Consider the following 72,089-nt stretch of genomic DNA (forward strand, 5'->3'; position numbering starts at 1 on the left):
AACTCATACCATACATTTCGGCCACAGAACCCAAACCGAAATACAAAAGGCGGGGGCGTATCCATATTCATTAAGGATACCCACACCTCCAGGTTAGTGGCACAGCACGATGCTTCAGAGATCATCCACGTGCAATTAACAATGGGCAAAACTGCAATTCAAATTGTAGCTTGCTACAGATCACCCACCATGTCCCAGGACCCCCATTCCACATTTCTGGAAGCACTGGGAAACATAAAGGTCCTACCACACACCCTAATATTGGGTGATTTCAATTACCCAAACATTAACTGGGAGAACTACACAAGTACTAACTCCCTTGCCCAACATTTCCTAGAATTTATAAACTCAAATGCCCTGGTTCAACTGGTCAACACACCCACCAGAGGTGACAACATATTGGACCTGGTCATCACCAACATGGGTGACCGGTGTTCCACACCGGAGGTCAACCCCTTGCTGGTTAGATCTGACCATAAACAAATCACTTTGGATATCCACATTCCACCCCCACCCCCGGACAAAAAAAAAACACAGTGAAAAACTTTTCAAAAGCAAACTTCACGTTACTTAAGACTGAGGTGGATAGTTTAAAGCCTCCATGCTAAAGGATAACACTGTCCAAGCTGCAAAATCCTTCACAAATGCATTCTACGGGCACCTACAAGAATGCACAGATCATGCCATCCCAAGCAAAACCAAGACTCACTCCTCCAAGAAAAGGAAACCAGTCTGGTGGACTCCTGCCATAAACAAGCTACACAATAAAAGGAGGAAACTAGTACAGAAAAAAGTAAAATCCCAAGAAGGGAAGACATCCCTGATCAGTATCAGCAAGAAACTTCGATCCCTCATAAAATCATCCAAGGCGAGCTTTGAAAGAAAAATTGCCAAGGACTCCAAAGATAACCACAAGGCATTCTTTAGCTATGTCAAGAAACTAAGTGGCAATGCTCAGATCTGCTCGGGTTTAGTGCAGAATGGCATAAAATACACTGAACCGACCGATATCACCAATATCCTGGCAGACAAGTTCAGCACAAACTTCACCCCCCTCTCACCCCCAAGAGGGCCCATAACCATACCAGAAGAATGTAGAGTCCCTGAAATCACAGACACTCAGGTTAAAACAGCCCTCTCCAAAGCCAAAAACACAGCATCAATGGGATTGGACGGTGTCCCAGGCTGTGTCCTACACGAGCTCAAAGATGAACTAACCCCTCACCTAAACACACTGTTCAAACTCAGCCTCTCCGCAGGCTAAGTACCCATAGAGTGGTGCACAGCAGCAGTTATTCTGCTTCACAAAGGTGGAGCCACAATAGACCCCGGGAACTATCGCCCTATAAGCCTGATTAGCTTGGTCTGCAAGGCTATGGAGTGCATCATCATGGAACTCATTAACAGAGACATTGGGAACCCCCAAACACTGGACCCTACCCAGTTCGGCTTTGTTAAGGGCAGATCATGCCTCCTAAACCTGGTGGACTTCTTTGAGACAGTTACCAAGGATATAGATGAGGGAAAAGTGGTACGCACAGCCTACCTAGACCTCGCAAAGGCCTTCGACACCATTCCCCATTCTGGTATTATAGACAAGCTCACCAGCCTGAACATAAATCCCTACGTCACAAGATGGGTTGCCAACTGGCTCATGGACAGAACCCACATGGTGAGAGTTGCGGGAGCTAGGTCCGACTCTAAATTAGTTACAAGTGGAGTTCCCCAGGGCTCAGTCTTAGGACCACTCCTGTTTGGCATATACTTCTCAGAGGTACAGGCAAGCACAGGAGGACTATGGCTGACCAAGTTTGCAGACGACTGCAAACTAGGGGCTATAATTGACTCTCCGGCTGACACAGACATCTTCCAAAAGGGTCTCACGGAGATTGATACCTGGTGTCAAAATCATGGCCTCAAGCTAAATGCCAAAAAGTGCATAGTCATCCCCTTTGGAAAAAACAAAATACCCACAAACTACTACATAGGTGGTAGTCCCCTAAATACGGAAGACGTGCTAAGGGATCTGGGGACCCAAGTAGACAGTAATCTCACCTTTGATCATCACATTGCCAAAGTGGTTAGAAAATCCTTCTACATGGCCCACCTAATCACAAAAGGGTTCGCATCCAGATCAAAAGAGGTCATTGTGCCCCTCTACTCATCACTCATCAGACCCATCATAGAGTACAACACCCCATTTGGGATGTACCTTACAAGACACCTGCAACAGCTGGAAAGACCTCAGAAGTACCTCACCAAGAGGATCACTGGCCTCAAACAGATGCCCTATGCAGCTAGACTGAAGAAATTACAGCTGTACTCAGTTGCATACCGCCTACTCAGAGGTGATCTCTGCCTGACATACAAGGCCATGTCCAACCCAGAATTAATGGACATGCTCCACCTAAAGAAAATCTTATCCCCATGAGCCACACGCTCTAGGGATCTCAACCTCACCACAACAATAAATAGGACATGCTGGAGGGATAGATTCCTGTCCCAGAGACTTCCCATGCTTTGGAACAAGATCCCACTCTACATTAGGCAGAGCACCTCGCTAACACTCTTCAAAAGAAATCTTGACGAGTGGATGGGAAACAGAAAGTTTATCTCGGGGATCAATTCAGTGGCCCTGCTGGACAGAGGCACAGGGAACTAATCTAAGGGGGTGGCGAAAGCCAACACATTCTGGCTAGGCTTATAAATACCTTTGGGTAGATAGCCTAGTACCTACCTATGAACCTATGACAGGAATGGGACACAAGTTTCATCATTTGCACAGGGCATCCTTGTGCTGACACATGTACACCTACAACACAATTGCATATCAGTTTAGAGATCACAACCAAGCAGTGTTACTAACAGCTAGAAGGCATCATTGCTGGACATCTACACTACCTGCCAAATATGTCTCACACTTTACACTCTACAACCTGTTACACTGCAGGACTGTGGTACACTGGTATACAGTCATCATGTGCATCAGAAACATATCAGCCTGTCCCTGCATCGATGGTATGGATGACAGGGATGGGGCACAGGTATCATCATATGCACAGGGTGTGGTGTTGGTCTACCAGAGGCCAATGGTGTACCATACATTTGACACCATGTGTGTGGGTGAGGGGTGTACTCTGGGGAGCTGGCTGAGGTGATGTGGTGTATGTAGGTATGAGGTTGCCCTAGGTGTGTTTGCATAGTGTGTGGGTATGCATGCACACAGTTCTGCCTTGTAGCTGCCCTACACAGGTGTTTATGGACAGCTGCAGACCATACATGGCAAGGTGTGCAGTTCCCTGCTTCCGGCCACAGACACGTGGACTGTGCCTGCCAGGGATTCCGCGGACACCAGCAGGTACAGGCATTGAAGTGCTACTCTCACCTGCTGATGACATTTGTCCGCTAGTACGACATCTCTTTTGGGACTGGCCAGGACCATGTGCACATAGCCTGCTGTGGTGTGGTGTATACAGCACACCCCCCACACTGCTAGGGCTGCTACTGCCACTATGGTTGCCCCTTGGTGTCCTAGCATGCCCATGTTGAGTGCCAGCTGTTGGTGTGGCTGGCCCACGTCCATGTGGGCGACGCCACATCCCCACCACATGTTGAAGCACAGACACACCACAGCTGATTAGGGCCATCATCTCATCATGCCATCTATCAGCTTGCTCGGTAGAAGCACGGTTGGCACCCGACAGTTCACTGAGGTTGTCGCTTACAGATGTGAGTGCAGCCCTCTGCAGCCTAAGGCCCTATCTGGTGTAATGCTCAATACATGCCTGCACCACCATTACAGCCTGGAGCATGCTTCTGCTGGTTGCAGCTATATTGCCTATGCCAGGGGCATGATGTCCAGTGGCCCTACCATGAGCATGCTGGGACATCCACCTGTGTGGCAGCCTGCTGGACATCTGGTTATGCCTGCTGTGAGTGGACACAGTAGGCATGGTTACCACACTTTCCTGTGCACTGCCACTGAACATCAGCTGTCCCTCTGCTATGGCCACTGGTGATGGGGTGTGTATAGGCACTGTACCTGTGTGCGGGGATGGGGTGGCTAAAAGGGGGATGTCAATTGTTGGCTCAGTGTTGGTCCCTGACAACCCCACCTGTGCCTCAACATTATCATCATCATCATCATCATCATCGGTGTCTGTATGGACACCTACATCAGATTGGGTGCAGGAGAAACCCTGACCCACCTCACCACCTGTGGGGGAAAACTATAACCGCACTTTAAAGCCTGTACAGCATTGCTTAACAGTACACACACACACACACACACACACACACACACACACACACACACACACCTCTGTAATACCTACCTATCCATGGCTTTACAGACAGTCCCACATATATGTCCATGTGTTACCCCATCCTGCATCACACTTGTTAACATACACACATTGATACCACTCATTAACATCACAGTCATCTAAATGCAGACACAAGCAGGCACAACACAAGGCCTGTTGCTATATTACCTGCCTGACTTGTGTGTAGTGGAGTTACATGGCCTCAATGCTGTCATTCTATATGCACCCTCTGTATGGCCAGAATGATGTGCATGGCCCCTATATGTGTGGGCTACTATGCTGTACCCATAATAGCTCCCACTTGTGTGTCATGTGTATTTAATGCTCAGTACATGCCAGATATGCTGCTCCGTCGGCCCATCATGTGCCAACTGTAATATTTGGATACACTCCCTGGTGTTGACTATTACTTTCCCAATGCATCTGTAGAGCTGCATATGTGGGCTGTAGGTGACCTCTCCGCTGACAGCAATATTAAGTGTGCACCTGGAGTCTACCTTCCCTCTGGATGCCTGTTCCATGCTACATCCCGTATTATACTATTTGCTGACCTGTGAGTACATGACAGGTATTCCTTGTGTGCAATGTGGCACTCCATGTCATGTAGAGCACGGTCCCAAAGGGGGGTACAGCCATATGAACACCCCACAATCACATATGTGCATACATGGCCACACACACACACACACACACACACACACACACACACACACACACACACACGTAGTTGCACAATGATCTTACACACAGTCCTCCAATTACCCATCTGCCAACATGCAGAACATATGGTACAGAACAGCATGCAGTTCAGCTATATTCACACCATGCTAGCAATGGTATACATGTGTATGATGCATGTGCTGTGACTAGGTGATGCCCCTTCCCCTGGATACCACTGCACCCATGTACACTTTATTGCTATGAACCTGTTCTGTACCCTGCCATGTACTGTGCAGCACAACTCACAGGTGTCTAACCCATTGCGGAATGTGTAGTACTGTGTCAGTTATGTCAGCTGTACCTCTCACAGCCCCTATGTGTTTCAGCAACAAATACCTGGGATGATATGTGGACTGTTGTAACTGGTGAATGCCTGATGCTTGATTTACAGCTGTCAACATCAACAGACCATGTATGGCCACTGCAGAAATGCTTACACTGACAACCATCAGAGCATACCATGGCTATGGGGGGTGTACACACCTTTATTGCTTTTACACACACATCCGTGATCAGCCATGGGACCACAGCACTACAAATCTTAGCTGTACACAAGCCTGTTATGTAACATATGTCCTGATGCCCTGCACTTTCACATGCAGTGTCTACAGATTGTGTTAGGTGTGCAGCTGCTGATCGCAATGCATACACACCATGTGTAGATATGTGTGCACACCTTTAACATGATGGTTTATCACACCTCTTGTGTGTACTACAGCAGTCACTGTTCATGGCAGGGATATACCAGTGTGGGCCTTCTGCAATTGCCAGTGTATGTTCAGCATACCCTACACATGCCCCCCTATTCTGCATGATTGCAAGGTCTACTCATGTGCACATCCCATGGTGTTCACACAATGCCATCACTATTGCAGTGTGGGTAGGGTTATGGCTGCCACAGGTCCTAGACCTGACTATATGCAGATAGAGCCATTCCTACCATCCTTAGGATCCCTGCTGCAGTGCACTGGTGTTTCATGCTGAGACCCCCCCCCCTCAGCAATTATGCAGATGCATGACAGGTAAGTCCTACATATATGTGTCAGCTTGCAGTGTCCCATACACTGATCACCACATGTTGCAGCTTAGACCCAGCTGATAATGTGGACTACTGTAATGCTGTATGCCATGGTGTATCTCAGCAGCAGTTGGCATTGCCTTACAGGTATGTACACTGGTACTGCACTATATATGGGTGTTGTTCAGAACATGTCACTACTGTAGGTCATGTCTACCAACAGTATGTTACCCCTGTGGACACATTCCACAATGGCAGGATGTTAGTTGTCATGCAGGTGTGTGACATACCCTTTCAATACCCCATCGTGTTCGCCCCTGTGAGACCATGCATTTCACAGCAACAATACATGCACACGTGCAGCATGCATTCAGGGTTGGTGTGTTAGATGTGTGCAGGGAATATAACATTACCATTACATATCTGGTGTGTTGGCATGCATCTACATAAGACATAGTCACCAGCTACAGGCTCCTACCTTGCTGTTACCCAGGAGGGACCTACATAAGTGGGTGAGAGATGCAATGTCAGTGGCCACACCTGTGGCACTGCTACAGGCTGGGTGCAGTACTACCATACATCAACCATAAATTCCCACAATACTACCACATCTGGGCATCTATTTATCACTATAATGCAGCAACACAATATTTGTATGACATATCAGATATGCATGATCTACCTGTACCACTGCAGATATTTACACAACAGTGGTCTACTGATGTGCCCTGTGTCCTTACCTGCACAATCCTCAGCTGGTGTGTGGGTGACACCCACCTCCATGAAGGGGTCCAGTGGTTGATGGTGTTCCAGATGGGCAGGTGCCATGAGGCTGGCCAGGAGCTCCTCCATACATGTCAGGGCAGGATGGATGGCATGCCCCCTGTGGTGAGGTGATCCCCTCAGGCTGTGTCAGCATGCTGACGGGCATTGTGAAGTAGGTTGCTGCAGTGATGCCGGACCTGCTCATAACTGCAGTTATGCAGGTTGACATCATTGACCCTGTGGACTAGATTGTTCCACAGGGCAGTCCACTCCTGCTGATCATGTGCTGTCCTGCCAAAGAGAACCTGGTAGTGCTGAACCAGGTGGTTGATAATTACCTCATTCTCCTACTCTGAATACACAAGCAACCTGATGTGTGTCATCTTGCCTGAAAAACATGAGGATGGAAACAGGCCTGAGTGACTCATATGGCAAGGTTACCACAGTTCGTAATACACACCTCTGTCACCCCCCACCATATTAGCTTTAACAGACTATACACACAACTCACTAGGTATGGCTACAGCTTAACTACCATTTGGAGAGATTGTGTATTGTACCACACCTTCTGCTATGTGATTGTAGCCATGTCCCCTGTGTGGACACTAACATTGCTGGCCTGTTACAGACTAGTCACTTGCATGCCATTGTCAGGGCCACTATGGTTACATATATGCCAGTGGTATGGCTGCTCTGAGATTGCGGCACATCTGAAAGTCTGTGTTATTGGGGGGTTCTATGCATGCTGTTGGACATGTACCAGGATTGTGTAGACTATTACTACCAACATATGTACTATGACAGTGTCACAATAACATGTATATGTTCCATTGGCCAGCTGTGCCACCTCCCCACACTCATCTGACCAGGATATCTGGCCACATCACATGTGCGTGCCAACCTGAGGCCTTCTTGTGTACTGTTACAGCAACACCATCAGGTGGAACCTCCCAGGGGATGTTGGCCCCTCCCCTCAGGGCACACACCATCATGTTCCTGTCCCCTGAGCTCAGGTCTAGGGTCTGTGCCATACCAGGCTCCACAGACAGATGAGGGATGTGCTACATCAGTCTGAGGCACCCAGTACACATTCACATGGCCAACATGCTCCTCCTGCTCAGCTGCCAGACATGGCATCTTTAGGACGTGGACTGCTGTTGTGAGTGGCAGTTGGTGGGAGCCTTGTTCCCATTGTGCCTATACTGGGGACCATGGGTTGTCCACATCACGGACCACACACACCATCCACGGTGTTTACCCACCACATGTGCTGCATACCACCCCTGTAGACTGTCCTCTATATCTACCAATCCTGACCACCTCCACATGTATATCTGCTATACTTCCCCATATTCCCATTTCATATTTCACAGACAGGGGCATTGTGGTGCTAGGACGGGACTAACATGACATACCTGTCCATGGTGCACACACTGCCAGCTGTAGATAACTGTGTGTATTGCTACGTGTGCTGCTGCCTCGCACATAGCACACATCACTGTGGTAGTGATATAGGGGACATGTCTTTCCATACATAGCTGTTTGTGTGTGTGTTTGTACAGATGTAGACATTTGCATATAGGTATATATATATATATATATATATATATATATATATATATATATATATATATATATATATGTAGACATATGTGAATTCATATATATATATATATATATATATATATATATATATATATGTATATATGCCCATGGATCTAGGACTTTTGAATGAAAGTTCAAAAGCCCGAATCCATTACCACCGAACACACTTTAACGAAAACGCTTTCATCAAAAAAGCGCTTTTGTTAAAGTATTTTAAAAAAAAAAAAAACACAAAATCCTGCACCCCCGATGTGGTGGGCTGCTCCCTCCACCCCCACTACTTTAATATTCTCACTCCGAGGTCGCACTACAGTCGGAACAATGTAATTTTCCCTTACCATACCATAGTATGACTGGAACAACAAGCATACTTACGCAAAAGTGCTGCTTCAGTGAATAGCACTTTTGCGTAAGTATGCTCACCAAATTAGGATTCGGTGAAAGATGCAGTCGAGATTAGCACACCCACGCACCTACGGGTAGCTTTAATTGGATTTTTAAAAGAAAACAAATGGGTTTCTACATTTTATTTTTATGTATTGTTGCTGTTGTACACATAGGGGACTGTTGGTGGGGATATGTGGACACCTATGACTGGTCTCGCTCATTCCTTACCCTTTTCTCCTGTTCTACATTGCAGGGGCATGTTTATTCTGAGAGCTTTGCTCTCAGACACACCCCCTGCACTCATACACGCTCCGTGTAAGCCTAGGGGCTTGGGCAGCGTGCCTTATTATGCATGGTGCGCTGCCATCCTGCTCTTAAACAGGCGCTTCTATGCAGGACTAAGCTAGTCCTGCACAGAAGTTTAGTAAATCTTGGAAAGTGTCTTTATATGATTAGTCATTTCACTTTGTCATCATAATTTATGTCCATTGCACTAGGTCTTGTGATTCTAATTTTACTGGCATAAAAGGTGAGGCCACTACAGCATCAGGCATATATAATTTTTGCAATTATTGTGAGAATTTTTTTATCATGAGGACTTTGGCATCATTTGTTATGGTAATTTAATTATGTTACCCAATATGAATCCACGGTGGTGCAGTGGTAGCGTTGTCTCCTCACAGCAAGAGGTTCTCCCATTCGATTCTCAGCTGGAGCGCCTTCTGTGTGGAGTCTGCATGTCCTCCCAGCGGTCGAGTGGCATTCAAAAGACATGCGTGAATGGGCGTGCCTTCGTTGAAGGTTGGGCATTGGGCTGGCACCTTGGCACTGTAAAAATCAACTGCCAATCATTAGCGGACCGGAGTTCCGCTGTGGCGACCCCTAACCAGGAAAAGCTGAAAGAAGAAGAAGAAGAATTACATTACCCAATATGCAATCAATATTATGAGGGCATTCAAAAAAATCCATAATGCTAAAGTACTGTGCTAAATGAGGCAGATGTAGTAGTGCAACATGGCCAAAAGTTAATTAGTTATGTAGGAAGTCTGACAAAAAACTAGCATACCTCAGGACAGAATGTACAATAAATGATTGCAGCAGTATTAATGGCAGCCATTACACAACAGCAGTGGTTGTGCCATGGATGATCATATGACCAGTGCAAGAGGCATAAGATGGCTCCTTGCCTGATACTATGTGTGTTCATATGCATAATAGGTGTCTCATACCTGCAAAAAGAATGCTGTGAGCAGTTCATATAGGGCCATGCAGCAAAGTGCAAACACAATTAATCATATAAATGTGAAGGAAAGGGAGATACAGAAAAAAACAGAAATGGGCAAGCACAAGCAAAGGAACACACATATACCCTCACACACACACACACACACACACACACACACACACACACACACACACACACACACACACACACACACACACACAATATGATGGAAGATAGATTAGGGGAAGGAGTATTTTTATGGAGATTGGTTACAATTCTCCATTTGTTTAAGAAAGTGGTAGCAAGGAGCGTGTTTTTTGAGGAAGGAAGGTATAGAAAAAGCAGCAGTGGCAGGCAAACAAACATACATGCAGACAGAGAGTGAAAGGGGAGGTGTGTACACAAGAGTGGACAACAGTGAAGATGCACAGACAGACAGGGGAAGACAACTAATACTGCAGAGTATTGGACTTCAAAAAGGGTTTGAGGAGTGATACATAAGGAAGGAGAACACTATGATGGGGAGAGGCAGGTTGTAGAGTGCCTGCCTGCCTGACTGACTGTCCCAGATAGGAGCCCAACCAGATGTAATTCACCTACAGGGCTGATATCATAGACAGATGCTACCTCTGGTGGCTCAGTGGATGAAGCCAGCTGGCTGTGTGACTCTATCAGCCACACAAGGAGACACTACAGGGTACTGATGAAGGCATGAAGCTGTTGGCTCATTGCATTTGTGACCAGCCACCACAGTCAGAACAGAAGCCTCCAACCTATTCCTGAGTGGTGGCCACAGAAACCACTAGTGAGTCCCAAGGTCACCTTGCACAAGGTAACCTTTGTCCCTCTGCACAGAGCCAGTTCTTTGAACAGCTAGTGACCCACCAGCAGGCACAATAACTGATGCAGACATGGGTGGCTGACATTGTGCATCCTACTCCATAGCTGATCCAAAATAAAGTGGAAACAAATGAAGAAAGAGAAAAAAATACCGCAGATTACACATGTAGAAAATACCTTTATTTTGATCTTACGTTACAGAAGTCAACATACTACACTTTCCCCACTGCCTGGGGGAGTCTATCCCCACTGTTTAGGCAGTCCTCATGATTCCATGCAACCTCTTCTGACACTATAAAAAATAAACCAGATAGTAATCAGTAATACATTTCAATGGCAAGAGGAGGCAATGGCAGCAGCAGGTGATATTCAGAATGTACAATGTATGCTCAGTGCTTAAAATAGAAAGCTGGTTCCCTGTCATGTACCTCTGACTTCCAAGTTCCAGGAACAAGTTGGGGTTGTGCCTACATAGACTGCTGCACCTGTGATAGCACTGTTCACCAGACTGAATGATGCATAAGGCATGAAGACATCGTGCTGCCAGCTGACATGTTAGTGCCAGGCAATGATGTAATACAGGGGTCATCATACTGCCCCAGCTGGCACTTACTATAGGTCGTATGCAGCAAATAGGGAACAATTTTCTTCTCTTGGCTGCAGCACACAAGAACCCCACTGCAACTAGCAATTAAAGAGGCAAAGCTCAATCTGCAGGTCAGAAGAAGACGAAAACGGTAGCCCTGTGCACATACCTACACATACTGGGCACCATATAATGCACATTGCAGAGCAGCAAAGTTTACAGGATGGAAAGTATTACTAGAATGTACAGGTGGGGCTATGAGCTATGCACATCACTGGATGAGTTAACTGTACACATGACCCAGCCTGAGCATGGGCAGGGACAGGCATGTTAAACATGATTATGGTTGATAATGCATCAGGTTGTAGCAGCAATAATGCTCTATGAGGCATATTTTAGCCTTATAAAAAGAGGGGTAACCATATTGCAGGATATCACATTATGAAAAGCATCTTTGGAACTGGAATATAGTAGTCAATAGTTTGTACTTCAATACAGACATACCAACAGCAGACAAAACAACTCAGTGTTTCTCTGGACAATAGTGACCCACACAAGGGTCCACATAAGTAACAGGAACAGAAATTGAGCAGATGAGTATGTGACATAACACAGCACAATTGCAGAACATGTGACTGTATTGCTGGAGGAGCAAGTGGCTCACACTGAAATGGTACAGAGCCCAAGAACATGACAGATTATTGTCCTACTGTGGTGTGGGGCTCGCCCTCACAGGGTACAGAGCCCAAGAGCATGACAGATTATTGTCCTACTGTGTGTGGAACTCACCCTGAAAGGGTACAGAGCCCAAAGGTATGACAGATTATTGCCCTACTGTGGGAGGGCTGAGGCTTACTCAGAAAGGGTATAGAGCCCAAGAACATGACAGCTTATTGTCCTACTGTGGGGGGAGCTCACCCTGAAGGGCAGAAAGCACAAGAGCATGACAGATTTTTGTTCACTGTGGCATGGGGGCTTACCCTAATAGGGTACAGAGCACAACAGCATGACAGATATTTGTTCACTCTGGCAGGGGGGCTCACCCTGAAAGGGTACAGAGCACAAGAGTATGACAGAATATTGCCCCATTGTGCGGGGGTGGGGCTTAACCTATTAGAAACTAGACCACATGCACATGAAGGGCTACTGTCCTGCTGTGTAGCTTGGCCAAAAGTGTACCGTATGCAAATAGACTGCAATACATGCTACTGGGGATATGAGACTTCCTCTACATCAGTCACAGCATGTGCTGTGAGCACAGTACTTCCAGATGACAGGCAGAAGTAACATGTCGATTGCTGCTGTCAATGTAACACATAATGTGAATGGGAGCAGCATACTATTGGACAGGTCTCTGGCCACAAAAATGGGATCAGTGTGGCAGGACTGAGCAGAAGCAGATCATGGTCAAATGGGGCCCTAGGCATGCTAATGGACTGAGGCCACTCCATACACAGCCTCCAGCCCCCACTGCAGCCATTCTAGTGCCCCATTACTTGGCTATTTTTTCCCCAGTTACCAGAAACACTTTTCAAACCTCTCAGTGTGCATACTGTTTTCTGCTTTACTTCTACAATGATTACAGATATTTGGATTTAATTTACAACTTTTGTTTCAAATTTTATGATACAAACACTGATATACATTTGCTAAACAAAGCCAGTCTCACATTGAAAACAGACTTAGCATTACAACTTCTCTGCCCTTGAAACTCACATTCATTGAAATGGCATTGAAACCCACATTCAAAGAAAATGCATCTTGCCATTGGCAGATTAAGTTGACCTTTGGGCTGTTTTCAAATAATAGGTCCCTTGCACACATTTTTAAGACCATGCATACATGCATGTGTTCTTTGATTCACCTTCCTGATTGTATTAAATTATATCCCTTGTATAATACGGCACCACTTGTTAGATTGTGTTTTACATTTATAGTTTTGAACATTTTTCCAGTAAGCAAAGAAATAAAATGTATAAAAAAATTATGACAAAACTGCCCAGTTCAGAACATTTCAACCATAAAAGTCCACTCAAACTTCTGTCATTACAAGCCACCCATATCAGTCAATATGCACAATCTCTGCAAAAATAAAAGTTATCTGAATAATTCCACATTAAAGAGATCTGTAACTAATGAGCAGGTTATTGCTAGCAAACAACTTTATATTTACTATTTTATCTACAAATTCAGTACCTGCTGCCCTTGAAGAATAAATTGCCTATGTTACATTAAAAAATAGTAAGCTGGTAATATTGTAATAGAGAATTGATGGCAAACTGATAACAGGTTCTTAGTTACTAGGCATCTCATCCAAAGAAGGACATACTCAGGACTGCAGTACCCCCCCCCCTTAAAATACAACACAGTATCAGCAATCTGTGGGAATAGAACCTAAAGCCTTCTGCATCTAAAGCAAGAATGCTGTGTGTTGTGATTCTAACAATGCTTTTCAACTCTATAGCACAATAGTGACACCATTTGCCAAAGAGTTGCACATTGTAATCAGACTTACCATGGACTGCAGTAATCTTTTTATCTTGAAGCTTACAATTCCTTGACAATGCACCTGAAACCAAAATCCTTGAAAATGCAACTGAAACTCAATTCCTTGAAACTGTACTTGAAACTCAGTTCCTTAAAAAATGCACCTAAAACTCAGTTCCTTGGAAAATGTTCCTGAAACTCAGATCCTTGAAAAATACAGATTGGTAGTTTGAATTGAGGAGTCAGGCTCTTGTTTCCTGTAACAAATTAACAATCCATAAATCAAAATAAAAACTTGTAGGCACTGCATGGTATGTAAAAGGGTAAAGAATCTGTCAGGTAAATATATCAATGGAAGAAAATTTACTTCTAGAGGTCAGTTTAGTTGCAATTCTTGTGGGGTGGTGTATATTTTGGGTTGTGGTTGTAGTAAGGTTAAATGGTATGTAGGACAAACAAAAGAATGGTTAAGGTTAGAATTTTGAAACATTTGGGTGACATTAGGAAAATTAAATTTCATAGGCTCATAGATTAGTACTAAGCTAACTGCCCTTGTGAGCCATTTTAAGCCTAGCCAATTATCCCTTGTGCGACTCAAACCTTGCACCTTGTGTTTGCAAGGCAAACACCTTAACCATTAGGCCACCCTCCCAACCCTGTGGCTGAGCACTTTCACGTGGTTCAGAGTGGATCAGATGAAACTTTAATTTTTTGTGTGTGTTAGGTCAACCCTGTAATGTGAGAGGTGGTGATTTTATTGCAAAGTTGCTTATGTTGGAAAGTAGGATGATTATAAATTTTAGAACCAAAAACACAAAATCCATGTCAGTCCAAAAACCATGTAAGGAAATGGATCCAGATTTATTAGTCACACTTATATAAAAATCCATAAGATAAGCGCTTTTGTCCTCTTCTGGACTTCTTCAGAACTCAAATAATAATTAATTCCAAAGCTCCTAATATAGTCCACATTGTAGTAATTAGGCAATTAAAATAGTAAAATACTTAATAGCAATTAAACAATTTAGCAAAATGGTAGAGTAAACTCAGCATCATTTAAAGGAAACTCTAAGCAGTCCACTGAATTCATGTTTACATTCAAAAAACAGTAAAAAGAAGTGTTGTGTACACTTGAAATGTAAATTAAACATGTTATAAAACCAAAAATAAAAAAAACAAATTGAAAAAGTGTTTTTTTTTTAATTTTTTTAACCTAACAAGTTATAACTGGGAGTGACTAGTTTGTACAGTAGGTTAAATATTTTTTATTCAATTTTTTTGCCTGATGTTTTGTGACAGGGTAAAACATGTGTTTAGACAGATAATTTTACATATTTTCTCAAATATTTAAAAAAAAAATCTGGATCCATTTCTTTACTTGGTCTTTGGGCTGACGTGGATTTTGTGTTTTTGGTTCTGGTGTTTTTCTCCATGTTTGACACACTCTTTTTGGTTAATGATTATAAATTTTGGTACACTTTCTCAGAGGCATCTTAACCTCGAGGTTAACTTGAATGTATAATCAGTTGACTTGTACTGCATCTAGTAAAAAGCTGACTTGTACTGCATTTACTAACAAAGCTGTCATATTTAAATATATTTAAATGTATAATTAGTTAATTTGTACTACATTCAAGGATATAATTGTAATATTTAATTGTGTCAGCTAAAAAGTAAGGCAGCTTTTGAATAGCATTTTAATACGTGAATGTTATAAAGTGGTGTTGGTGATTTTTTAACATGTTTATGATGGTGAAGAAGTGTGCTATTGAAATGTTTCGTAACCAATCAGAAGGGGGCGCTGTTGTATATAAGGAGGTGGAATGTGACTGTAATTTATCCTTGAAGGTGAAATGCCGAGGTACCAGAGATGATTATAAAGAGAGCTTAATCAAACTTCTTTATTCGCATGGCTCAATTTGTTAATTTTTTTTTTTTGTCTTGTGTCCTGTAACTAAGGTGCAGGGTTTGAGCCTGAACAAATTGCTAACCACCTGCTGTCCCTAACTAGTGCATTTCTCAAAAACACACACACACACACACACACACACACACACACACACACACACACACACACACACACACACACTACCTACTATATCTCTCAACCTCTTAGTGAGAGAAATCTGAGCATTTTAAATATTGCTCTCAAGAACTTAGAAAATTGCTAGAATAACAGGATTTGTGTTAGTATACATTTGTCTAATGAGGGAAAAATCTGGCAGTTGAGAGGTATGCTACTTACTTACCTCTTACACACACACACACTCACACACACACACACACACACACACACACACACACACACACACACACACACACACACTCACACACACACACACACTTCTTACTTGTCCGTCTGTTGTCCACAGCCCAACCATCTTCTGGCATTCAAATTCCACATGTAGGGAAGACAAAGACATAAACATCAGGTCACACTAACACAAGACAAAGACATAAACAGGTCACACACACCTGTGAACACCCTTAAAAATAAGTAATTTTTTTTCAAATCAAAAAATATATGTCCTGGCCAGTCAGCCCCCTCCCAGCCTGCAAGGGTCCCTGCCAACCAATGGGTCTTAGGCAACTGCCTTGATTGCCTAGTGCTGGATCTGGCTCTGGGACTGAGGTAAGTACAGTGCTGCTAAATGGCATGCACTGGTAGCACACCTAATGCTGATGTCAGTATAGCACAGGGTTTGAAATCTGACAGCATATTAATAAGCACGTCTGGGACCATGAAATTGGAGCAAGATGACATTACTAAGACACTGGTGAATGGAAAGGACAGTGATGCCAACATAAACACTGATGCACATGTATAACCCACAGGTCCACATATCTTATCATGAGACTTAAAGAATAACATTGTCTGGAAAAGTTCTATGCAAAGGGCTAGACTTTCTCTTGATACATCCTACTTCCCTTCCTGCATTACCTACGTTCTAGCCTCACCTCTCTTTAATTCTTTTTCCTTCTAATGACCTCTCTTTATACTCTTACACTAATCTTTATCTATCTTAGAATTTATTACTGAAATTTACTACCTAATTCTCCTGGCAGAAAGAGTATATAGCTTTGTGACCAATTACTTATGCTGTTATTTATTTTTCATGGATCATTATGTAACATACATATTAGGAACTCTCTTCTATCGTATATAATGCATGGTCAAATTTATTGCTTGCCTATATTAACTTATTTTCTTTTTATTTCATTCACAAATTGTACTACTGTGTTATTGTCTTAATATTTGTAACTATTGTTCATTTTTAAAGTCTGTTTAATGTGTACTGTACAGCTCTTCTCCCCGGGCCTCCATTGAAAATGGGCTCGTACCCAGTCAGACTTTTCTGGTAAACAAATGTAAAATAAATAAAGTGCTACCAAAGATCCTAATCACACATGGAATTCCTAGCCATGACATGGCCAAAGCACACAAGTCTTTCCATGATCCAGTATGGCAGGTAATGGTGTGTGACATCAGTGCTTTGGGTGGACAAAATAAGACATTAGTACAGATGTGTTGCAGGGTCACAGATAAGGTAGTCACACCAAGACCAGTGCAAAGAATGTTGCCAAGGACAGGTCCACCACAAGAGGTAGGCCACCAACACACAGATGTCTTACAAGGTAGAGGAATTCCTGGTAGACCTTTATGGGGAATGTGAAAGAACCCTCATATCTGTTGGTGTTGGATGTGGGAACCAAGATGATGTCCTATGGCCAGATAGCTGTATGGGATTCAACAGGTTAGAACAAGAATGTTCCACTACTGTTGTATGGTGACCCAGTAGTGTGAATGGGTTTTTCAGCAGAATATATACGCTTATATATTCTCCAAGTACATTGGGGCTGTAACTGCGACATCTTGCATCACAAGTTTTGATTGTGCTCATATACTATGCAAATAATCAGCATGTTCATAGGTTCATAGGTAGGTACTAAGCTATTGGCCCTAGGGCCTAGATAAGCCTAGCCAAATGGTACCCTGGCTTTTGCCACCCAAGAAAATTATTTTCCTGTGCCCCTTTCAAGCAGAGCCACAGAAGTGATCCCCGGGGTGAATTTCCTATCTCCCATCCAATCATCAAGATTTTTCTTGAAGAGTGCTAATGAGGAGCTTTGTTTGATATAGATAGGTAGTTTGTTCCACAGTATGGGAAGTCACTGAGACAGGAATCTATCCCTCCAGCATGTTCTGTTTATTGTGGTGACAAGGTTTAGCTCGGAGGGATTGGGATTTCTTTACGTGGAGCATGTCCAACAGCTCTGGGTTTGACATAGCTTTGTATGTTAGGCAGAGATCGCCTCTGAGTCGGCGATATGTGACAGAGTAAAGCTGGAGTTTTTTTAGACGGTCTGCATAGGGCATCTGTTTGAGGCCAGTAATCCTCTTTGTGAGGTATTTCTGTGGCCTTTTCAGTTGTTGTAGATGTCTTGTGAGGTACATGCCAAAAGGGGCGTTGTACTCTATAATGGGTCTAATGAGTGATGAGTAGAGGGGAACAATGACCTCTTTTTTCCTGGATGAGAAACCTTTTGTGATGAGGTGTGCCATGCAGAAGGATTTCCTGACTACTGTGGCGATGTGATTATCAAAGGAGAGACTACTGTCCACCTATGTCCCAAGGTCTCTTATCACACTTTCGGTGTTAAGTAGACTACCGCCTATGTGGTAGTTCATGGGTACAGAGTTTTTACCAAAAGGGATGACAATGCACTTTTTGGCATTGAGCTTGAGGCCATGGCTTTGACACCAGGCATCTGTCTCAGTGAGGCCCTTTTGTAGGATGTCCACATCATTAGGAGATTTGATTATGGCTCCTAGTTTGGAGTCATCTACGAACTTTAGCAAAAGACCTTCTGTGTTAGCCTGTACTTCAGAGAAGTAGATACCAAACAGGAGAGGACCTAGGACTGAACCCTGTGGTACTCCACTTGTCACTGGTCTGAAGCTGGATTTAGAGTCCGCTACTTTCACAGTGTGGGTTCGGTCAGTGAGCCAGTTGGCAACCCATCTTGTGACATAGGGGTTTATACCTAGTTTAGTGAGTTTGTCTATAATTCCAGAGTGGGGGATGGTGTCAAAAGGCTTGGCGAGATCTAGATAGGCTGTGTGTACCACCTTACCCTCATCTACAGCTTTGGTGACCGCTTCAAAGAAGTCTATCAGGTTTAGGAGACATGATCTGCCTTTTACAAACCTGAACTGGGTAGGGTCCAGAGTTTGGAGATTACCAATGCCATTGTTTATAAGTTCCATGATAATATGCTCCATAGCCTTGCAGACCAGGCTCATCAGGCTAATGGGGTGGTAGTTCCCGGGGTCTGTGGTGGCTCCCCCTTTGTGGAGTGGGATACCATTGCTGTGCACCATTCAGTGGGCACAAAGCCTGAGATGAGGCTATGATTGAACATGGTACTTAGGTGGGGTGCCAGTTTGTTCTATAGTTCATGTAGAACGCAGCCTGGGATGTTGTCTGGTCTCATGGATGCTGTGTTCTTGGCTTTGGAGAGTGTACTTACCTGTGCAGCCGTGATTACAGGTACTTTGCATTCTTTTAGTATAGAGATGGGCCCTTTAGGGGATGAGAGAGGGGTAAAGTTAGCACTAAACATATCTGCCAGGATGTTGGCAATATCAGTTGGTTCTGTACATTTAGTGCCATTGTGCTGTACTCAGAGCAGATCTGAGTGTTGCCATTGAGATTCTTGACATAGCTATAGAATGCTTTGTGGTTGTCTTTAGAATCAGTGGCGATTTTGTTTTTGTAACTAGCTTTGGAGGATTTTATGAGGGATCTCAGCTTCTTACTGAGGCTGACCACAGAGTTCCTCCAATCATGGGATTTTACTCTTTTTTGCAACAGTTTCTTCTGTTGTAGAGATTGTTTATAGCAGGGGACCACCAGATTGGCTTCCTTTTTTTGGAGGATAGCATCTTGGTTCTGTTAGGGATTGCACGATCCATGCACTCATGTAAGTGCTTATAAAGTGCAATTGTATAGGATTCAGCAGTCGTATCTCTACTGTCCATCAGCATGGGTGTCATGAAGTTTGCCACTTCTGTCTTAAGAAGAGTGAAGTTGGCTTTGGAGAAATTTTTTACAGTGGTTTCTCTAATGGAAGGTGGGGCTGGGATGTGGATGTCTAGGGTGATTTGCTTGTGGTCGGATCTGACCAATGAGGAATTGACCTCTGGTGTGGAACACTGGTTGCCCATGTTGGTAATGACCAGGTCTAGGATATTGCTGCCCCTGGCGGGGGTGTGGATAAGTTGATTCAAGGCATTAGAATTTATAAATTCCAGAAAACGTTGAGCACAAGTGTTGGTACATGAGTAGTTTTCCCAGTTAATGGTGGGGTAGTTGAAATCACCCATTATTAGGGTGTTTGGTTGTACCCTAATATTTTCCAGTGTATCAAGAAATGAGGAGTGGGAATCCTGGGGCATGGTGGGGGATCTGTAGCAAGCTACAATTTGCATTGCTGTCTTGCCCAGAGTTAGTTGCACTTGGATAATCTCAGATGCATTATGCTGAGCAACTAGCCTGGAGGTGTGGATATCCTTAATGAATATTGACACACCTCCACCTTTAGTGCTTCGGTCCAAGTTAGGTGGCCGAAAGGTGTGGTATGAATTATAGCCTGGTAATGCAGGGGTTCTCTCTGGAGCCTTGAACCAGGTCTCTGTCACTGCACAGATGTTGATGTTCTCCGTTTTAAGGAGTGCCTCGAGTGAGTGCATTTTGAGGTTTAGACTTCTAGCATTGAGTAGCATTACCCTCAGATTTTGCTTGCTTGTACCTGTTACGGTGGTGAATTTGTCATTTGAATCTTGCCTAAAAAAGGCACTATAGGGGTGGCAAGAGCCTTAGCCAGTATCCGGAATCCCAAGGGCAACAGGTGCAGGCCATCTCTGGCAAAGCATCGTGGTTTGTCGATCATGTCATCCCAGGCAGACAGATACTGGATCCCCTTAGAATGACACCAGAAGCTTAGCCAATTGTTGAAGTCAATCATTTTGTCCTTGTACTGTGGTATCATTCTGGGTGATGGCAGGATGCTACTCAGGGCTAGAGTCATACCTGCCTGGGCTACAAGATCAGAAAGCTTCTCCATGTCTCTTTTCATGTAGTCCAGGGAGGTACGTCTCAGGTCATTCACATCAACATGGACAATGACAGAGTCATATTTTTACTTGCTGTGGAGTGACTTGAGTGCATGCGTTATGTGGCAGATCCTGGCACCTGCCAGGCAGCTGACAGTGACTTTCTCCTTGTTTAGTCTGGTGAGTGGAACATCAGTGTGCCTGACTATAGAGTCACCTATACTAGAGTGTTAGGTACGTTGTTATGCCTTATGGGCTGTGGTGGAGTGGCACACTGAGTTTGTGGGCTATGTGTCATTTGGGTTGTGTTGGGGGGAGGAGGTTGCTTACATTTCTGCTTTGGAGGTCCCTGTTGCTTGGGTAGATTTTTTTTGAGAGCCTCCATGAATGTAGGTGTGTGTTTTGTGTTTCTATGTGTGTGTTTTGGTGGTGTAGGTTTTGAGGGACTATGTGATGAGTGTTTACCTTCTCCTCTTGACTGTCTAGTCCAGTCTTGGGTGAAGAGAGCTTTGATTCCAGTTTGGTTATATAAGTGCATCTCTCACAGGTTGTAGTGTTGGGTGGTAGGAGGAGAGGGTTGTCTGTGTACATGAAGCAATTGCTGCATTGCCCCAAGATGCCCAGATTCATCAGGTAGACAGGAGAAAACACCAGGAGCTGACTCTTAGATATGCCTGGATAGGTGCTTATTTATTAAGTACTAAAAACTGTTTTCTCTAGACAAGTGAGGAAAGTTGAATGCTGTGGTAATTTGTAGCTTATTTAGTGCCTACAATGAGTTCTGAACAAGTGCTGAGCTCAAAGAAACAGATTTGAGTGCTGAAACTAGAAAACTGGCTAGTTCTAAGAAACAAAATTAAGCTAGAGGGCTTCCCTCCAACACAGAAGGACTTAGGGGCTGAAAAGCTTACAAACAGTCCTGGATACAGCAAATCTGTATCTGGACTAGACAACTTATAGGAAAGGCAGGAAACAAGCTTAGAATTTTTTTTTTTTTTTGTAAAGTGGAAAGGGGAAAGGAGGAGCAGAAGCTAACTGGGTTGGTCTTCTCAAATGTTCCCCCTGGAATAGGTAGAATGAGGTAATGACACTAGACTGGGAGGAGTGTCCCAGATCAAATTTACAGTAGGGGTGGGCAACTGCAAAGCCACCAAGTATAAAACACAATACGAAGAGGGAGGGAGGATGGGAAACCAAAATCAGGGCAAACAAACCCATCCAGATGCTTAACAATTGTAGAAAATTCTACTTAATACCTCGCACTCAGTGAGTAAAATAAAAGTGCTATAAATAACTCGGAAATAAGCAAATAACAGGATACTTAAATGTTATATATCTCAGATTCGTTAGCTCAGAGCCCTTCCTCCAACTTCCTCCGATTAGCTCAGTGTGCAATGGCAGAAACAGTCACAAGTTAACTTCTTAAGTAACAAAGTTGAAACCTGTAGCAGTATATGTGTATGTGCTGGTATGAGTGACACTTATGTTAGAGCATTACCACAGGAATGTTATCTTTACATCTTCCACTGTTGGAGGGTCCAGCACAGCAGGTCAGAAAATGCCTGATGACAGCAGATCACCTGTGGCTAATAATGACAGCACCATGCACATGGCACAGCCTGATGAAACAATGGCACTGTCAGCAATGCTAACATTGAGGGTATGCATATCCTATAGACAAGATAATGGTGGAGGGGGAGTCTCTAGCATCCCCTGTATTTAGCATTGGATGGCCTTTCCATGTTATCCCCGCACAAGCTTTTCTGGAGTCACCATTACATATAGCCTCTGTGAACCACACTACCTCCAAAGTGTATGCACCCAGCATAGAGGCGAGACATCTGGGTAGTAGTCACTGCCATGAATCTAGAGCATTTCTTGACATGTGCGTCACCCTTTGCCATAAACCAGTGGATGTGCAAGTCACTGATCCATGTACAGAGGGCCACTACCCATACCATGTCATGTCAGAGATTTTATGAGTGCTGCATGGCCTGCATGAGAAAGTGCAACCAATGCAGTGACTGTAGGGCATCTTGTAATGCACGCAGCATGATATGGTATACAGTGATCCAGAGGAGAACTGTGTGATAAGGACACTGGTAGTCCAATCATCAGTACATCCATGATATTAGTAAATGGTCACTGTGACCATGCTAGGTCCCAAATGCACAGTGCACATACACAAGCCAGGCATATGGAAAGTCACTCCACATGAAATTCTATTATTGGTCACATGTGTGCCATATGTGGGAATCATGTGAATTGTTTGGATGGCCTGCAAACATATTGTATACAGTACTCTGTATATCACACACTGCCTGGCCATTGATGGAGTGAAGACATTCTTAGTGGTCAACTAGATGCCATGAGAAGCAGGTAGGGCCTTGATGCCAATACGGATGATTCCCAAGGCCAACACAAATGTCCATGATACTCCTAGCATGACCCTTGTCAGATCAAGTCCCTGTAACAAGGATTTTTAATTCTACAAAACCTTCTTTTCTACTGGGATGCGCATTCAACATATTCCTCTGGATTCCATGTGAAAGCAATGCACATCTATTGAGTCTTGTATGGCATTTGTCTTCACATGTTAGCGATTGGCAATGTCCTAGTCATGCAGGTTATAGTATATTAGTCGCTGGTGGACCCATCTGCAACATGGGGGGTGACAACATTCGACATTGTGGACACTGGCTCTGAAGGCAGTTAGCCCAGAGGAATAAGGCTCTGAGCTGTTAATGAGCTGCCTAATAGTCAGCGGTACAGGGTTTGATTCCTTCTACCTCTATTTGCCTACTGAGGTGAGTGACTTTGGGTAAGTCACTTTTGTTGCTTCTGGAACACTCCCAAAAAGGGGCACTTGTGTCTAGTAGACTTATCCGGATAGCAGATTTATAAAGTAAAAGGAAGACATTAACACATGCTGTTCTGATAATGCTGACACTACTGCTACCATAACATGAGTGATGCTCATCCTCCTGGCATTCTGAATAGTTGATCTCTGTGGCTCATCCCACTAATTGCATGTGCTTCTAAATTATACTGCCATCTTTGTGTTTTGTCATTGGCATATGTGACAGCTCTCATTAGCATGTTAACATTAATTTGCACTCCATTACACAGTCATTTACATATGATACATGCCACACTATTTCTCCATCAAACTACTCACTTATTTGCAGTAGTTCCATATATTTTTTACAAGATCAAAATAAGCATCATGCATTGTCAGACCTTTATCAAATGCTGTTATTAACCCCTTAAAAATAGCATATGATTCAAAAGGCAAGATGTTCCGCAAATAAATTTAATTCTGCCAGATTTGGTCCCCATATTATTTTGGATGTGCCCCTTTATGGTTGACTCCATGATTTGCATACATAATATTGGTCATGATTATGATGACCAATATTCAATGATAAAACTGCCTTTTCTTGAAGTCACCCCCCCCCATCCTCTTTTTGTAACAGGTACCAAACTGTCAGAAGCATAAATAGGTCAACTAGCACCCTGCGCAGTTCCTCAGATTTGTGGCTTCTACAGCAAGCAGCTTCCTACAGCTAGTATCCTCCCCCACCCCACCACAAAGCACTTCTGCTCTTCAAACCTTACTGCAAAAACAGTATAGGATCAAGCCCGGTACTGCACTTTCTCCACATTAGCACCAGCCAATCATTTCCATCAACAACATGCACACGGGGCAGTCACCCCCTTCCCCACACCATTGTAATGGCTGTATAGACTGTTGGAGTACATTAGGAATGTGTCCACATATCAGTGTTCTGTTTAATATGATTGACAGGAGGTTTGTTGCATTCTCTTTCATTATATATGAGAAGCAACCTGTTTTTCATTAACCCTATGGCGCTTACATTTTTAATTTTTTATTTACTGTATCATTAGATATATAACACGTCTCCTCCTGTCTCTCTTGCACTCTGAAATATGTCTTTGCTTATGGAGAAGTAAAACAAAACTTTTTTGCATGTATACCAATTCTGTTCTGCAGTCAGTTGATCACATCATAGTTTATTGTTAACGGTTACAGTTTTCGGTCTCGCGATTTTGTTTTTTATTTTTTTTTATGCTTCGGCTTTATAGTCTCAAAATACTGAAATTCGATATTTCAGTATTTTGAGATTATAAAGTGAATCCATATATATATATATTTTTAGTGATTGTTGCAAGACATTTTTATTGATAAAGAATACAATGATGGGTGAAATAAGGTAATCTTATAATGAATGTCAGAACAGATGTTTAACAAACTTTCAGTTTTCTCTGCTGTTATCATTACAGGTAGAGTTTACTACCAGATGTAATGTAAATTAGCTAACAAGAAAATGTTTTGCTTCCTCTGTTAAACATAAATATATTCAATATGAAGAAACAGGCTCTGATATACTCAGATACAAACACACTGTTAATGGTGTTTAAAAATCATTTTATTATCAGTCAGTCTAACCAGGTACATTGTAGAATCTACCCTATTAACTATTGGAGTCTGAATTATTCTGACATGGACAATTTTTTGTGGAAAAAGACATGATCACTTAAATATATTGACTGATAAATGATGAACTTTTTAACATTTTGGATGCCTTTGCAATCTGCGGATAATCCCAAAAATTGATATAGAATATGATAAAGTGCCATTGCAATGCAGCTTAATTATTCTGTAGATAGTTCATGCTTGTAATAAGCAACAGTTGTTGAAGGAGGAAACCTTGTGGATCACCTCTCTTTTACCTCATACAAGGAGAAACGGTTGAACTTCTGTCAGCTACATAGCAGCCTAAAAGCTGATCTGAATTCCAATCTACTTTTGAATTTTTAATATGCCACTATGTCTGACATTGTGAAAAACTTGTTTGATAAAAATCTAGGGCATAATAGATTTCAGTTAATAATATAAGCAAATATCTAGTAATTTATTATTTTCCTGAAAGTTTGTTGAAACTCTGGTAGAAAATTATTTACTTGTAAATACATCCATAGTAAAGCCCAAACATTTTTCTAGACTTTAGACAACGAGGACAACAGTGCAATAGGTCTTTAGTCAATTGTATTAATTTTTCATCCTTTTTATGAATGGAAACAAAATAAGTATATTTATGTTTAGACTGGGACTATTTGTAGAATAATTTCAATTAAATAAATGTGTTGTTGGCCAGATAATACAGCTAAGACTCATCTGTGTTATCTTGATATCACAACAGCAAATTATATGATACAGATGAATTTTATTTCTTTGTCATCATTAACACACATTTTCTAATTTTCTACATGGGGTTGGAGTGTCATGTAAACTCATTCAGTACCACTTTCCTACCTTCTTCAGCAGTCTTACCTGACTGTTGCAATCTCTCATACAATCCATCCGTTTGCTGGATATCCTTGTTTCCTCTTGCCTTTTTCCTGTCTCTCACAAATCTTCTTTGCAAATTGTCATATTCATCATATTGATCACTGCTGCAGTAACCTTAGCTATATGAGTTATATCCTACATATATAACAGCCATCCAACTTTCAATGCTTCAAGGTCCCTTGCAAGTGCCCAAACTATCATGCAGATGGAAATGAACTGAGTGAAAAAAAAAGCTTGGGAGCCAAGTTCTTCAGAGCTTTACTGCCACCAAAGAATATGCCATTCTCAGGCTTTCTGAAAATGAATGGTCAGCTTGTGCTGTTCCTTTGCTGGACAGATACCTACAGACACTGGATCCTACCCAATTTGGCTTTGTCAAGGGCAGATCCTGCCTCTTGAACTTGGTCGACTTTTTCGAAACAGTCACTAAGGCCATTGATGAGGGTAAGGCAGTTCACACAGCCTACCTTGACCTAGCAAAAGCGTTCGACACAATACCTCACTCGGGCATCATAGAAAAGCTCACCAACTTAGATGTAAACCCATATGTCACAAGATCGGTTGCAAACTAGCTCAAGGACAGAACACACAGGGTTAGAGTTGCTGGTGCCATGTCAGACTCTAAGCCGGTCACGAGCGGTGTCCCACAGGGCTCAGTCCTGGGCCCCCTCTTGTTCAGCATTTATTTTTCTGAAGTGCAGGCAAACATAGGGGGATTGTGGCTGACAAAATTTGCAGATGACTGCAAACTGGGCACCATAATTGACACTCCATCAGACACAGACATCCTCCAGAGAGGTCTCATAGAAATGGATAACTGGTGCCAGAGCCATGGCCTTAAGCTAAATGCCAAAAAATGTATAGTCATACCCTTTGGGAAAAACAAGGTAACCCCTAATTACCACATAGGTGGTAATCCATTAAACACAGAAAAAGATATCAGGGACCTGGGGATCCAAGTTGACAGTAACCTCTCTTTTGACACTCACATTGCCAAAGTGGTTAGGAAGACCTTCTACATTGCCCACCTGATCATGAAGGGATTCACATCCAGATCAGGAGAGGTCATTGTACCCCTGTACTCTTCACTTATCAGACCAATGATTGAGTACAATGCCCCATTCGGAATGTACCCTACCCGACACCTGCAGCAGTTGGAAAGACCCCAAAAGTTCCTCACCAAAAGGATAAAGGGGCTCAAACATATGTCATACGATGCCCGACTGAAGAAACTCCAGCTCTATTCAGTTGCATACCGTCTGCTCAGAGGTGATCTTTGCCTGACATACAAGGCCATGTCCAACCCGGAATTAATGGATATGCTCCACCTCAAAAAATCCAAATCCACCAGAGCCACGAGCAAGAGACTTAAACCTCAACACGGATATAAATAGGACGTGCTGGAGGGACAGATTCATCACCCAGAGACTCCCTACACTATGGAACAGAATCCCAGTCCATGTGAGGCAGAGCCCCTCACTGACTCTGTTCAAGAGAAATCTTGACGAGTGGATGGGAGATCGTAGGTTTACCCCGGGAATCATCTCGGTGTCACTGCTGGACAGAGGCACAGCAAACTAATGGGTATAGTATTCTCATCCTAAGGGGTGGCGAAAGCCACACACACTCTGGCTAGGCTTATAAATGCCCTAGGGCAGATAGCCTAGTATGAACCTATGAACCTATGAACCTATAAGTTACCCATAGGGAAAAAGCATTCCATTTAACAATTGTGTTTACTATTGATGCTTTCCTCCTCAGAAAAGTTATTTTAAAGCTAGTAGTTTGTGTTTTAACAGACCATAACATGACTGTCCTATACTTTTAAAAAGGAGCACTTTTTTCTTATTAGTTTAAAAGTTGTTTAAAGTACCTGAAAACCATTTCTTCTGTGAAGAGATTATGTAAATTTTACTTTGTGGGGCTGGAAAAGTTCACGTTTGTCTGTGAAAAAAAGTGACTTTTTAAAGACTTTTGTTTTTACTGGCATTTGTTGTTTGTTTTCCCAGGAAAAAAGAACCATTTTGGCTGGACCATGGAACAAACTGCTAGTTCCATGATTGGTCCTTCTTCCAGCCAAAAAAAAAATGTTAAGCAATCAGCCTTTGCCATCACAGCAGTCTTCTAATCAGGTGAGTGACTCTGCTGTGGCCATTAATTTTACCTCAGATCACTCACCTTTTACCAGAGATCCCTGTGGTGTAGCACCTACAGCCACTATAAACCAAGGGTCCTCTCAATGGGTAAAGGAGAGCCAATCTTGTTGGATCTGGTAGAGGGGACAGGGAAGGCTTCTCTGTTTTATCAGAATGTTGTGGTCATCCCTAGGAAAGCTGCTGTTGCCATTAATAACACCGCTGTTTCAATTTTCCTGTCAAAAGAAACAGAAAAGTAAACATATATCTACTCCTACTCAAATATCCTTAGACGGGAGTAGTTTACTTGGCCTAGTTCAGACCTATGGTTTCATTCAGACTATTGATCCTTCTTCTTGTAAAGTAGTTTCTAGTAAAAGAAAGAGGGATACCTCCTATCTTGAAGCGATTCAAGATTTTGAATCTGGATAGGGAGGATGAAAAGACAGATACAGGATTTTCTCCTCAGATTTCTAATTCAGAATTAGAGGTAGGGTTGCCAGCTTTTCATGTCAAAAATTCTGGACATGTACGTGAAAGCAAAATACGTGTGATTTTGGTACCCCCCCACGCAGTCATTCCAGTGTCCCATTACCTGGATATTTCTCCATTTCTCTCCAGTTGCCATAAGTGTACATACGGTTTTCCACTTTATTTGTACAATGATTATAGATATTTGGATTTAATTTAAATTTTTTATTTCAAATTTTATAGCAAAAACAGATAGACATTTGCTAAACAAAGCAGTAGAGTCTCAAAATGAAAACAAAGTTAGCATTAAAACGTCTCTGTCTTTGAAACTCACATTCACTGAAACAGCATTGAAACCCCCATTTAAAGAAAATGCATCTGGCCAGTGGCAGATTAAGTTTACCTTTGGTCTATTTTCAAATCATAGGCCCTTGCACACATTTTTAGGATCATGCAAAATTCTTTGATTCACCTTCCTGATTGTATTAATTTATAATATATAATAATGAAATTATATCCCTTGTATAATACAGCACCACTTGTTAGAGTATATTTTTAAATTAATAGTTTTGAACATGTTTGCAATAAGCAATGAAACAAAACATATGAATCAATAATGACAAAACTGCTCAATTCAGAACATTTCAACCAAAAAAGACCACACAAACTTCTGTCATTAAAATCCACCAGTATCAGTCAATATGTACAATCTCTGCAGAAGTAAAAGTCATCTGAACAATTCCACATTAAAGAGATCTGTAACTAATGAAAAGGTTGCTGCTAGCAAACAACTTAATATTTAAGTGTTTCATCTACAAATTCAGTGCCTGCTGCCCTTGAAGAATAAAATTGTCTATGCTACATTGAAAAAATGGTAAGCTGGTAATATTGCAATAGGGAATGGATGACAAACTGAAAACAGGTTTATAATTGCTAGGCATCTCATCCAAAGGAGGACATATGTAGGATTGCAGCACACCCACCCCCTTAAAATACAAAACAGTACCAGCAATCCATTTGCATGCTGCAGGTGTAGAACCCATAGCTTTCTATACCAAGATGCAAGCGTGTTACTGGCTGTGCTATTATCACTACCTAAAAATGCTGTACCACAATAGTGATACCATTGCCATACAAAACAGTTGCAGCATGAGCAGCAGTAAACTTCTCTTCCCTTGAAGCTCACAATTCCTTTAAAATGTACTTGAAACTAAATACCTTCAGGAACACTCATTGGAACTCAGTTCCTTGAAAAATGCAGCTTGGTAGTTGGGGTAGAGAGGAGGCTCTTGTTAGTTTAGCTAAGGTACAGGGCTTGAGCCTAAGCAAATTACTAACCATCTGCTAACCATAACTAGGGCATTTCACTCTCACACATACAGCTCATCCTCTTAGTACAAGAAATCTGGACAAAGCCTGAATAGGAACAGATTATAAATATTGTTCTCATGAACTTAGAAAATTGTTAGAATAACATAATTTTTGTTAGTACGCATTTTTCTAAAGGATATGAAGTCTAAAACTCAAATGTCTGTCATTATTTAATAACTTCAATCCTTTTTATGAGGAACAGACAAAAATATAGGACAAAAATCTGGACATTCTGCAAAAACCTGGACAGTTTAGCAGTATGCTACCTACTTCTTACACCCCCCCCCACACACACACACCTCTGTCCCCTTTGCACACACACACACACACACACACACACACATACACACACACACACACACACACACACACACACACACACACACACACACACACACACACACACACACCATACCCCTCAACCTCTTAGATCAAGAAATCTGGACAAAGCCTGTCATAATGGGGGGGGGGAGTCAAAGGCTATTATAAACTTAAAAAGTTGTTGCTATAACAATAGTATTTGTGTTAGAATGCATTTTCTGAAGGATATGACGTCTGAAACTCAAATGCATGTCATTGTTTAATAACTTCACTCCTTAAATCATCCCAGTGATTTGTCAAAAAGACATTTTTTATGAGGAACAGACCAAAAATATAGGGAAAAAATTGAGTATGCATGTCACTGGACCTGACAGGGAACATACTCATTTCTGATTGGCAGGAGAACAAAAAGGTTGGACTCTGTGTATGTGAAAGACAGATAGACAGCTGGGTGGATGGTTTGGCAGGTTCACTGATTGATTAATGATAGTGTAATACATTCTTACATTGAAGTTTGATTTAAAAGTTTGCAAAAAAATAATAATGTTAGAAATTAATGTTTATTTAGTAAGGTAATCCTGTATATAATTGATTTTACTTTTTCCAGATAATACACTGTCCGGAAAAGGCAGTCCCCATTTTCCAGACAGTGTCCCTTAATTCCATACAGTCCAGAAGAATTCTGGATGGTTGGTAACCCTAATCAGAGGAGAGCTCAATTTCTTGCTCTCACTATGGGTGTTTTTCTTTCTCTGAGATTATTTATAGAATGTGCCAGTGTTTTCAATGAGGGAATTCTGAGTTTTCTCAGTCACTAAGACAATACTATGAGCTGTTACAGAATGAATTTCCAAAACCTGCAATCATTCCTCCTGTTCTGTCACCTTTGGAGGGTGTGTGTTTTACTGCCTGCAATTTTTTTGACAATCATTCAGCTGCTACTAAAATGCAGACAGAATGTAACAAGCTCCTCAGTCTTTTGAGTTTTTATACATTCTTCCCAAACCTGATCCAGCAGCTATAGCTTTGTTTAATGCTTCTGCTGCTAAGCACTTAGTTAATTCTAATCTTACTATTTCAGATATGGAAGGGAAGACAAGAGATATCCCTAAATCCCGGTCTTCCCTTCTCCCTCCCTGTTCCAAACCAGCACCCATTCAGGGCTAGTTTTTCCTCTTTTTTACAATATTTGTGTAATTTACTATCCTATGACCTTTCTTACTCCTCTATCAAGGTTCATTTATCAGCCATTTCAGCATGTCTGCCCATGGATCATCCTCTTTCAATGCATTCTCATGACAAAATGTTTTTGTAAGGAGTTTTGTATAAGACCCTTCCAAGAAAACTGGTAACCCCTCCTTAGAATATTAATTTTGTGTTAGAGAAGCTAACACTTGTTTCATCTGAACTAGCTAAACTGGCTGACTTGAGGTTCTGAATATGGAAACAGTTTTACTGCTTGTTCTGACCTCTGCAAGAAGGGTATCAAAGTTGCAAGCTCTTATGTCAACCCTATCTCATTTTTTACATGTTTAGTCTTCCTTGAGAACCAATCCTTCTTTCATGCCTAAAATTGCATCCAAGTCTACTTTAAGCCAAACTATTCATCTCATTGTTTTCTTTCCAGGAACCAAAAATGAGGGAGAAATGGTACTCCATACATTTGATGTCCACAGACAGCTCAGGTGCTCTCTTGACAGATCTAAAAATTTCAGATCTTCAGCTCAATTGCTCATTTCTTGTGAATGTAAGAAGAAGGGACAACTTGTGTCATACAGACTATTTCTAAATGGCTATCTAAGGCTTTTGCCTTTTGTTTTTATTATGCTCACCACAACAAAGCTATTCCAGGTCAAGGCCCACCACATCATCTATGGCTTTTTGGAAAGGGTTGGATTCTAGAAGTATTCTAGAAACTGCAATTTGGTCCTCTGTGCATACTTTTACAAAGCACTATAAGCTTGATTCCTTCTCTAAGTCTAGATCAGGCTTTGCAAAGACCATTCTTTAGGGGCTCCTGGATAAATCTCCTTACCCCTCCCAAATGTAGTAACCTAGGGTAATCAACCCATATAGCCAAGGCTACTGCAGCAGTGATCAGTATGATGAGCATGGTACAGTTGTGTAGTAAACTCACCGTAACAGTAGATGTTCAAATGATCACAACTTTAGAAGCCACTCCCAACCTCCACTGCCCTTGTTTTTTTTGGTATGTTTTTTATGCCAGGGTGTGGTTATTTATTATTTGTTCTTTCTCGCCTTGTTCTTTCAGGCCTCAACTCCCTCTCTCTATTGGCAGGCAAGCTCTAAAGGGCTTGGCACTCAAATTTGTCATTTGGTCAACTCAGCTAAACCTGCCTGATTTGGGTGTGTGGAAGGTGCCCTGAAGACCTGGAAGCTGGCTGGCTGTTATATCCTTGGCAGAATATAACCCATATAGCTAAGTCTACTGCAATACTGATCATTTGAACATCTACTGCTTTGGTAAGTTTACTTACACAACTGTACTTTCTGTTTTCCTGCATGTGTCTGAACCAATGCAATCTGCTGTCTTTCACATTCTCTGTAATTACAGCTACTTTGACTTCTGCTCTGATGTGTTTATTTTTTCAGTGTCCCACAGTGTGCATCCTTATCATCTGTCTCAGACTCTAGCTTCCTCAACTGATCTGCTTTCATTGTCCAGGTTTCTGTGCCATACAGACATAGTGGTTTGTACACCTTACTTTTCAGCTTCTTTGGCATTCTTGTGTCACACACTATCCTTGGTATTGAGTGCCAATTGGTTACAGCATCTGTAATTTTGCCTTTGACCTCATTTATGCTTTCATTCTCCTTAACTCCTCCAGCATACTTGAAGCTGTTAACTTGTTCTATTATTTTCCTTTGATGCAATTACAACAGTCTTATCTTATTTGTCTCAGGTTCATCCCATATGCCTTCACTTTTGAATTCCATTCCCCTATCCTTTGCTGGAGTTCCAGTTCAAAGTCTGCTTGCATTGTGACATTATTTACATAAAGCAACTTAGTTGATCTGTCTCCTCCAGCCAGTTTGCTAATGTAGTATGGACAGCTGTGGGCTCACTACTATCATTGTGAACCCCTTTGTGAGTCCAAGCACTGTTCATATTTGTGTCATTGGGTCCTTGTATGTAACCTGAAATAATTATACCAATGCTTCTGGGACTTTAAACCATTTAGGACTGCCCATAACAGCTTTCTTGGAACCTTGCTATATACTTTCCCAAAGTTTAAGAATGCTCAGTTGGACTCTTGCTTTATATATCCTGATAAATCAGAGATTCATGCAAAAGGGAAAAGTTAAACTTAACATTTCTTCATGACTCAAAGCACATATTAATATCATCACACTCACCTAATTTAATTCTTTCGCAATTTGGAAAGTATTAGTAAGAAGTGCTTATATTATGAACTGCAGAAGATTTTTTATTAACCTTCAAAGACTATAAATTTAACAAAGTTTTGAAGAATTCCCTTTTGATTTTGACCAAACATTTTGCCAGAAACATTTGTCTTCTTCCTGCATGCTGATGATTATAATGTTGTACTTTAAATATGTTATAATAATCTAAACTCCTAGTTTTCAGATGCTTATTAAACAATTTAATTTTCTTTCTTTCTTTTTAGCCTCTAAATACACCTCTGCATCACATAACTGTTTTATAGATTTCATAGATTTCAGTGGAGTCACATGGCCATTCATTCCAAGGACCATGCATGCCTTGCCATAGCCACTCTCAGGTTTTACCTCCTTTTGCAATGAGGAAGAGGCCAGTTAATCCAGGGGTACATTTGAGAGCATCTATTTAACCATCTAAGATGAACATGAAGCAAGCTTATTAATCACATTGTTTAACCTGCTGAAGAAGTTTATTTGAGGGAACAAGGAAGTGCTAGGTGAATAAATCTCTCTGTCACAAGTGATGATGAGGGTTTAGATCTCAGGTTCTGGTATTAGCAGAACTATTTCACTTACTGAGACAAAGGAGGTCAAGAACCACTAGATCTTTGATGGCATGGTAGGCAAGGCGCAGAACCTTCCTCAGGAGTCTTTAAAACAGTGAGTACAGGGACAGGGTTTCCAGCCTCTCCTGGTAACTAAGGTTCTTAAGATTTGTCAGAAACTTCTGGGGTATTTTTTTAGTTTATTGATATGTCACGTGATACATATAAAATGTAGTGACTGGCAAACCCGTGAGCATCAGAAATACTGAAAAATAATACCTGAAACTCAAAAAGGTGACAAAGTAAAGTGTATGTGTTTTTGCTGGGGGAAGCCTCCCTTTATTATCCAAAGTGGAAGGCAAGCCCCCCCCCAACTTATAATACTTAGTCCATGATTACACCAACTCAAAGAAGGGAGAAATCTCCAAAAGCAGGAAATCTATGCATATACTTAGAAATTACACTGGCAGTGACCTCCTGTGGAAAACAGTGACCAGCATTGTATTTCTTGGCATCATATGCTTTGGGCTATTGATTCATAGGTTCATAGGTTCATACTAGGCTACCTGCCCTAGGGAATTTATAAGCCTAGCCAGAGTGTGTTTGGCTTTCACCACCCATTTTAAATTAATTTTGTTATGCCCTTTTTCGAGGTTAGTATACTGTGCCTCTGTCTAACAGTGACACAGAAGTGATACCAGGGGTAAACCTACGATCACCCATCCACTCATCAAGATTCCTCTTGAAGAGAGTCAATGAAGGATCTCTGCCTAACCTGGACTGGGATTTTATTCCAGAGTGAAGGGAGCCTCTGGGTTATGAATCTGTCCCTCCAGCATGTCCTATTTATTTCAGTGCTGAGGTTCAAGTCTCTCGAGCGCGTAGCTCTATGGGATTTGGATTTTCTGAGGTGCAAGCATGTCCATTAATTCCGGGTTGGACATGGCTTTATACGTCAGGCACAGATCGCCACTGAGTAGAGCTGGAGTTTCTTTAACCGGGCAGCATATGGCATCTGTATGAGCCCTTTGATCCTCTTGGTGAGGTACTTTTGGGGTCTTTCCAGTTGCTGCAGGTGTCTGGTAAGGTACACCCCAAAAGGGGCATTGTACTCAATTATGGGCCTGATGAGGGATGAGTAAAGAGGCACGATGACCTCCCCTGATCTAGATGTGAATTCCTTCATGATTAGGTTGGCTATATAAAACTTTTTTCTAACCACTTTGGCCATGTGGTTGTTAAATGAGAGATTGCTATCAACTTGGGTCCCCAGATGCCTAATTACTTCTGTACTTAATGGATTACCACCTATGTGGTAATTTGTGGGCACTTTGTTTTTGCCAAAGGGGATGATTATACACTTTTTGGCGTTTAGCTTGAGGCCATGGCTCTGGCACCAGTTGTCTGTTTCTATGAGGCCCTTTTGGAGGATGCTTGTGTCGGCTGGAGAGTCGATTATGGTGCCCAGTTTGCAGTCATCTGCGAACCTGGTCAGCCACAGTCCTTCCATGTTGGCCTGTACCTCCGAGAAATATATACCAAACAAGAGAGGTCCCAGGACTGAGCCTTGTGGGACGCCACTTGTAACTGGTTTGGAGTCTGACATGGCTCCAGCAATTCTAACCATGTGGGTTCTGTCCTTGAGCCAGTTTGCAACCCATCTAGTGACATAGGGGGTTATATTTAAGCTGGTGAGCTTATCTATAATACCCGAGTGGGGTATTGTATAGAAGTCTTTTGCGAGGTCCAGGTAGGCTGTCTGGACCACCTTCCATTCGTCAATGGCCTTGGTGACTGTTTCAAAGAAATCAACCAGGTTTAAGAGGCAGAATCTGCCCTTAACAAAGCCGAACTAGGTAGGATCCAGTGTCTGTAGGTCCCCAATATCTTTATTTATGAGGTCCATGATGATCCTTTCCATAGCTTTGCAGACCAAGCTAGTCAGGCTTATGGGGCGATAGTTTCCAGGATCCGTTTAGGCACCACCTTTGTGGAGAGGGACCACTGTTGCTGTACGCCACTCTTTGGGTACATATCCTGTAGTAAGGCTGAGCTTGAACAGTAGTTTTATGTTTGGGTTTAGCTTTTCTTGGAGTTCAAGTAGGACGCAGCCCGGGACACCATCTGGTCCCATTGATGCTGTGTTTTTTGCTTTGGATAGGGCAGCTCTTACCTGAGCATCTGAGATGTCAGGGGGGCAGCACTCTGCTGGGATAGATATTTGCCCTTTTGGTGGGGAGGGGGGAGAGAAGTTTGCGCTGAACCTGTCAGCTAGGATGTTGGCAATGTCTGTGGGTTCGGTGTATTTTTTGTCATTTTGGACTAATTCTGAGCATATCTGGGAATTCCCACCCAGGTTCCCAGCATAACTAAAGAAAGCCTTGTGATTATCCTTAGTGTCCTGTGCAATTTGTCTCTCGAAGCTGGCCTTAGGCGATTGTATGAGTGCCCATAGTTTTTTGTTATTACTGATCAGAGATGCCTTCCCTTTTTGGGATTTTGCTCTATCATGTAGTAGCTTCCTCCTTCTCTTGTATAGTTTGTTTATGGCTGGGGTCCACCAGACAGGACGTTTGCCTTTGGAGGATTGGGTCTTGGTTTTATTTGGGATTGCATGATCCATGCATTCCTGAAGGTGCTCATAGAATGCTTTTATAAAGGATTCTGCGGTCTGGGACGTATTTTCCACAGGCCCGGGGGCTTTGAAGGATTCCACCTTGGTTTTGAGGAGTGTGAAATTTGCTTTAGAGAAGTTTTTCACTGAGGTTTTCAGGGCATGGGGTGGAGTCGGGATGTGAATATCCAGTGAGATTAGTTTATGGTCTGATCTTACCAGTGAGGGATGCACTTCTGGTCTGGAGCATAGAGTCCCCATGTTGGTGATGATCAGGTCCAGTATGTTTTCCCCTCTTGTGGGAGTGGTAACAAGTTGTTCCATAACATTTGAGTTTATAAATTCTAGGAACCTTTGGGCTAGGGTGTTGGAGCTAGAGTAATGCTCCCAGTCTATGTTTGGGTAGTTGAAGTCGCCCAATATAATGGTGTTTGGAGAGACCTTCATATTTTCCAGTGTTCTCAGGAAGGCTGAGTGGGGTTCCTGGGTTTGGAAGGGTGGTCTGTAGCAGGCTATAAACTGGAAGGCAGTTTTACCCACTGTTAGTTGCACATGGATAGTCTCTGATACTTTGTGCTGTGCCACTAACCTGGAGGTGTGGATATCTTTAACGAATATTGATACTCCCCCTCCTTTTGTGGTTCGGTCCAAGTTTTGGGGCCGAAAAGCATGGTATGAGGTATAACCTGGTAGTGCTGGGGTGCTCTCGGGAGCCTTGAACCAGGTTTCTGTTACTGCACAGATATCAATATTCTCCATGCTAAGGAGAGTTTCGAGTGCATGCATCTTGAGGTTTAGACTTCTGGCATTGAGTAGCATTACTCTTAGTTTCTTATCCCTTGTGATACCTATGGAGGTGGGTTTGTCTTTTGAGCCTTGCCTAAAAAAGGCACTATGGGGGTGGCAAGAGCCTTTGCCAATATCCGAAATCCCAGGGGTGACAGGTGAAAGCCATCCCTAGCGAAGCATCGTGGCTTGTCGAGCATGTCATCCCAGGCTGACAGGCACTGGATCCCCTTTGAATGACACCAATACTTAGGCCAATTGTTGAAATTGATCATGTTGTCTTCATATTGTGGCATCATTCTTGGTGAGGGTAAGACGCTACTCAAGGTCAGGGTCATACCGGCCTGGGCTACATGCTCAGAGAGCTCCTCTATGTCTCTTTTCATGTAGTCCAGGGAGGTACATCTCAGTTCATTCACACCAGCATGGAGAATGACTGAGTCATATTTGTACTTGCCTTGGAGTGACCTGAGTGCTTGTGTTATGTGGCGGATTCTAGTGCCCGGCAGGCAGCTCACCATGACCTTCTCCTTGTTCAGCCTGGTGAGCGAGACGTCAGTGTGCCTGACGATAGAGTCACCTATTACAAGTGTATCAGGTGTGCTGTTTAGCCTTAAGGGCTGTGACTGTTCGGCACACTGGCTTTGTGAGCTATGTGTTGCACGTGTTTTGTTTTGGGGAAGCGGTTGCTTGGGTGTCTGCTTTGGAGGTCTCTGCTGCTTAAACAGATTTTTATTTAGAGCCTCTGAGTATGTTTTTGTGTGTTTATGTGTTTGGTTTGCTGTCGTGGTAGGTCTATGTGAAACTGGAATTGTAGTGAGTGTGGTATCCTTCTCCTCCTGACTGGTTTCGCCAGTACTGAGTTGAGAGAGCTTTGCCTCCCGTATGGCTATATGGTTGCATCTCTCACATGTGTTGGAATTTGTTGGGAGGAGGAGATGGTTGTCTGTGTACACGAGGCAGCTGTAACATTGCCTCAAGATTCCCAGATTCACCAGCTGGACCGGAGAGGAGATTGACAACTGACTGTTGGACATGCTAGAATAGTATTGGAAATTCCTTTATAATTGAAAAGAAAGGACCAGTGGGTAACAAGGTACTCAAGGGGAGTTTGTGAGGGTGTAGTGCTTTTAATTTTTTAGTGCTGACTTATATAATTGCTTTAGTGAGCAAGTGCCAGGTATCTTAAATGCAATGTGTTACAGGTAACTTAAATGCAAAAATGACAAACAGTAACTTTCTTTCAAGTGAATCAAGGAAATAAGTACAGTAAGCAATGCAGATATCACTAGGGATCCACAGAAGCGCTGAAAAGCTGAGTTTTAGGTGGAATTAGCGTTTCAGGGAAATAACAAGCAAACAAACAACAAGCACACAAACAAAGCTAGATTCAGCAGGCCTGGATCTAGTCTATGCTACAGCAAACAAGGTGTACCAATTACAGTAAGAAACAGTTCAAATATGCAGGCACTATAAGCCTTTAACCAGAAATTCCCAGCTCAAAAGGGCAGAGTCCCGCCTCTCCTCCCATAACAGTGCAGACCACGAACATTCTTAATGTAAAATAACTGGCCTGAAGCCCAAGTGCATAAACCAGAACTAATACACTTTTAGAATAACAGACACTGAGCCCTCAATCAGCAGTTCCCAACTTAGAAGGATGTAAGCTACCTGTCCTGCCACCACAATGCAGGCCACAAACCTTCCTAATATAAAACAACTGGTCTGAAGCCCAAGTGCTTAATCCAAAAGACTTAGAATGATAGCTGCACTTTAATCAAGTTACTACCAAGCAGTAATAAATACAATTGAATACTTTAAAGAATGCCTGGATTAGTGCTCAAGTTATACAAACAAAGCTAGATTCAGCAGGCCTGGATCTAGTGTATGCCACAGCAAACAAGGTGTACCAATTTCAGTAAGAAGCAGTTTAAATATGCAGGCACTATAAGTCTTTAACCAGAAATTCCCAGCTCAGAAGGGCAGAGTCCAGCCTCTCCTCCCACAAGAGTGCGGACCACGAACCCTTTTAATGTAAAATAACTGGCCTGAAGCCCACGTGCTTAAACCAGAATTAATACACTTTTAGAATAACAGACACTGAGCCCTCAATCAGCAGTTCCCAACTTAGAAGGATGTAAGCTACCTGTTCTGCCACTACAGTGCAGACCACAAACCTTCTTAATGTAAAACAACTGGTCTGAAGCCCAAGTGCTTAAACTAAAAGGCTTAAAATGAGTTACACCAAGCAGTAATAAATACAAATGAGTACTTTTAAGATGACGCAAAAGCAAAATAAAGTAGGAAGAAACACAAATACAGTAAAAGCAGATACATTTTTTTTTTTATGTGAAGGAATTCCACTTCAACCACCTGTAGATATACCCTCTGAGAAAGCCTCACTTCCACTGCCCTCAGCAATAAGCTTTTAGCTACTTCACCTCATTGTCCTTTTTAACACTACTAATTTTTGACATACTCTTCTTGTCACCCCTCTTAGAATCCCCTTATGTATCTCATGCGAAAGTTTACCCACAACTTAGTCCTAATTTATATTTGGGGCCTCAATAATGAAAAGAGAGATGCCTCACAGACAACAGTATCTGGCAAACTCTTTTTTCTTGGACTTTGTGTTTTTATAAGGATATCTCCTTTATCTGGAAAACATTCAACAAGATCAATCTTCTGCCCTGGATCCACTGATGTATTTGCTTAAGTTCAGATCAACATGGATCTTTTACTGCCAGAGTACTTTCCATCTTTAACTGTCTTGAAATATCACCAGTGTGCCATGCTCTGCCTGTTTAATTATACTCTAAACAATTCACCTTGCAACATAGCATTGTCAAACTTATGCACAAACCAGTCCAGCTGTAGCTGTCTTCTCACTAGGTTACATAACCATCAGCAGTTGCCTGCTGTTTTACTCTGATGAACCAAGGAAATACTTCTACACCGAACTTTGCACTTCAAAATAATGAAGGCTGCAATTGACATCTCATAGATAACATACAATAACGACCACTGCAGTTCACATCTCATAGATAACCTACTGATTCTGGCAGTTTTACTTCAGCCTGGCGCTTTCCATGTGTATATAAGACTTTGTATTTTCTTACTTAGAAAGCACGTCATGTTGCAATGTAGACAAATATGGCTTTATGGTACTCTTTTTTTGTAAGTACCAACATATGTAAGTAGTAAAATCTGACTTTAGGTTCAGATGGTATAAAACACAAGGCAATGTATCAGTTAATGTGTATCAGTATGACTGAGCTCAAAGAGAGAGATGTGTTATATATGATATAAGTAACATTCAGCTGCCTTTAAAGTAAAACTGTTTATTTCCTCACTTTTGAGGAGTGAGTTTTATAATACCAATGGGTTCCATTGCCTTGACATGTTATACAGTGTTCTGCCTTTCATGTGTATGCTGAACCAACTGTAGCTATGCCATATGTAAAGAGCTCCTTGAATCATGTCACACAGCTGTTACACACAGTGTTCTACCTTTCATGTGTATGCTGAACTGCCTGTAGCTATGCCGTATGTAAAGAACTCCTCGAACCATGTCACACAGCATGTGATATTTAACTGTTGACTGTCATATATGAAGATGATTTGAAATGACTACCAACTGAGCAGTTTCTGAGAGCATTAAACTTCCCAGCATTTTTCAGTGGTACATAGGTATATCAGTGTGTATGCCTACTCTGATCTGTGTGTACTTTTCAATGTAACTGCAGTGAGAAGCAATGAATAGTCCCACCACCCACATGTAGATGTTGCAGTTATTGAATTACAATGCTAATACTTTACTTTACACTGTAGAGCAAAGCATCTATTTATATGAAACAAATGCACTGTTCTTATGCTTTACTATTGAATATAAATATTAATTTACAATGCGGTAGCACTTTTAGAATCTCTCCTGGCTACCATCTGGTACAGCTCTCAATGATCTACCTCATAAGTGAAATCACAGATATTCATGCTATATGAAGTGTTACATGGTAAAGAACATCTGTCCCATAAGGCATAAAGTAGAGGAAATCGAATTGTGCCCTTGTCAGGACAGATGCTGAGGAGTGTCTATCAGATGGTATCAGAAGTGTATAAGGCTGTCATTGCCTGGCCTTTCCTGATTGACATCTACCATGCTGTGTACCTCTTGATAAAACCCCATTATTAATCAATGTGAATAGAGCCCTTCCACAGTTCCCTACTGCTGTTATTATCGATAGGTCACCGCAGGAGGCATTAGTCTGGCATAAATGCTACCTTGCAATTTTAAACAAAATGATTTTTCCTGTCTGATGTTTGATACATTTTCGGGATGCCAGTCAATGTGATTATGGCATGTTAGACTGAGATTCTGCTATGGTGCCATCCTGAGTCAGGAAATATGTAAATCAAAAAACAGCAAGCTATGACCATTGATGAAGCTAGGACAAGCCACCCCTTCCCCTAGAAGGGGAGATACCACTGCAGCCACTTACTATATACACCTTAATCTGAGGTTGCATTCCCTTGGGGTTGGTTATTACATTTTGAGGAACAGGGACCATGCTATAGTAGCACCAGGGAGTTGTTTATTTACCATCAGTACCCTTCAGCTTAATCCGCATATCCATTTTCATTATCCAATAGCCTATGAACCAAGCTGTCCAAAAACTCTCTGTTTGAATTCCAAAGAGGACTGTAATGCTTGTTTTAAGACAGCAGAAGATGTAGAACAGAAAGCAGCAGTATCCCTTGCATCTGTGCTGTGATGATCCTTCAAAGCAAGCGGTGTAGGAATGGAGTTAGGACGCAGGTTAGGATTACACAGGCAGTTAAATCGCATTGTAGGATCTCAGCTTTTACTCACTCACCCAGACTCATAACATTAGTGAATCCTATGCCAGAAAATATCAGCATATCAAAAATGAACATTTTCATTTAATTTTTTGTATTGTCTCATACCAATTTTTCAGAATTAAATCCAGATCTTTTATTTCATATGAGGTATCATCCTAACTATGTCCAGTACTGACACTAATATATATATATATACAGTAATAAAATAACTTACAAAAGTTGATAATACATAAAAATGATCACTGAGTATAAATGATAAAAATAATAATAATAACCCAAACACTTAATTTTAATTTTTCCCTAACTCTTACTGATAGTAAGCTACTAATATACCAAGACATAAAAAGGCAAGTATGTAAAAGTTTAAAAACAATAATAAAAATATACAAGTAATTATATAAAATACTAAACATGGAACTTTATTTTCCTTGGATAAGGTTGCTGCAACAATTAAAGTACAAAGACTCTGTAAATTGTTGAAATGCAGCCAGTAATAGAGACGACTCTGGGCATTCATGGCTGATGTATGTTTTTTCAGTATTGCATTCAATGCCAGGAAAATTTATCTGGACTAGTAAACTGCGATGCTGTTCCCTATATTCAGAAAGGGGGAGGTATGACAGTATACTCCAGCTATAGAATAACCATGTTACTCAGCATCCTGGAAATGAATATGTTCTGATATTGGAAAACAAGCTTCATGCTCTGTTTCAGGAGAAGTGCAAATTCTGTCCTGGACTTGAGACTATGGATTAACTTGTTCTTCCACTAATATCAGGGGGGGGGGTCATTTAAAGTCACTGGTATAGCCTATATGTGTTTTGTAGATCTTGGAGAAAGAATTTCACTAAGTATGTCTACATATTTTGTGGGAGATGTACAGGAATTCAGGGACCCATGGCCACTGCTATATGGCAGTTTTTTACCATATGTATATATCTGTATATAAGTAAAAACAGAGATGTGTTCACATTCTTAGCATTAAGTCAGACAAACTTCATGTCAGTGTGAGACTCCTCCAAGGATGTGTTATACTTCCTTCCTGTTTGTTATTTTCATAGACAGGATTGTTTTTCACAGGTAAGGCAAAGCAGCTATTCTAAGTGGAGGAGTTTGAGTATCTTGACATCTTGCTCCTATCTCTGTGGCACAAGGTGTAAATGCAGTGAGTCTGGAAAAAGAGAACATGTAAGGCAGGGTTCAAATCCAGTTTACAGATATTTTTTAGGGGCTGGGTTTAGCATACTAGTTAAAGTCATCATCTCATAGACACAAGGTACAGGGCTTGATTCTGATATTGGGTTATTGGCTATTCTTAAAATAGCCCATTAAGGCAGTTAGTCTTGTATTCACTATTAAACTATTTAAGAGTAGAGGGGTAGGGAGACTGACTAGTGAGTAGGTGTAGTGGTGGAGTGATAACAGAACTGCATCTATTGCACTGAAATGCAATGCTGGAGTGAGCACAAAGTCACAGGATGAAACTCTCACTTTTCGGAACAGTATGTGTCATCATCCTCATTCTTGGTTGTGAGTTTTGAGTGCTAACTAATAAGGTGACATCATGGATACAAACACCAGAAATGAGGATCTTTCACCAGGTATATGTGTCTCCATCCTCACTCCTGGTTGGGAGTTTTGAGTGATAACTAATAAGGTGAGGTCAATACAAGCACTAGAAATGAGGTTATTTCACCAGGTAGCTGACTTCAGTCTCAGTAACAGAATTAGAAACTCAATAATCTGGGAGAATCTCAGAGCAGAAGCACTCAGAGTGTAGTATGTCTGGGTCCCCTATATTCCTATAGGGAGGGTTGTGAAGCACTAAGTAGATTCAGAAAATAGATCATCTTAATCATTTTTTACCTCCTGAGCTGGAAAAATTGGTGTGTCACTCATGGCCCACTGGGAGTTGGCCCAGAGGCATCTCCAGGCATGACAGAGATAGTATATCTCTCTGTTTTCCTGATAATGCTCAATAATCCATCAGAATGAGCCAGAGTTTCTTGCTGGGGATATGAAAGTGTGGTCGGCCTTCCTCAGTTTGATACTACCATATCCTTTAGGACAAGTAATTTGTGAAATGGCTAGATGGATGGATGGATGGATGGATGGATAGATGGATGGACTGATGGATGAATGGAAGGACTCTCACCGAATAGTAGCCAGAAATCTACCATAATGCAGAGAATAAAAAAATCTATATTAAAATAATTACCTCTAGGTAAATGGCTGAATGTGCAAAGCATAATCATTAAATGCTAACCTGTAATCAACAAAGCAGAGAAAGCCTGAATAGAAGAACATCTAAAACACTAGTAAAAACAAAATTGTATATAGAAATAAACACAAAGAATATTGTTGCTGGGAAGCAAGCTCCTTAACATAAAGCAAGGGGTTGAGCCAAAATCATCCTACTTAATTTTTCAATCTCCGAAGTAAATGGGAGTGTGATGATATGGGCAAGTGCCAGCATAGCCAGCTAGAATTTTGTTAAGAATGATGTGTCCTTTGAATATCAAACTGAGTTATACAAGATGCTTGTGTTGCAAATGTATTAGAACTGTATGTCATTTGTATATCAAACTTGTGTTGCAAATGTATTAGAACTATATGCTATTTGTATATCAAACTGATTTGGGCAGATATTTTTGCTGAAAATGTATATGTGAGGTTTGCTTGTGTTAAAATGTATCAACAATGCTCCCCGCTGAAATGAAAAGAATTGTACATGTATTATTGCAACTGAATTAAATGTACCAGCTAGCTTACTTTAAGAAAAATAAGGGAAATGTAAATAAGCTGTTATACCATTAAAAGGGCACCTCACAGTGTTGAATAGGACCGGTGAAATTATGTCTGGGAGAATCCTTTGTTCATTAGCTCAGTAAAAGAGGGGAAACTCCAGGGCACTGACATAAACATTTAGATATGTATTGTAGCTGTCTATGCTAAATTCCTGTCTCAGCTTCAAAGGGGAATACTGTGAGAACCTAGAGTCAGTTGACCAAATGGGGTCATTCTGACAGCCCTCTTCGAAATTATATTTTAGATATTAAAAAAAGAAACATCAGAGTATTGAGTATTTTGTTTAGGAAGTCTGACTAGAAAGACCCTCGCCGACAGCATCCTGCTTTGCAGTAGTAAGTAACTTAACTAGGGAACAGTAATTCTTTTAGATTCTGTCAGGAATATAGTGAAACTTAGTTCAGAGAGTGTTTTTTCATTTGTATGAGTCTGTCCATCAATCTTAATTTCAATATTTTTTGTGATTTGAAGTCTGTGGTTTACTGTAAATATATAGTCAATATTTTCATGTTCTTTATCTATTACTAAATATATTTAAAACTTTTATTGTCGCTGGCCCTTGTAGAGAGTATCCAACCTTCGAGAGTACTTATATTTATTTCATGACACTGTGTGGGTCACTCCAGAAGGCCTAGCCATCTTGGTGAACTACTACCATTTATATTAGTATTAATATTGCACAGTATAATTGGATACCCTTTGCAGAGCCTTATAGTAACTGCCTGGTGACAGTGAATCTACCTTATAGTCTGTACAAATCAAATCTCTCAATGTGTGTGTGCGTCAGCTACTTGGGGCAGGGACACAAAGCAGTGGGTTTACAGAGAGGGTGCTGGAGGACTTGGCTTGGACACTCAGCTGAGGACCTAACCCTATAGCTACACCAGTGGGGAATCTATTTGGTGAGCTGGAGCAAGACAGATATAGAGACATCCAGACCTCAGGCTGGGTGTGTTCCCTGTGTGTTCTTAAGGGAAATTGTACTTGATGCAGAGAGGTGTGCATCTGGAAATACTGAGTATATCCATTTGTATTCCAAGTGCATGTCACTCTCCAGTGTCAGTGGTGAGGATTCAGGCTCCCTGATTATTGGTCCAGCATGAGGACAACACATACTAGTGGCCATCACATAATGGTAGTAGTGGTGGGCATCACATATTGTCTGGCAGTGGTGTGACCATTACATGCTCACACATTGGTGAGCAGTGGCATGGCTAATGAACTCCTGTAGCCTGTAAGCAGTTGCTCTAAAGAAAGGTGTACTGTCAGCAGCCACACAGTAGACATTCAGAGTTTTATATCACAATAGGTTTATTTATTTAGTTTTCATTAGCTAAGTTATTCTCTGTGAGCAATATTTGTAACAATAGAAGTAAAATGTGTTAAAATATATACTTAAAGGTGGACACGTATGGCACTACTTAAGTTTGTACTGCCAGCACAATGGATCGTCATATGCAGTCAGATTTATATTGACCTCCGGGGAAGTCATTTAACTGTTTAATCCCAGTACACATCATTGCATCTCACTTGCAGATCACACTGACTACCCAATGGCCTTTGAGCTATGCTTTGCACATTTGTGCACAAATGCCTTTACTTAGCTCTGTTCACTTTTTTAGCCAGTGGATTGTCACTTACTACTGCACAGTGCTTAATGAGATCTTGAGCAAAAATTGTCACCATCTCATAGTAGCCAAGAGCTTTTATACTAAATAACTTTCACCTGTTGCATACTTTAAATCTCACACTTCATTCAAAAACAAATACATCATTTCTTTACTAAGGAGGATCAGTGCAAATCTCTTCAAATCATTTTACTCTCAAATATTGCAGTATTTGCTGTTAAGAGTTTTTACACAACTATTCTTTCAGTCTTATGCTCAGCACATAACTAGACAAACTTGTAACTTAAGTCCCCTCAACTGAATCTCCTGTCATTAGTGATTTCATACATACTTTTGCACATTCTTAGAAAATTCAATTTTGTTGCGCAAAATGTATGTATCCTGAAGTATGTATATGATTTACATGAGTATTGAAGTTTTATGCATCCCCTTTTTCTTAAACTATGTATATGAAACTAAATGTTACACAATATTTAAAGATTATGTATCCACTAACTGGTGTGCAGATACATGCAGTAAACATGACAATAACTTGTACATATTTTATATATTTGTACTTATAAACATTGCCCTCTATTACATAATGACTATATTCCAATTATCTTTGTAGCAAATCTGCATATATGTTACATGTTATAGCCTGTACTGTATTTTGTCCATTATCTTTGTACAGTATTGCAAACTGCCTTAAATCCAAGTTATGATTGAAAGTGGTCATCAGACTAGCTCAATTATCCATTTAAGAAAAAAATATATAAATAAATGAATGAGTGAAAGGATGAATGAATTTCCACATAAATAAACTGTTGAACATTTTTGCTGTAGTGACCTCTACTAGCATAACAGGGTTTTGTACCTTTACATTTCCTATTGTTAACATCAGCCCAGTGTCTAGCAATATGTCCCTCTTGTGGGTTATTATACCCAACAAACAGTACATCAGCAGTTCTGCTCTGCATCTCCCGTGTGGACTGTAACTTGCAGAATTCTCTAAATCTCTAAAACAGCTACAGCAAAAGCAGAAAAGCAAGATAAAAAAAAAAAAAAACATTATGGAGATCAAAATGGCTGCCGTCCTATAGACAGTGTCTGGACATTGCTCTGCATCAGTAGCATACATTATTCCTTTATTTGCTTGAGAGAACAAACTACATAAGCAGTAATCTACATCTGATATAAAGAAAGGTTTATCCTACCGTATACAGAAGCTGAAACAATGGGGAACAGTGAATTTTAAGAGGACTGCAGCAGACTTGTTCCATATCTTTCCTACATGTGCTTTCCATGAGGCCTGGGATCTCTCGGCCTGCATTTCCTTAATCAATCAAAAGAAGAAAAGTCAATATGTCACTGGATCCAGAACGCATGGACTCACAGACTACTAAAGCAAAATACTCTACAGTTGCGTCTCCAGAAAAAGAGACTATTCCCAAATGAGCTAGAACTAGGAAACTCAGGAAATGTCGAAATCTACTACTAAACCAAAGGCCAATCAATCTAATCTCGAAGATTTGAAAATCGCACTTCAACCTATTCAAGAAGAGATACAAAGCTTCTCTATACAATTACTAGCATTCAAAAATTCTATAGATAAAATACTATCAAGAATAGACAAGACAGAAGCAAAGGTTGCCGAGAATGAAATCAGAATAGACCAGTTGCAGAAAGATCACAATTCCAATGTTAAAACTATCATAGACATACAACAGAAAATATTGGATCTAGAAGCCAGATCCAGGTGTAATAATATCATAATAAGGGCATACCAGAGTAGATAGACCACAATAATCTACTAGAAACAATCACTTCCATTTTTGCACTATTTCTAGATAAAAATACAGTTACTGACCAGATTACAATTGAAAGAGCACACAGAGCCCTTAGAACATTTTTGGAGGTTAACATACCTAGAATTGTGTATGCTAAAATATTGAACTTCCAACATGTTAACAAGCTATTAATGGCAACAAAATCCAAAAAGTATGTCATCTGGAATGGTTCAAAAATGTTTCTGTCTCCAGACCTCCCTGTACAAGTTAAACTAGAAAGATAAAAACTGGCAACATTCTGTAAGTTTCTAATCCAAAAACAAATAAAATTTCAAATGAAATACCCCAATACATTATTCTTCCATCAACAAGGCAACAAAATGTCAGCAACAAACACTAAAGAAGCTACCTTGATTTTCTTGACAGCCTTTAATGAAAGACTGGATCTGGCTGTACAGAAGCACTAATTCAATACAGTTTCTACATTAACCTATTGGTATAACCTAATTTGAAAAGGTTACCTTGATCCAGGGGGAAGTTGCTAAGTGATTTTTGTCTGATGTGTCCCTATGGTTTTTGCTGGTGTGGCTGAGTTGGCTGTTGTTGGGCATAGCTTTCTCATGTGGTGTTGATGAGGTGCAGTCTCCATGGACCAACATGAACAATATTATGTAGTGACTTTTTAACCTGAAGATGCTTTTTCCCATGCATCTGCACTCCCTTAAAGAAAGAGATAACTGTAATCACAATTTTATCACAGATATCGACCCTCATCTCACACTCCTTAAAGGGATGAATACCTTCAACCTGTCAGTAGATCGCTTAAATTTTTAAGAGATTTCATAAGTGTACCTCAAAACGAAGAAATCCTTAAAGACTGCAAAGAATAAAGAAAGGAGACCATTCAACTCATTGTGGCACCTAGGTATGGTTCCACGCTTGTTCCATGTGGTTGCTCACTTAGATAGGATCAGAGTAGTTCTCTCTCAATCCTAACACTTGTCCCAGGTTATATGACTCCTAACTGTATATTTATCTCATGGGGATAATTTAGTAGGAACTGTGTGTTTACCCGTAAAGGAGCACCGAATGTCTGGATCTATTTGTCTTGTTTGCCGATTAATCTGAGGTGCAGTATCTAAGAGGGATACAGACTTGTATTCGGCAAGATATATAATGCATGGATAAAGAGATTCTTAAATAATTTAGGAAGGCTGAGCATTATATGGTACTGTACGCTGTCGATGTTGTGAAAGATCTAGTATACTTGTATATTACTGCATCCCTATAAGCATATGTCGAGTGTTAGTCATTATGTACAGATGCGATAATAATTGCTGATTTCTTACTATAGGTTGACCTTAGTGATATAATCCCATTGAATGTAATTACTACATGAGCTAGTTCCTACACTGTCTAGTTTATTGTATTGTCCAGTGGGGATTCACCACTAACTTAGCACAGAGCTTTCTCTATGCTATGGACTAGTTTCAAGTGTAGTATGTCTGTCGTTCCACTTACAGTAAGCCGGCTCGTCAGTACCTGTTAGTCACGGTACATATAGGTAAAAAAGTAAAAATACCTTTAGATGCAGCAATGGCTTAGTATCATTATATACCTCCCTTCATAGCAGTTCTGTAGTCTAAGATAAAACTCTGGTATTTTTGTATGACCAAAGGAATAGTGTTATACAGTTATAGTATATGTTTACTGATGACAGAGAATATGTTGTACGTAATATACAATTTCCTCTTCAGTTTGATAAGATCTGATGGCAAATTTTATGGATTTAATTTGTATAATGGATTCATATTAGATTGTCATTGTTAGAGTTTAGAAGCACACAAATTCCAGGTATGTCTTCTCTTTTTATTATACAGGAATTAAGACTGCAAATTTCTGTACTTAGTTCGAATCCTATTAGCCTTTCTCAGGCTAAGTTTGTGTCATCCTTGTCTGTTCCTTTGACCTGAATGCATATTTTTGGGTGTAAATATTATGATAAGCATATATCGATGTAGTTAAAAACACTGATATGGAAGCTTATTTTCTCCAGAAGAAAAACAAAAACAAAGCTCACCTAACCATCTCCCTGTATGGGAATTATTGTCTTGTTCTCTCAGCTCAAAACAAGAAGTTAGCGGAGCTAGGAGTTTGATTGTCTATTATGTTTAGGATTGTTATGCATTTTAGATTCTGTAGATATTGTCTGTTCTTGTTGGGATTTTTCAGCTGCATAGTTTCAGTTTATGTGTAAGTTGTTTACATAATGTTTTCTTTAGAAGCTTCAATACTCAATGTCCCAATTTCTTCTGGGTTGGGATGGGTGGACTGTAACTTGCAGAATTCTCTAAATCTCTAAAACAGCTACAGCAAAAGCAGAAAAGCAAGATAAAAAAAAAAAAAAACATTATGGAGATCAAAATGGCTGCCGTCCTATAGACAGTGTCTGGACATTGCTCTGCATCAGTAGCATACATTATTCCTTTATTTGCTTGAGAGAACAAACTACATAAGCAGTAATCTACATCTGATATAAAGAAAGGTTTATCCTACCGTATACAGAAGCTGAAACAATGGGGAACAGTGAATTTTAAGAGGACTGCAGCAGACTTGTTCCATATCTTTCCTACATGTGCTTTCCATGAGGCCTGGGATCTCTCGGCCTGCATTTCCTTAATCAATCAAAAGAAGAAAAGTCAATATGTCACTGGATCCAGAACGCATGGACTCACAGACTACTAAAGCAAAATACTCTACAGTTGCGTCTCCAGAAAAAGAGACTATTCCCAAATGAGCTAGAACTAGGAAACTCAGGAAATGTCGAAATCTACTACTAAACCAAAGGCCAATCAATCTAATCTCGAAGATTTGAAAATCGCACTTCAACCTATTCAAGAAGAGATACAAAGCTTCTCTATACAATTACTAGCATTCAAAAATTCTATAGATAAAATACTATCAAGAATAGACAAGACAGAAGCAAAGGTTGCCGAGAATGAAATCAGAATAGACCAGTTGCAGAAAGATCACAATTCCAATGTTAAAACTATCATAGACATACAACAGAAAATATTGGATCTAGAAGCCAGATCCAGGTGTAATAATATCATAATAAGGGCATACCAGAGTAGATAGACCACAATAATCTACTAGAAACAATCACTTCCATTTTTGCACTATTTCTAGATAAAAATACAGTTACTGACCAGATTACAATTGAAAGAGCACACAGAGCCCTTAGAACATTTTTGGAGGTTAACATACCTAGAATTGTGTATGCTAAAATATTGAACTTCCAACATGTTAACAAGCTATTAATGGCAACAAAATCCAAAAAGTATGTCATCTGGAATGGTTCAAAAATGTTTCTGTCTCCAGACCTCCCTGTACAAGTTAAACTAGAAAGATAAAAACTGGCAACATTCTGTAAGTTTCTAATCCAAAAACAAATAAAATTTCAAATGAAATACCCCAATACATTATTCTTCCATCAACAAGGCAACAAAATGTCAGCAACAAACACTAAAGAAGCTACCTTGATTTTCTTGACAGCCTTTAATGAAAGACTGGATCTGGCTGTACAGAAGCACTAATTCAATACAGTTTCTACATTAACCTATTGGTATAACCTAATTTGAAAAGGTTACCTTGATCCAGGGGGAAGTTGCTAAGTGATTTTTGTCTGATGTGTCCCTATGGTTTTTGCTGGTGTGGCTGAGTTGGCTGTTGTTGGGCATAGCTTTCATGTGGTGTTGATGAGGTGCAGTCTCCATGGACCAACATGAACAATATTATGTAGTGACTTTTTAACCTGAAGATGCTTTTTCCCATGCATCTGCACTCCCTTAAAGAAAGAGATAACTGTAATCACAATTTTATCACAGATATCGACCCTCATCTCACACTCCTTAAAGGGATGAATACCTTCAACCTGTCAGTAGATCGCTTAAATTTTTAAGAGATTTCATAAGTGTACCTCAAAACGAAGAAATCCTTAAAGACTGCAAAGAATAAAGAAAGGAGACCATTCAACTCATTGTGGCACCTAGGTATGGTTCCACGCTTGTTCCATGTGGTTGCTCACTTAGATAGGATCAGAGTAGTTCTCTCTCAATCCTAACACTTGTCCCAGGTTATATGACTCCTAACTGTATATTTATCTCATGGGGATAATTTAGTAGGAACTGTGTGTTTACCCGTAAAGGAGCACCGAATGTCTGGATCTATTTGTCTTGTTTGCCGATTAATCTGAGGTGCAGTATCTAAGAGGGATACAGACTTGTATTCGGCAAGATATATAATGCATGGATAAAGAGATTCTTAAATAATTTAGGAAGGCTGAGCATTATATGGTACTGTACGCTGTCGATGTTGTGAAAGATCTAGTATACTTGTATATTACTGCATCCCTATAAGCATATGTCGAGTGTTAGTCATTATGTACAGATGCGATAATAATTGCTGATTTCTTACTATAGGTTGACCTTAGTGATATAATCCCATTGAATGTAATTACTACATGAGCTAGTTCCTACACTGTCTAGTTTATTGTATTGTCCAGTGGGGATTCACCACTAACTTAGCACAGAGCTTTCTCTATGCTATGGACTAGTTTCAAGTGTAGTATGTCTGTCGCTCCACTTACAGTAAGTCAGCTCGTCAGTACCTGTTAGTCACGGTACATATAGGTAAAAAAGTAAAAATACCTTTAGATGCAGCAATGGCTTAGTATCATTATATACCTCCCTTCATAGCAGTTCTGTAGTCTAAGATAAAACTCTGGTATTTTTGTATGACCAAAGGAATAGTGTTATACAGTTATAGTATATGTTTACTGATGACAGAGAATATGTTGTGCGTAATATACAATTTCCTCTTCAGTTTGATAAGATCTGATGGCAAATTTTATGGATTTAATTTGTATAATGGATTCATATTAGATTGTCATTGTTAGAGTTTAGAAGCACACAAATTCCAGGTATGTCTTCTCTTTTTATTATACAGGAATTAAGACTGCAAATTTCTGTACTTAGTTCGAATCCTATTAGCCTTTCTCAGGCTAAGTTTGTGTCATCCTTGTCTGTTCCTTTGACCTGAATGCATATTTTTGGGTGTAAATATTATGATAAGCATATATCGATGTAGTTAAAAACACTGATATGGAAGCTTATTTTCTCCAGAAGAAAAACAAAAACAAAGCTCACCTAACCATCTCCCTGTATGGGAATTATTGTCTTGTTCTCTCAGCTCAAAACAAGAAGTTAGCGGAGCTAGGAGTTTGATTGTCTATTATGTTTAGGATTGTTATGCATTTTAGATTCTGTAGATATTGTCTGTTCTTGTTGGGATTTTTCAGCTGCATAGTTTCAGTTTATGTGTAAGTTGTTTACATAATGTTTTCTTTAGAAGCTTCAATACTCAATGTCCCAATTTCTTCTGGGTTGGGATGGGTGTGGTTAGGCACAGATCTAGAGCAGGAAGGGTTCCTTATCTTTGCCCAAGCTTTTCCGTTTAGTATACAATCACTTACTTATTTACAATCACTCCTCCAATCTTCAAATATAAATAACTTACTTAATAACAGTTAAGAATAAATAATGCAGAGTATTGAGTCATGGGATATTAAGGGGTTACAGGCACATAAGAAAAGAAGACTTTTCATGCACCTGATGTTTAAAGTATTATCTAGTTGAATTTTCATCCAAGAAACTCACCTATCTGAGGAACAGTAGAAGAGGGATCTGGGGAAAAAATGGATTGAAACTGTTATAGTATCAGGCAAAAACTAATGGTGCGGGGTTGCTATTGTTATTAAAAATACATTTCAACAAGACATTATTAAACATGACTCTGAAAAGGATGGAAGATGGTGCTACTTTACCACATGTTGTACACATCTAGATAAACCTATTTTATTCATAAACATTTATGCACCATGCTCCAATCAACAGAATTTCCTTATGCAGATTTATAAAATCCTTGCTAGCTTTCCTAATCATTATTACATAATGGGTGGAGATTGGAATTCTATCCAGGACCCAGAGATGGATAGGACTAGTGTTAAAGCTAATTATAATAAACATGCCACCTTAACTATTTCTGAATTAAAGGAAGATTACAATCTGTTTGACCCTTACATATATCAAAGTTGCACCCTCAAAAATAACAAATTCACATTATTTTCAAACTGCCATAAAAGCTGGTCCAGACTAGACTTTTTTCTTATATCTTCTGTATTCATGAACTTTAACAACACCCATAACAATGAACCTAGATTTCTATCGGATCACTCAAAAATATCACTGAACATTAATTGGTCTTCTTATATAACTTCACGCAACAAAGCTATTTGGTGGCAGTTTAACTCAAATCTCCTAAAGAAGAAGGACATACTCACAGAAATTGAATCATATTTAGATCAATTTATTTGTTCATAATTCCCCTTCTTCTCCCTTGGATATCGCCTGGGCTGCCACAAAGACTATGATTAGAGAATTCCTTATCAACAAGGCCTCATACTACAGGAAACTTAACTTTAAAAATGAAGTACTAATAAAAGACAGAATAGGTAAACTGGAAAATGAAATACAAATTAACTATTCACCTGAAGCTGAGATAGAAATAATTTAACTACAAGAGAAACTGTTATCCTTGCATGCTGAAATGAAATGAAAATTTTAGCCAAATATTCTGAATGGGCCCTTTTTCCTTCTAAATTCCTGGCTAGGATATTGAATCAGAGTAAACCCTCTCCCTTTATTCCTGAAATTTCTCATCAAGGGAAACTGTATCAAAATACATACGATATTATTACCCTGTTTGAATCAATTTATTCAAAGTTGTATAGCACTCCAGAAGACCCTATCGACAAAAAGGAGTTACAACTATTCCTAAATAACTTAACCTTCCCCAAACTTACTGAAGAGCAACAAGACATTCCAGCTAGGAAAATCACAAAACAAGAGATCTCCCCTGCTATCAATAGCCTCAAACCGAATAAATCCCCTGGCTCAGATGGATTTACGGCCAAATTTTATAAACATTTCAATAAAAAAATTCCATCATTCTCCTTCAGCTTTTTAATAACATTATACAAATGGGATAAAAGACATTCATTTAAACGCATCTAGAACCATTTTTATTATAAAACCTAATTCTGATACCAAAGATCCATTGAAATACAGGCCTATCTCTATCATCAACTTAGACATGAAGATCCTAGCCACAATTCTAGCTAATAGACTTAAAAAGATCATCACTAGTATTATATCACCTGAGCAATCAGGATTTATCTTACATAGGCAAACTGTGGACCATACATTTACTCTAGATGTTATATCAGTCTCTTCCCTTGCACAAACCCCTATATATACCTTAGCTATTGATGCATCTAAGGCTTTTGACCGAATTAGCATAGATTTTTGTTTGAGATTCTTCCACAGTTCAATATACCTAACTTTTATATTAAAATTATTAAAACACTTTACTCAAATACCTATACCGTTCTCAAAATAAATAAACAAATGTCATCCAGAATAAATATTAAAAGCTGTACAAGATCCCTTCTCCTAGCCCCTTCTCCCCCCCTGCTATTTAATCTGTTCATTGAACCTTTATTCTTATTAATTAAACATACAATACCCCTATCTGCATATGCTGATGACTTAAACATTTATTTTTCACTTCCTAATTCTGACTTTGAAAAAGTTATGACATTCATAGACACCTTCTCTAAATTTTCAAATTACATGTTAAACCAGGACAAATGTGTAATCTTCCCAATTAATATCTACACTCAGTACCCCAACACTCTAACCCCCAAAAATATTGTGATTAAACAACACATCAAATACTTAGAAATTTAATTTTTCCCGGACCCCAAAGCATACTACCAGGGCAATATCAAGAAATTTCATTTTTCCCAGACCCCAAAGCATACTACCAGGGCAATATCACTAGTGTCTGGTCAAACTAAATGATCTGAAAAGGTGGATTAATCTTAAATTACACTTTCTTGCTAGGGTAGCGATCATCAAAATGAATATACTACCTAGACTTCTCTTTATTTTTAATGCAACCAATATTATCCTAGAAAATAGTTTCTTCAAAACTATTTATTCATCTTTGTTGAATTTCTTGTGGTCCCCTAAATCTGTTAGGATTAGTTATGTTAAACTTGCATACTCAAGAGAACGCGGCTTCAGACTGCCAGACTTCAAACTGTATTATGAAAATCATTAACTGTAGTAAAATAATTAATATAGCTACATTCACTAAAAACTCCACTAATTGGTATCCCATTTGGGTCGAATTGTATAATAACTATATCAAATCGCTTAGCTTCTACCCACTAGCTCTTCCCTTCTTAAATAAAGATAACCCGAGCAAACTCAAAATACATAACAGTATAAAATACAGGATAATAACTTTACAAAAACTTGTACACACCTTAAAATTAACTCCTGCCTTCAACACTCTACAACCCCTCCACCTTAATCCTAACTTAAGATTGAATGGGACTATGATAAACTTGAATCAATTCCCACTCCTGAAGGATAAAATTATCTTAGACTTTTACCCATATATGCACCTCTCTACTTCAGAGGCAAGCGTTAAGATGAACCCTTCTAAAAATATTTGACCATATTAGGACAAATTAGGGAAGTATCTCAGAAATTATTTAACCCTATCAGTGTATCAGATAAAGACGTTTCCAAATATAAGATTTTATGGAACTTACTTCTACTCAAAAAGAAAATGATTTCAAGCTCCTATAAATTCAGTATGTCCATCAAAACACAAAAGGAGCCCATATATTCTAGTTACTGGATAAAACAGGATCCCCTTATCACTCAAGACCAGACATCGAATGCCATAAAAAATGACCCCAATCTCATCCCTCTTAGAAAACTTAGGTACACCCAGTTTATGTTATTGAATAATGCTTATCTTACCCAGAGTATAATCAACAAAATATACCATAACTCTTCTCCTCATTGTCAGTTCTGACAAAATCAGACAGGAGACGCCCTACGCATATTTTGAAGTTGTAAATGCTCATATAAGCTATGATGCGCATTAAGAGCCCAGCTTGAGAAAATGGGCTATGGAAGATCAACTCTTTCTTGGAAATTTGCCCTCTTACATATCCCTCCTCCAGGATTGACTAAGTTGCAACTTAGGATCTTAATATCCATATTCATGTTAATAAAGTATTACATCACTTTTAATTGGAAAAACAATAACTTACATTCATGGGAAGGATTTAAGACTCTTGTGATCAACCACCTAAAAGCACATAGATATATTTTTCACAACCACAAACAGACTCCATATCTTAAGGAGATTTGGAGGACGTTTTTTGACCATATATTGAATTGAATGTGATTGTACCGAGTACAGTTTCACTTTTGTTCTTGGGCATTATATAAATGTATATAGTTGTGTATGTTTATTTTTTGTAATTTGTGTGATGTTATCTAATATGTTTCTTTTTCAATGATATAAATAAATAAAAATAATTAAAAAAAAACATTCTAGGGTACTTTCTTCAATAGTGTAAGACTTCTGTTTTTTCTACTCTGTCTGCAATTGCTTTCTGAGTTAATACTACTGTAATACACCATGATTGCCTACAGGTAATTCAGGTTACGTTAAGTGGCGGGTGTGGGAGTGGGGTATTTGCCACTTAGGCACAGGCTGAGGGGCCAAACTGGAGATCCCCACTAGACATACACATGCAAGTAAAAATACAAATATTTGACATTCTTGTCTTTACATACCACTTTTAAACACTTGCATTATTTCAGAAAGGAATGTATTACATTTTTTTTAATAATGACAATATATAATGCAGTCTTTGTCGGTTTTCTTCCTCTGTGCACTAATACAAGTCAGCTGGAGTGACTTTAACAAATTATATGCTGGGCACACATATATATGGTGATGTATTCTTAATACATCAGCAAATATATACTTAAAGCCACTGTAAGCAGGGCATTTAACTGTGTATTTTAAAAAGCAGACAATGGGTGTAATTTGTATGAAATGATGCAAGTAAGTTAATTTTAAAGAGTTGATGCAAGAGTTTATAGAGGAAATGTTTTGTGGAAAAGAAAAAAAAAACATGTGTTACATAGTTACACAGTTCACATTACTTCATGGTGATAAAAAAATTCAGTAATAATGTCTGCTGTTTCAGAAGCTGCACTGTAACTGCACTGATCTCTGCTTTAGTTTGGCTGCCAGAATTGTTGGTCTGCAATACTGAGTTTCACCTTCTGCTTGGAGTGCAATGTACTTTGATGGAAGGTAACAACTTGCCTGCTGCATTATAGTTGACTAAAAAAACAAAAAAAAAAAACAAAAAACAAAAACTTTTAAACCATATGGTTTAAATAACGAATATGTGATGACTTTTTAATAGGCCAAAGTGTAATCTGTATCACACAGGTGCACACTTTGCTCATCCATTAATAATAATTTCAAGAGTTTAACTGCCAAGACTGCAGGAGTCATTACTGGCACAGAAATATGAGTGGTGAACTGTACTCTGTTTAGGATCAGTGATAATAACCATCATATGAAAATAGTCTTCGCACTGTCACTAATAGACACTCATTTTGCCTTCACGAAGCGTTACAGAACAGTTGAAAAAAATCTCACTTTCTCTGACCACTGTGACTTTTACTTACACTCCCTTTTCTAATGACATTTTGCACTGAGTACTCTCAAGAGAGATATACAAGCACAAACATCCTACGGTACAAAAAATTAATTATATCTTATCCTTATATGTGTAATTACAATTTGTTTGATGCATCGTTTCATTCCTTTTTTTTGGAAGATGCTATTAAGTGCAAAATGCTTGCTTTCCTTTGTTCCATGTTTTTTTTTTTTGCAAAATGCACAAGAACAACAAGAAATCTAAAAGGCAAATATTAATAAAACACAACATTTAAACTAGTTGTCAGTTAAATCAATTGTAGCTTATTACGTCATCTGTAATTTTATTTAAGTCATACTTTTTTTGGAGTGGGCTATTAATTTTACTAAAATATTAAAAATAGTGTGCTGAAAGAAAATGAAAAAAATTACAAAATGTGTGATCTTTGTTACATTCTTTGCAAATTACACATCAGCAAGAAATAAAATACCAATGCAAATGAAGCACAGCCTTTTGCAACTAGTTATCAGTTTATGTTTTATTTTTATTTTATTTTACATTTGTTTACTGGGAAAGTCCAACTGGAACAAGGTCCATTTACAGCGGAGGCCCGGGGAGAAAAGCTCCATAACATAACAGTACAAATAGAACCGATGACAAAAAAATTTCTGTACAGAGGCATATATACAATCAGAGCTCCATGTCTTTATATGACAACACATAATCCACAAATGACAGAAAATTTCTGTACAGTGGCATATATACAATCAAGGAGATTTTTTGTACCTTAGTTTCATTTAAGCAAGTTTGGTATATAGATAGCATAACTTTGAATGCCCTATTGGTAGTACAGTTAAACAACTAAAGCATGCATATTGTCTTGAAATGTGCATTCATAACTCTTAGTCAAAACATAGGGATATCATTTGCCTGCTGTTACTTGCTAAGCAAGGTGAAAGGCCTCTCCACCCCTGGAAAGGTATTATTTACACAGTAACACACACCTCGGAGGGCATTATTTTGCTTAGAGAATGGGCTGTCTGTTAAATTGCTGTCTTTTACTTATTTATTTATATTACTATATTAATATTATTATTATTTTATATATTTTGATGTAAAATAGTTACTCCACCTAATCTTTCAAACTTGCTGTAGTATATGCAAATGGTTTTGGGGGAAGTATTTTACACCCAAAACATAAGATTTTCAAAAAAATTACAAATATTTGCCTTATTCTTTTGATCCCTCACTCATAAAATTTGTGGTTTGTTGGCAATCGTTGATACATTTGAGTTTCAGGTTTTATTTCCTTCAGAAAATGCATGCTAACATAAATTTTGTTATTCTATCAACTTTCTAGTTGTAAAAGAGCAATATTTAAACTCTCTTCCTATTTTTGAGCCTTTGTCCCCCATTTATTTTAGGTTTTATTCAGATTTCTTGAGCTAAGAGATTGAGAGGTATACAAACCACTTAACTGCTGTTGTCACTGCTCGATTATTCTCACTGTCTGTTTATCTGTCACGCATGCATTCACACACACACACACACACACACACACACACACACATATACTAACACACGCACACACACGCACACACACACACACACACACACACACACACACACACACACACACACACACACACATACTCACACACACACACACACACACACTTACACACACACACACACACACATACTCACACACACACACACACACACACACACACACACACACACACACACACACACACACACACACACACACACACACACACACACACACACACACACACACACACACACACACACACACACACACACACACACACACACACACACACACACACACACACACACACACTTTTCTGTCTTTTTTTCTAATGTTTTGTTTAATGTTACACTCATTAAAGAACAATAGTGCTGCTTAGTGAGTGTAAAATAATGGCTCGATTGATATCACTCTCACTTTCATGCATGATGCAGTCACACACAGACATAAACACATACACACTTTTTTTTTTTTTAATTTTACCCTCATTAAACAGTAAAAGTGCTGCTTAATGAACATAAAATAATGGTGGCCATTAGCTTCCTTACAGTCCATGTTCTTCAGCACATTAATATGCTGCCATGAAGTGTCAGACTCATTTTTCAGTGGGCATTACCCGTACATTAACACCCTGTTAGAGGACGGCCATTCTCCAATCAGTGTGGTGATGTACAGGTTGCCACTTCTCTAATGTAATATAAACAAGGAGATACTCAAAAAATGCAGCTCATGCTAAACAGTTCTGTGTGCAGTCAAAGTAAATTCTCTTTTCATATTCTTGTTCTGCAAGCTTTTCACAGTTCAAGCCAAAAGAAATGTATATATTTTTTTTGCATTCAGATGCAGTTTTCCCTTATAAACAGAATTTTATTCCAGTAGATGCCATAATTTGTAGTTCTTACAGAGACATCAAAACAATACAGCAGCCATTTTTATATTTCCATCAACACGGCTAATGAACATATCTTCTCCTGCTATACAAGCAGGGATGAATCCATCTGGCTTCTCCTCTAATGAGTTCATCTCCCTTCTATGACAGGGATACCGTCCAGTTTGCCTTCCTTCTGCTATATATGTATATATGTTTAAGTACATATATACATATATGTAAATACTAACTCCTTTGAGATCCTTCCCAGAAACCTCATTAGACCTAAAGGTTATGAATCTGCTCTGCATCAGAGCAATCTGTATAAATATTCCCATGTGCAGCTGTTCTTCATTAACTCTAACATCTTAGCCAGTTTCTAGGTTAGCATCTCTGAAGACCCCATCTACCATTATGCTACATGACATTTCTGAGCAGGCACATGTAAAGGGACCAGTCATTACTATGCTACGTGCAGTTCCCCCTTCCATATGAGGGCAGTGGTTCAAGCCTCAGCAAAATAGTATGTATACCCAGGAAAGGGTGCTATACAGATGACCTCCTTAGGTGGCTCACTTTAAAGACCTAGCAGAGTTCACACATCCTTTTGCACATGGATGAGATACCTTGGTCAGTAAGAATCTAAAACCCTGGCAGAGTTCATGCATCCCTTTGAACATGGATGAGATGACGTGATCATTAAGAATTTTTGGGGGAACTCCAACCAAGAAAAGAGAACTGCTAGTTCTTTATCTATGGGCTTTGCATTACATTTGCAGGGGAACTGCCACATGAAATTTTGTTACATAATAAATAAATTACCAGGATGAACAGTATTCAGTTTCACAAGTGGACTCAGGTTGTGCATTCAAAAGAGACCTTTATAATGAGCAAAGTTTCTAGAGCATTCTTAAATCTCAGGTTGGCTGCTGTCCTTTGCTACTCAGGGCAGGTTGAGCAAAAGGTCTTTATGTCCTTCATAAAACTAGGCCAATAAAATCCATCCAGACTCTAGCCTTTATTTTATCCATTTCTAAATAACGACCAAAAAAATGTGTCTGATAAGGGAAGAGAAACTGTGATTTTATTATATGGATTTTACAAAAAAAAGTGATATTGCTTAGGTTTTAATACAGGCTGATGCAGAGCAATGATAGGAAGGCTATTAATGATTTGTGTATGTGTGTGTGTGTATGCGTGCGCATGTGCGCGCGCGCGCATGTGTGTGTGTGCGTGTGCGTGAGTGCGTGTGTGCGTGTGTGCGCGTGTGTGTGTGCGTGTGCGTGTGTGTGTGTGTGTGTGTGTGTGTGTGTGTGTGTGTATATGTGCTTTATGCTGTAGACAGACACTTACAGTTTTTGCAGTTTAAGTAGTTTTATTAACAGGAAAATAAAATTTGGGTTGACTTGGCCAACAGTATAGAAATGATATGCAGCTGTTACAATGCTCTGTTTAGTGCTTGCAATATATATATATATATATATATATATATATCTATATATATATATATATATATATGTAGACACATTCTATGACACATAACTCACTCCGGGGTTTTTTAGGACACATAATTAACTTCTGTTTTTATTTAAATTTAAAAGTTATAGCACCTTCGGTGCAAATCACCAATATCACTCTAACTGATGGCTGCAATCCACCAAGAACTCAGGAAGCTGAAATTTTAGATCAAATAATTATAAGACAGTAGGTTAACTTTCTGTTCAGGAATATATCCATAAGTTTTGTACCTATGATCCCTAACGTATAAGGAAGTGGAATATTTTAACATGGATGTCATTTTCTTAGAATCTTTTGTGTACTTGACCTCAGAGCTGGATCATGGCCAAATGGGGCCCTAGGCAGGTTAATGGATCCCCCCCACAGCCCCTCACCAGCATCCATTTCAGTGCCACATTAATTAGCTATTTCTCCTTACCATAAACACTGTTCCAACCTGCCGGTCTGCATACTATTCCTGTTATTTTCTTCTTTACTTCTACAATGATTACAGATATTTGGATTTAATTTAAAACTTTCATTTCAAAATTTATAGCACAAACACCATTAAACATTTGCTGAACAAAATAATACAGTCTCTCTCTCTCTCTCTCTCTCTCTCTCTCTCTCTCTCTCACACACACACACACACACACACACACACACACACACACACACACACACACACACACACACACACACACACAAAACCTTAGCATTAACAATAAACTTCTCTGCCCTTGAAACTCACATTCATTGAAACAGCATTAAAACTCACAAGCAAAGAAAATGCTTCTGGCCAGTAAAGGATTAAGTTTACCTTTGGTCTTTTTTCAAGCCATAGGACCCTTGCACACATTAGGACGATGCATACATGCATGTGTTCTTTCATTCATCTTCCTGATTGTTTTAAATTATATTCTCTGTATAATACAGCACTACTTGATAGAGAGTGTTTTAAATTTGTTGTTTTGAACATTATTCCAGTAAGCAATGAAACAAAGCACATGAACCAATACTGACAAAACTACCCATTTCAGAACATTTCAACCACAGAAGGCCCATCAAACTTCTGTCATTACAATCCAACAATATCAGTCAATATGCACAATCTCTGCAGAAGTAAAAGTCATTTAAATAATTCCACATTAAAGAGATCTGTAACTAAAAAAGAGATTGCTGCTAACAACTTTATAACCGAGTGTTTCATCTGCAAATTCAATGCCTGCTACCCTTGAAGAATAAATTGCCTATGTTACATTAAAAAAAAATTGGTAAGCTGTGAATTTTGCAATAGGGGATGGATAGTAAAACAGCAACATGTTCATAGTTATAACTTGGCATCTTATCCAAAGGAGGACACACTCAGGAGTACAGTACCTCACCCCACCCTTAAAGTACAACACAGTATCAGCAATCCATCCCCATGGCATAGCAGTAGAGCCAACAGACTTCTGCATCAAAAGTAAGCATGCTACTTGTTGAGCTATTAACACCACATTCAATCTCTCTAGCACAAACAGTAATGACCATTTGCTAAACAAAACAATTGCATATTGAAAACAAACTTAGCATGAGCAGCAGTAAACTTATCTTCCATTGAGGGTTACAATTCCTTGAAAATGTACTGAAACTCACATCACAATTTGTTGAAAATACATTGAAACTCACTTGAAAATGCACTGAAACAATTAGTCCAGTAGTTGATGTAGAGGATTCAGCCTCTTGTTTCCTATAAGTAAGGTACAGGATTTGAGCCTGGTTAAATTAACCTGTCACCCATAACTAGGGCATTTCACACACACACACACACACACACACACACACACACACACACACACACACACACACACACACACACACACACACACACACACACACACACACACACACACACACACATTAATTTCTTTGTTCTGAAATAGCCTCCAATAACATAATGTTCGTCTAGGAAATCCATGGAGCTTGTTTCAAGAAATCATGGGCTCCACTACGATCCAGTTTAAATATGTATGTGTCATATTAAGACGCACACACAGATGCTACTAAGGACACTCTGTGCGTGTCCTTAAAGAAGAAATTTAACACATGCAGAGTGCATTCTTAAAGAAGAAATGCAAGTTTGTGGCAGCCCCCCCAGCCAGTGGGCCTCTGCCCCTGGCTAGTGGACCCCCAAGCCAGTGTGTCCTACGTGACTACCTTGATCACCTAGTGCTAGATCTAGCTGTGCTTGACCTATATTTTGTTGATAAAGGAATGCTTTTGTCTAAATATTTTCTTAAATATTTCAGTTTATATGTGACCAATATGTTAAACATTTTGCTAGCTATCGCTGTCTGTTAATTTCTAGAATGTGCCGCTTATCATTTTCTTTCTTGGCTTTCTTGATAAATCATAAATAATTTTTACAGATTAACTTAATACAAAATTTAAGCATTCTTACAGTTCTATAATTCAATAAGTATTTTTCAAGACTTATGTGGTTAACCGTCAGAAATAAAACATGCAATTCAAATAATATTTTCAAACTCTTGACACTTCTATTCAAACCATCTGACCCAGGCATACACATTGCCATTTTTCTAACATCAATCAGTAGCATAAGACACCTCTGTTATTACCCTTAACCATGACAGGTCTGTGAATCCATCATATCTGAAGGTAAGCATTTTAACTTGCTAAGAGTGTTTTTTTTTTTTAACTTACCTTTTTCTCTGTTTACAAACAAAAATCAGGCTTTTACTTTCTGAACCTACAGATTTTGTTAGTATAGCTGATACAAATACTTTAGTGCTTTCTTCAACACAAAGACCCTGGAGCACAGACATGATATATTATCTTTTATTGATCAACCATAGGTTTTGCAATTACTTGAGCTTGGCATAAGAACTTCATCAGGAATTATTAAGCTACTGATGTTAAATACAGTGTTTAATATCCACTTGAGCCTAGAAAGGGAAGAACGTAATTTATTTTGAATTGGCTAAAAAAAGAATCTTGAAAATGCTGGGATGGAAAACATGTAGCTCATGCTACACCTCAAGGATATACAGTGTGTGTGTGTGTGTGTGTGTGTGTGTGTGTGTGTGTGTGTGTGTGTGTGTGTGTGTGTGAGAGAGAGAGAGAGAGAGAGACAGACAGAAACTGTAGAACAGGCTCTGGAAATGCTATAAAATCAAAATTTGGCATGTTATATCAGAGTTAGTATTCAGTGAGCACAGAAGATAACACTCGGCAAACCTCTCAACTGTACAGATTTTTGCAGAATGTCCAGATTTTTGCCTCATATTTTTAATATTTTCCCCATAAAATTTGTGATTTTTCTGGCAACTCACTGAGGATTGAATTCACAAAATAATGGCATGCATTTAACTTCAGATTTCATATCCTTCAGAAAATATATATTAACATAACACCTCTTATTCCAACACCTTTCTCAGTTTATAAGACCAATATTTAAAATTTGTCCCGTCGTTATTTTAGGCTTTGTCCAGATTTATTAGGCTCAGAGTTTGAAAGCTATGTTAGAGAGACTGCTTTGACATTTAGTGAGACAATAAATCTCAAAACAAAAAAATATGTATGGAGATTAGTTAAATCCAGAGAAGAAAAACAAAAAAAAGTTTACTTTGTAAACCATTAGTCTGTCTAAACAAGCAATTTTTATAAGGTTGGGATTTTGCATGGCAATTCTATAATTCTTTTTGTGCTTTTGTCAGATCACAATTCATAAACTTCTTTAGAATGTTTTGAAGTTGTCTCTGGAAAATGGTGAGATGAAAGCACTAAACTTTTTTGTAACTGTTTGCAACTTCAATAAAATCTAGAAGCTCGGAAAGCGAAAGTGTGGTCTTTGTTTATTTTTGGTTTTATTTCCTGTTTTGTAGATGCTTTTTGAGAGTTTTTTCTTTTCTTTTGTTTTGTTTTTCTTTTCTCTGTGCTTACAACATTTACCCTCTTAATCTACAGTAACTACAAATAGAATTATACTTTCAACATTTTAACTGCATTCCCTTTATAACCAGGGCTATTCCCCATGTTTCCTGCATCCAGATATCAATATTTCTAAGTTATGTTTGAGCCATTTCTCATTTTTCCATTTCTTGTTTATTTGAAGATAAAGACTATATGCATTGCCTTTGTTTAAACTTTGAATTAAAGTGGTTTCACACACACACACACACACACACACACACACACACACACACACACACACACACACACACACATACACACACACACACACACACACACACACACACACACACACACACACACACACACACAATGGCACCCTGGCACCTCCAGGGCTTATACAGTTCCTGAATTTAATATAGAACTTAAAACTTAATTCATAGATCTTTGATCTTAGTTCACCGAATGAAGTTTGCCTTTAGTCCACTTACATGGCTTAATTCCTGAAGATCTTTATTCCAATTCACTGTAGCATTTAGCTGCTTCTGTTTCCCTAATCAGCTCCAGGTTCTGTTCTCATTTCTGGGATATTCACTTAACTGCTTTCCTTAGATAGTTTTCTCTGAGCTGCTGGGATCCAGGCCTCAGCTGGTCCATCTTCAGCTTCTTTTCAATTGCCCATATTTGCTTCCTTTTCATGCAGGTCTCTTCACCTACAGCTTGTCATCAGTGTCATCATTTGAGTCTATTTTATCTGTCTTATCTCCACCAACTCAACTTGAAGGGGTTCTTATCAGGGAAGTATGTCAATTTATCATGGGAAGTTTGGTCAAATACAAACCAACTGAAAATGTTTAGTTGAAAGCACTTTCAGAGATAATTGAGAATTCTATTTTCTCTATTGTTGTGTAACTCTGAAGTATGTATATTTAAGTATGGGGGTGTGGAGCATCTCACCATATGGGTAGTACAGGGGGCTTGCTCAACTGGCAAAAAATATATTTTTATTTCAAGATCCTGGCATAAATGAAAACATTTCTATACAACCATTGTTAAATATGAGATCAGTCAGATTATGAGATGTGTTCCTGTATTTTTTTTTTAAGTTTTTATTCAATAGGTTTAGTGGTTGCATTATAAATATACAACTATAAAACTGTTTTTTTATAATGAGCTATTTGAAGATGCTGCTTTAAGAGCATTTCTTTTTAACAGATTAATTATTTTTTTACTAATTGTATAATGAGTTTTAATTAGAGTTGAGTATGTGTGTATAAAGGTGAGGGATTCACTTAGTTAAGTATTCTGATAAAGTCCTGTATTCTTTAGGACAAAATCACTCAATTTAAATCTCTTTATGTGTGGCTTTTTGTAATACATCATTTTAAGAGGGATATGGAATGGTAAATTCTTCGTTCCTGGCTGCTTGCATTACTTCGTATTTTGCTACTATGTTCACACTCTCCCCTGCTATCTCACTTTTTCCACTGTTTCTTTGTTGGTTAGAATAGAAAAGATAATTATATTAATTAATCAGTCATTGTTTACTAATTTTAATTCAAAACATAGAATTTCTTTCTTTCTAGCACATGAAAATATATTTTTATAACTGTGGCTTTTACTTTGACTTATTCTTCAAACAAATTTTAATAGGTAATGATGTTTTTGAATTATATATCTAAATACTTTTTCTAGCTTTCTATGGTTCTGATTTGACCTTAACGTATTATCTATCTCATCTATTAAAATATTCAGTAATATTCTTCAGTCTATCTTGCCTAATATGCTTATTGCTATTTCTAGCCTTTATGTATTATATTTTGCACATTATTCTCACTTTTCTGTACTAACTTTAAACTTTCATTTTCAGTTCTATGCCTTTTACCTTTTGTACTCCCCTAATTATGACATTCTTCTTGTGAAGTTTTATTATAAACACTTAGCCTTGAAAACTTTTCCTGACTGCAGTCTTTTCTTCCAATTCATCATTTTTACCATGAAAATATACTTGTGACAAATAACATTTTGTTTAGCTGTCACACTAGAATTCCTTCTAATAAGAAGAATAATTTATATTGTCACCAGTTTTATACTGCTATGTTGTTGGATCTGGAGCAGGCACGGATTACTGCAAGTCAGTATTTGTGGTTTAGTACAATAGACCTTCAGGTCCCAGTATTAACTGTAATACAAATCTATGGAATGTGCCCTGTGGTGATTGCACAGACTAGTATGCATTTTATGGGGATATAATAAATGAAATAACAGGATAAGTTCAACAGATCAGAATTCCTGTTAATGGAGGAATAATTTTTTATCTCAAAGGAAATTGCCTGTTTACAGAGCCACCATGAAATGTACTCCTCAACATTTTTTTTTCACACTGAAGCCATAATTGGAGCTCTCTTATGGAACCTAATTGTTCAAGAGCCAATGAGAAGCAGTCACATAATTGCTCCATGCTATAATTCTTGACCTTTTATTTCCTGGATTTTCTGTAAGAGAAGCCCTTGTTCAGTGACTGTAACTGACTGTTTGGACCAATAACAATGCACTGTTCTTATAAACAGAAAGCATTGTCTCTGTGCCCTTTTCTCTTTTCTACAGAAAGTTCTGCTGATGGCTGGATGATGTTATGAGCTATTTCTACATTCTTATTTTGTGAGAAAAATAACATTCTGAACATGAGGTCAGTGGTGGATTGTGATAGAGGTGGCTGTCTGGGGCTCATGACTTCAGTGAGGCCAACTTCAGTAGCAAATGACTTCATGACTTCATTGTAACAGGTGTTAACTTTGTAAGTTTTTAAGTGCTTAAATGCCACTGGGAGTATGTGCTTATACAGTGGTGTCTGAATAGGTTGTTTTGTGCTTGTGCAGTATACGCAACTAATGACCCTGAAATGCTAGATGATGAGGACAGTAATGGAACAGCTCACCCAGACTCTGCCACAACTTGATGTGAGGCAAAGGTTAATTTGCTTTTGCTTTCTTGTATTTTGTATTACTTTATTGCCTTCTATTGTTATGCTGTGATTTGTTTTCTTTATACTGTGTTTCACTTGTATTCTGCTTTTAATTGCATATTAAAACTAGGGAAGAGACCACAGCTGTGTCTCTTATGAGTCACATAGGAATTTTTTCCTCCCCTTAAACACAACTGTCTTTCTAGTTGCCTGCCCCTTATGTTAATTTGACCACATATCTCATTCCCTCTACCCTTTCATTGGCTGTTGTGAGGAAGCACACAATTATCATTTTGTGAAATCACTCCCCTGGTACTATTTACATTTATTGGCTATCCCGCTGTATTCCATAGAACCAGAATACAAAGTGCCCACCACATTTTAATCTATCTTGCTCTTTTAAAATTAGTGGCTGTCCACTTAGACAGCTAAAGCTTAAGTTACCCCTTCTTTCATATCTAACTGCTTAGTGCACACTGCAGTGCTTAGGGCATTAACCATTTTTTTTAATCTTACTTTTAAAATCTGCAACATCTATTGCAAGACCACCAATTATTGATGACCCCACATTCTGCCTGTCAGTAGTTATCTTGGAATTAGTGTTTCTGTTTTCTCCTGGTGAGAGAAGGAGCACAGGGACATTATTTCCTGGAGGGTGCTGATCACCAGAAAGCCCAGTAACTGCTTCATAGGTGACAGCTTGTGATTTGTGCTTATATTCTGCTCCTGGTGAGAGAAGGAGCTGAGTGCATTGATTCCTGACTGTTTCTGATTGGTCAGTGAGTGTCTGTGCATGAAGTTCCTGATTGGTCTGGTTGCTATTTAAGGCATCTACCAGGAAAAGGCTACAATGATCCTACAGACCCTTGCATCATCTGGGACAAGACTGCGAATCACCAAATAGGCTGAGACCTGATTCTTATTTTGGGATTAGTACTAATCTTTTCCTTCTGGTAAGAAAAGAACCAAAGGAGCATTGTTTCCCAGTAGAGTGAAGCTGTGGTGAGACCAGCACTAGTAGTAGTCAGGCAGTAGCCATTCATATGATTGCCCTCTTTTCATCAGTTTTGACAAGCTAATTCTTTGTTTTCAGTAAGTACTGCTCCATTTATTTCTAACTTCAGAATATTTGCCTAAATGCTTCATCCTTAAAATTTCTGGGTCTGCTTATTAGTTTCCCCTCAAGTGTTTGGCCATGCCCTGTATAGACACAGACACCTTGAGTGACATTTATCCTGTAAAAGCACAATTGAAATTTCATGAATACTTACTTGCACACAGGACAACTAGTTTGCAATGACAAGCACTGTCCCCAGAGTTGCAAATTGGATAGCCCTGACATTGCTTTATATTCTCACTCCAACTGTATAATCAGTAAAAAAGGGGTCTGTTTCCATGAATATGAACTTTTCCACTATCTACATTACCAGCTTGCTGGAT

The sequence above is a fragment of the Protopterus annectens genome, chromosome 2.part0 (genome assembly GCF_019279795.1).
Source record: "Protopterus annectens isolate FY-2018-M chromosome 2.part0, PAN1.0, whole genome shotgun sequence".
In the NCBI taxonomy this organism is placed as follows: domain Eukaryota; kingdom Metazoa; phylum Chordata; order Ceratodontiformes; family Protopteridae; genus Protopterus; species Protopterus annectens.